This window comes from Hibiscus syriacus, unplaced genomic scaffold (assembly GCF_006381635.1).
Source record: "Hibiscus syriacus cultivar Baekdansim isolate YM2019G1 unplaced genomic scaffold, ASM638163v2 tig00112980_pilon, whole genome shotgun sequence".
NCBI classification, from domain to species: domain Eukaryota; kingdom Viridiplantae; phylum Streptophyta; class Magnoliopsida; order Malvales; family Malvaceae; genus Hibiscus; species Hibiscus syriacus.
In genome coordinates this window covers 271,189-343,277 of record NW_024063430.1, presented here as the reverse complement: position 1 = coordinate 343,277, position 72,089 = coordinate 271,189, and the positions used below count along the sequence as shown (strand labels likewise).

Here is a 72,089-nt window from a genome sequence, read left to right as displayed (position 1 = left end):
GTAAAATTCGTGAAGATGTTTAATTGATTTGTTGTTTAATTTCACTCTGCATTATGTTGAAGGCAAAAAAGACCAGAAGGTACACTTTCGCAATGCGAAACTCAAATTTGCAACGCAAAAGTCAAAACCGCAACGCGAAAATCAAATTCGCAACGCGAAAATCGCAACGTGAATTTGGCTTTCGCGTTGCGAATTTGACTTTCGCATTTCGATTTTGATTTTCGTGTTTCGATCTTGATTTTCGCGTTGCGAAAGTGTACCTTCTGGTCTTTTTTGCCTTCAACATAATGTAGAGTGAAATTAAACAACAAATCAATTAAACAAAAAAAAACAATTTTTATTTACACTTATCAGATTGTTGTATGTTATCTTTTTGAATGTGTTTACCTTGAATTCACAACGCGAAAATCAAATTCGTGTTGCGATTGTTGCGAAATCAAAATCGCAACGCGAAAGTCAAAATCGCGTTGACTTTCGCGTTGCGATTTTGACTTTCGTGTTGCGATTTTGACTTTCTGGTCTTTTTGCCTTCAACATAATACAGAGTGAAATTAAACAATCAATTAAACAAATCAACTTTTACAAATCAATTAAACAAGCAAAAAAGAATTCTTATTTCCTCATCAATTAAACAAATCAAATTTTACAAATCAATTAAACAAGCAAAAAAATGTACCCCAGACAGTTGTTTATGCACAAATACATCAATTTCACGCAGCTCACTTCAGGATCAGGATTAACCTACAGAAACCAAACATTTGCTCAAACAACACTTTCTACACATCTAAAACCAACAAATAACAAATTATTGAATTCTAGGTACTTAACCAAACATTTTCAAACCAGCAAAGAGTATATATGTTAACAACACTTGCTCAAACTTACCAATTATTTATGCACACTTTCAGCACGCGGATGTAGGTAGGCAGCATCTCGCATATATCGCTCTAGCCATAAAATGCCAAAACCACAAGCCTATTGCACCTCTATCTCTATCTGTGGGAGGTAGAAAATGTTTACTTCCTGTCGTCAAACGTTCCAAGCACATGCATACGACAGGACCACAATCCCCTCTGGCTTATTGCGTTTGTTGTGGCGCGGTCTCGTTTCTGATCATTGTAACTTTGAACTTCTTTGGCTTCTTGTTTCCAGAATTAGTCCAATAATCAATCGCCTCCAAGTTTTTAGCCAAATCAGCGCTCCATCCCTTACAAATAATCTCTCTCAAATCAGACAATGGTATGTAATTCAACATGTTGTCATATACCATTGTCTTCAGGGATGGGAGCTGAAGCTCGACGAGAAGCCAATGACGACGTTCCAAAACAGGGATAAACACCTGCAATCATAAATAATAATTGAATTGCGCACATCAATAATTTATTTATGAACACCTTTAAAATATTCAAAAATAAATACTAACCTTATCGACCTCCCACCACGCAGGATAAAGTTTAGTTTTACCATTACCCAACACATTTGAAGTGTCTCTCTGATCCTTCAAGTGAGCTACGTGAAAAGACGTCGTCATAATATTCTATCGAGTATTTTTATTTTCTTCAATTTCCTTATTATCAGAAGACGTGACACCCATGCATCAATATGTTGTTTTATAAAAAATACATATATTAGTGAATTTCATAAATTTAAAAAAAATTAATCAAAATGCAATATAAGAAGAATATAAGACTTATCCCCCTTCGAAATAGTCATTGTCTTCAACCCCTAATAACACACCCCACCAAGACCGATCAAGAAACAAATGCATATCATCGTCGAGTTTGTATATGTCAGCGTAACACCCTTGGCTCCGCTCATGTAGATACAAATTAACTGCGGTCTTAGCCCAAAGGGTATTATCCAGAATTATGTCCGGTAGTGTTCTCATCTTCATTTCAGATGCCGGGATGGTACTGACCAGTAACTCATACGAAAGCCAACTCTCATCCATCATGTCAGGCACGTGAGGGGGTTTATCAATATGTCGACATATTACGCCATGTGAATTGGGCTCTTGAACGGTGGGAGGGACCTCTTGAACGATGATAGGGGCCTCTTGAACGGTGGGAGAGGCCTCTTGAAGGATGATAGGGGCCTCTTGAACGATATGAGAGGCCTCTTGAACGATGACAGGTGAATCGGGATTCTTCTTACGGAGTATTGGCACTATTGGGGTGAACGGAGATGTAATGGCACGTGCATGACGTCTGATGTATGAACCCGTCGTGTAAGAAAAACCTGACGAAAAGCATCTACCTTATCGGGCCGCTAAAAATAAAATAATACATAAATCAGTAAATAAACAAATAAATAATGCCGAAAAAAGGTTATTTGCATTTTTAGTATAGTATTAAACAAATTTACCTCATTGCGTAGATTATGAACCTCATTATGCAACGATGTAACAATCTCACGTAGAGCGACTACCTCATCACGTAAAGTAGATACCTCACCATGTAAAGCACCATTGTCATCGCATAAAACCTCTACCTCACCACGTAAATATCGTACCTCATCACAGTATGCACCATTGTCGTCACGTAAAGTACCGACCTCCTCACTCAAAGCATTGACCTCATCACGTAACTCCCCTAACTCATCCCGTGGAGGTGGAGAATAGGGAGATAAATATCGTGGCATCTTTGTCGGTCGCTTATCATGAGGTGATGGTGGAGAAGAGGCTCGATGATGTGATGGAATAGGTGATGGCTCTCGTTGTGGAGGTGATGGCTCTTGTTGTGGAGGTGATGGCTCTGGGTGTCGAGCTGTAGAATCGGCTCGATCAGGTGATGGCTCTCGAAGTGGGGGGTGCTCATCATCTGTGTCATCAAAAAATGCTTACTAGCTTGCCACTAATCAATGGCAAGCTCAGCCTCTGTGGGTGTCAGCCTCTGTAATGGATAGTTGGCCTCCTAACAATATAAAAGCTCAAACAAAGTTAAACGTCTACTAGTAATAAGTTGTTTATAGATGGTAGTATTTGTGTTAACTTACATCATTCATCGTCATATATGGTAGTAACTCTTCACAATCCAACCGCCGCTTCCTCATCCAGAAAATAGCCCTAGGAATATCATTTGACTTTTTGATTGCATATGTCTACATGTTGGGAAAAGCCTCAAATATCCAAATCTACAAACAATATAATACACAAACATTAGTAATTGTTAAATAATTAATTATAATTTTGGAAACATTAAATAGAAATTCTTACCTTAAAGGCCAAAATAAAGCCTGCCAAAGTGTATTTGGAACCATGGCCACGTAAACTTTTTCGGTCCTCAAAGGCAGACGATAACTTTTTCTAGGTAGCTTTCCATAGATATGAACCCCACGAAAACACATTCTATGCATTTAGGTCCTCTACCAATAATATTAGGTCCTCATAAATAGGTTATTTGCCCTCATTGCCTAAAAAGCTGGCATGCAAAAGTAATAAAAGGCATACTCAGACAACATCAAGGTCATCCATCCGAGTAAAACCACCTCGAAGAAGTAATATTTTCAAGTCGTTGACGTGTAAACTGGGCTTCGCCTTTTCCAGCTCATGAAAAACCCGATATAACCATGATGGGCGAACGATATGACTAGTGTACCTACCTACTTCATCATGTCCGAAGAGTAGACCAGTGATTAAGCAAAACTTCTCCCGCCCAAAATAAGTATACGCCGATGGAAAATGAAACCATATCTCTTCATCACCACGTTGTATCCTCTCGGGTAGATCGTCAGTCATGGTCTGAAGAAACAAATGGGTCAACATAGCATGTCCACTTGGATGTTGTACTTTCAGCCATGGCCCGAAGCAAGTATCCTCAAACAATTTTCTTTGTACAGGTGTAAGTGTCTTAGCAATTGTAGTGGCTAGGCTTAATTTATTCCTTAGAGTCAATGAAGCCGAAAAAAATTCCTAACAAAAACAATAATAACATACCAAGTTAGATATACAAAAAACATACACTATAAACAGACATGATATTAAACAGTGAAAACAAAGCCAAATATGTTTCAAACTAGCACGATATTCATTATTCTATCATAGTTCACAAAATGCATTAGATAACATTCCAGAAGTAAGCACTTATATAAACATAAAAGGACAACATATAGGTTTAGTGCTGGTTCAAGGATAACATAAAGAGTAGTAGTTTATTCTTGAAACTTAAATTTGCAACACTGTGATGTTAGTATTTGTCTTTGTTTTTTTGCTTGAAGTAATGCAATTCATTCAAGTTTCAATTTGCAGAAGAATAGTAGTTTCTAAAACTTAAAATTGCAACGCGAAATGAAAATCGCAATGGAAATTTCATTTTCGCAACGTTGCAATTTTCATTTTCGCGTTGCGATTTTCATTTTCATGTTGCGAATTTAAGTTTCAAAAACTATTCTTATGCAAATTGAAACTTGAATGAATTGCATTACTTCAACCAAAAGACAAAACAAAGGCAAATACTAACTTCACAGGGTTAAAGACAAAACAAAGATAAAAACCGAATGAATTTACTAAGTAATCTAAGTGAAATGGTTAATCTATTATTGAAATTACCAGTAAATTTATCATCAATTTAAATATGAAAAATCTAATAATAATACAAAAATTTTAAATTAAAAAATAATTAAAAAAAACTAACCCTCGATGGTTGATTTTCCATTTGTGGCCGTGAATGATTGTGAGGGTGGCTCTGAGAGATAGAGATAGAGGGGGTCGCCAAATATGTGGACAGATTTCGCCGGAGATGGGGACGGATGTCGTCGTAGAGAGTGAGAGATGGAGATGGGGTTGAGTTATGATTTAGGGTTTTAGGTTATGATTTGTGATTATACTGTTTACATTTGTGTTGCGAAATTAATATTGTGTTTCGAATTCGAAAATAATATTCGCGTTGCAATTTACATATTCGCGTTGCGATTTACATATTATCGTTGCGATTTACCTATTCGCGTTGCGAATTTGACTTTTGCATTGCGATTTTGACTTTCGCGTTGCGAATTTAACTTTCATGTTGCGATTTTGACTTTCGCGTTGCGAATTTGGAACATGTGTTGCGAAATTGGACTTCGCGTTATGATTTTGTTGGTCATTTTCACAAATCCAAAAAATATTAGTTAAAATCATATATTATAAGGCATTTTCGGTCACTGAAGTTATTTTTTCTATTTATAAAGATTGGGAACTAGAGCCACGTGTAGATAAACATGAATTAGGGATTTTGTAATAAAATATTTTTAACTTTCGATGTTGTCCCTCCTTTGACCGATTGACAAATTATTTATTAATTAAAGAATTTTATTACAGAGATTTTGATAAGATTAATACGTAATTAGGGACGGACCTAGACGGCGTAGATAGGGTGTAATCTTTTAAAATTTAAAATTATCATATATTTTAAATTTTATTTATGTATTTTTTATTAAAAAAGTATTTTCGACCTTTAAAATTTTATAAATTTAAATTCGTCTCTTTAAATAAAATAATGAGTAAGCAATGATATTTCATTGAAACTACCCTCAACATCAACAATGCACGAGTTTCATGAGAATTATTAAACTATTCCTTTGTTCGTCAATGAATTAGAATCAATAATTGTAATGAAACAAATTATTGGTCTAAATCTCTATTAGTTTCTTTATCATGAATAAATCATGGGTTTAATTCACATATTATAATTAAATTAACCTTATTTATTTGTTCTCTAAATTTTAAAATTCAATAGAATGATTTAGGGATAATATAAATTATGGGTTTAATTCATATATTATAAATTACAAAACACTCCTTTACGTATTATTTTATGTAATATAACTACAATTGTATACAATATGACACATGTATGTACACATATATGTATATGTATAAAACACTCCTTTATCCCTGATGTGCTTCTTGTTTCTCGAGTTGCATGGTGTATGTGGCTTAATGCACTTAGTTTTGTTGTGTTCTCTAACGTTGTTTTGTACTGTTTTTTTTTTCAGATTTTGTATTTTGCTTAGAAATGAATAAGGTTTATTACAAAATAAGTTTACAAACTATAGTACTTTTATAAAAGGTGTCTAAACTATTTTTTGAATGTTCTTGGTGCTCAACATTACCACTTTAGGTGTTCGACGTTTATTTCTTTTGTCAAGTGACACATGTCACAATCTAATCATTTTGAAATCCATTTTAAAAAATATTAACATATTTATAAAAAATCCTAATTTTTCTCAAATTATAAAAAAAAAACCCATATCTTTAAAATCCCTAAATCCTAATTCTAACCTATCGCCATCGACATAGTCCCTGTCATCCTCTCAGTCATGTGGTGTCCTAGTTACCACCGATTGACCATCGGAATCGTGTGGTATTGCGATTTTTATCGTAAGGTTCGTAAGGTATAAAACGTCGATTCATCGTCGATTGGTCACGATTTCATAAGGATTTTGGTTGTCGGAGGGAGGTGAGATAGGGTTGAGCTTCACCAATAGCAAAAGCCGGCAACCAGTATGGATTTAGGGGTTACAATGAAGGTTTCCAAAATTTTGGATTATTTCAAAAATTTTGTTCTTTTTTAATATATATTTCATTTTTTAAAATTTTAAATAAAATTTTTAAATTTATCAAAATATGACACATGCCTTTTAACGGAGAAAATTAATGTCTTTGATAGTCCGGACACCCAAAATAGTAATGTTTGTAATGTTATGCACTGGAATCATTCAAAAAATAATTTAAGCACATATTCATGAAAAACAATATAGTTTGGACACTTATTTTATAATTAAGTCAATGAATATTACTGATGCACCTATATATATGTATACGTTTCAACTATATTTTTATATTTTGATAAATATATTTATACGTTTCAAAGAAACTGACATCAGACTAGATTAAAATCAATATTCAAATCGTAACGATGTTGATAAAATAAATTAGATTAAAAATATAATTAAATAATAAATTTGAAAAAATTAATTCAAATTAGATAAAAAAAATTATACTAATATTTGATCTATTAATTAATTAATTTAGATCGAATACCGTAAAAATAATGATAATCCTTCCAACCTATTTTGCTAAGTTCTCAATTGTCAATATTGGAACCCCTCATCCTAATAGAACAATATTGGTCATGGATGTCCTTATCATAACTAACTAGTTGACCGCCTGAGTTAATAATAGCCTGAGTTAATCCAGTTCATTGGGCTTTCAATGATTAAACTCAGCCCATCGAATTTGTCGGCCACTTTATTATTCAAATATACTATTTCTTTTTATTTATGATTATAATATTCTTTTAGGTTACACTGTACATTTAATATTAAAACTATCAGTTTTAATCCGTTTTTAGGCATGTAAACAAATCGAACATTCAGAGAAAGGTTTGTGAGCCACTAGGTGAGAAGTTCGTTTATTTATTAAACAAACAAACATGAACCAAATTTTATGTTTGTTTAATTGAATGAACGAACACAAACCAAAGGCTCGTTCGTTCATTTAAGTTCGTGAATGTTTGGTAATCAGTTCGTTTATATTCAACCTAATCTCCAGATCAATTTGAAATATTAAGACTTAATAAATTTTAACATTAAATTCATTAATATTTTAGGTTTAAAGGTCACATTTGCCCTTGTAGTCAACCTAATTGTAACATTCTATACCTTAAAACTCTAAATTATAAATCTTAAATCAGAGTTTAAATTTAGGGTTTAGAGTTTGTAGGTCATGATTTAAGGTTTAGGAATTACAGTTTAGAGTTTTAAGTTAGGGGCATGGCATATAATGATACAATTGAGCAATTTCGAGGGTTAAATTGATGCGAAAATACTATAGAGGTGAAAGTGATAAATTAGGTCTACTATAGGACAAAAGTTACCCTTCGCCAATATTTTAAAATCAAGCTACTTTTTAAATCCAAATAAAATTACTCAAATCAATTAAAGAAAATATAAATCATAAAATTATTTGAAAAGAAAAAATATTTTCAAATATAAAACTAATTAACTTTATGTTCATTTATCATTTTAACAAACGAATATGAGCGAACATAAACAATCTAAATTTCTTAATGAATGAATACGAACAATAAATTCTCTTCGTTTTGTTGTTCATACTCCGTTTGTTCGGTTAAAGTTAAACAAATGAACATGAATACACCATTGTTCGTGTTCCTTTGGTTCATCTACAGGTCTATCCATTTTAATACCTAAATTTTTATTTTTTAAAAAATCATACCTAACATTTAATTTTTATTTCATTTTAATTACTCACCCTTAAAAATTTAACAACAAATACTCTATTACCTTTATTACAATCACTAGTACTCGAACTCATAATCTCTAATAATTACAATCATAAATTAATCCCATGATTTATTCTGTTTTTCTTGGCTGCTCTTAGATATAACGGTTATTATGAATACCAAACAATTCCCGCATCGGATCAAACAGCTTATTGGAAGAGAAAACATCGGTTGTGCCAGTAATGGCCTGCGCCAACCACAGTATCTCTCTCTCGCTCGAAGTCCCCACTGCCCGTACAATATACAGCCAGAAACTGCAACAAAACACTGTCCCATGATAACCATTCGCGAATGCACCTTCTTAAACCTTTCCTCTCTCTCCTTCGATGAGATTTGAGAGCCTCATTATTCCTTTCCTCTCCTCAACAAAAACCCTTTTGTTGTTTAAATTTGCTTTTCTCTATTTTGGGTTAGTACAGAGATTCTCTGATCGTTTTAACTTAAACGTGGCTCTGAGGAGATCCGAGTCATTACTGAGTCTCGAATATCGAGCTCTCTGAAACTAGAGACGGGAAAAAGATAATGAAATACCAAGTATAACCCTTGGTTGTTACTTGTTAGTTCTCTCTCTTAACAGCCACTGATCCTAATATTTCTGGGTGTGAATTGAATTTTTGTTTCTTTGTACGGTAAACTCGAAAACTCGTTTATTGTTGTTGATCATAATCTCTCTGACTCTCTTGTTTTACTCTGTTTTAAATGGAGAATGAAAAGTTGCTGATGAATTTATTAGTGTTTCGTTGTTTGGTTCTTAAAATTATGACAAATCACAAATGTGGTTTTGAATGTGCTTCTCTTAGTTTTTAGAGGATTTCAAAAACAACAATGCTGACGTGCGTAGCTCGTTCGAAGCAACCCGGTGATGACTCGGTGAGTCAACAAGAGGAAACAGACTCTTCTACTACTCCTAGCACTAAGCACAACCAATCCATCAAATCCCTCACTTCTCAGGTAATTTAACTCTCAATTTTACACGTCTAGATTTTCCGTTTTCGAGTTCTTTGGCCTTCGCTTGGCTTTAATGATTTTTCTTCTTCTTTAGTATGTGTTTTAGTTCAAGGACATGGCGCTGAAGGCGTCTGGGTCATACAGGCACTGCAACCCCTGCACGACGCAGAGTCGGTTGAGGGACTCGGCGACACCGAGGATGTGGGGAACGGAGATGGAATCGAGGTTGAAAGGGATATCGAGTTCGAGCAGAGAAGCGACGTCGAAATCGTTGAGTGGGCGCCGAGTCGACACGGTCGTGTTCGTCGAAGAAAATGAGCCGAAAGAGTGGGTGGCTCAGGTGGAGCCCGGCGTACTTATCACCTTTCTTTCAGTTTCCCGCGGCGGCAACGATCTCAAGAGGATACGGTTCAGGTGCGCCACGCCCTTATTTATTTTCCCACTTTTCTAATTTCAATGGTTCCGATCTGTTTTCCGTAGCTTAGATTTTCAATCTTACGGTTGCAGTTATTTTAGATTTTTAATTTTTTAACTCATATTTTTCGAGTTTAAAATTCAATAAATACACGTTTATACATTTTATAAATTAATTATTCAAACTTAAAATCTTAAAAAAAATTCTCTATATGAAGTTGTCTGACATTTTAATTTGAATTTTACTATTTCATCCCTGATATGAATTGACATATAATTATAAATTTAAATTTATTTTGGATGTACATGCTTCTACATTATTTTTTTATAATTAAAAGTTTATGTTATGAGTGACTCTTCTAATATAGGGTCCGAACATACATAAGACCCAATTGAAATTTATATAGGAATTTACATATTACCCACCAATAGTGACGGTAGTAAGATTCGAACTTAATCTTATAAACTCAAATATTTTAATCTCAATCACTTGTACCAACACTCATCGATAATTCTTCTATATTATTAGAACTAGAAAAATTAAAATCATATTTTAACTATATTTAACATATTATTATCTTGTTTAACATATTATTATCTGATCTATTGATGATATATAGATATTATTGATATATCATATATAAATCTAAAATTTTAATGTGTATACATTTTGACAAAATTAACTTTCAAATGCACACTAATTCATTAGTTAGGGGTAAAACGGTAAAAATTTATATTTACTAATACTGGTGGAAGAGTCTAAATAGATAGTCAAATTTAAGATTAATAAAAGGAGCACCAAAAAAATATTATAAAAATATAATATTTTCTGTTGAGTGTAATCTACAATATTAATTTTTTTAGTGTAATCTACAATATTAATTTTTTTCATGACATCTTGTTAAACCTACATTCTTTAACAGTCGAAAATATTATAAAAAATTAAAAAATATTTTACATTGAGTCTATTCTTTATCCTTTTCTCTCTCTCTCTCCCTCCCTTCCTTTTCATCCAGTGGGAAGGGAATGATTGTTATTTCTAAAGTTTCCGAGTCTGAGCATCAAGACTGCAGCATGGATGATATAGCTTTCATTGTCAAATCATTGTCAAATTATTGAGAATATTTAAAAAAAAGAGTACCTTGTAAACACTTTGGCTTAATAAAAAAAAATTAACCAAAACTTGTGATTGACTTCCCTGATGCATGTTACTGTTTTGCTCCATTTTGGCACATGCATATGATGCACCTCTAATGTCTGGTTTCTGGATGCTAATATCTTGAACATCAGAAGTGCTGAAACATGGTTTATTTTCTTTGACTAGTCGAGAAATGTTTGACAAATGGCAAGCTCAAAGATGGTGGGCGGAGAATTATGATAGGGTCATGGAACTTTACAATGTCCACCGCCAGGCATTCCCCACTAGCAACACCCCCTAGATCTGAAGATGAGGCAAGTTCTTAGGCTGTTTGCCTGCTTAACATCGTGTGAATGAATCTATGTTACTCGGACTCTGTTGCGAGTGTTGGATATGGTTAGATTTTTAAAAGTTACCCGTCCGTTTATCGAACACAAATGTTGGCCATGATTGCTTCAAGAATGGCAAAGAGTCCGAGCTGCATAGGGATGAACTGATCATACCAATGCCCTGCACTATTCTATGTTGAATGTTAAATAACGCCATTCTTTTGGTTCTTTACAGAGTTCAAAAATGGAATCTGCACAAGAAAGTCCTGTAACACCCCCATTGACTAAAGATCGTTTACCCCTCCACTTACATCGTCCAACTGGGATTGGCATGGCTTATTCATCGTCAGATTCACTTGATCAGCACCAGATGCAGGCTCGACATTATTGTGACTCGGGTCTTACCTCAACCCCATAACTTTCAAGTATTAGTGGTGCCAAGACAGAGATATCATCCATGGATGCCTCTATGAGAAGTAGCTCATCAAGAGAGGCTGATCGCTCGGGAGAGATATCCATCAGCAATGACATTGATCTCGAGACTGAGTGGGTTGAACAAGATGAACCCGGGGTTTATATTACTATATCAGAGCCTTGCCAGGGGGCAAAAGGGAGCTTAGGCGAGTTAGATTCAGGTACGGTCCTATGGCATTCTTCAGTATTAGCTATATAGTTGGTTTGCCCTATAAACAACCAATATTGACCTGGACCATCATAACTGATAGTAAAAGTTAAACATCTTAGAAACCTTCATTTGTTTCGATAAGTTCAATTGCTGAGAATATGATCCGAGATCCATAAAAGTTAAACTTATAAGCACTGAAGAATCATTGGAAATCCGCCAAAAGCCATTTCTTCGGTGGATTTGATTTCATTATTACGTTGATGGGTCCAGCTCAAGTCATTGCTGTAAACAAGTATATGATTTGAACCACCAACCCTCAGAAACAGAATTATAAGCTGTAAAAACCTTCTTTTGACAGCATAATTACCGAGTCACTTATCCTGCTTTTTACCAAATCATTTTACTCCCACGATTAGACAAATCCAGCATGAACTATTCTTTGATGAAATGTGATCCCATCACCCTATATCGTGCATCCGGGAAAGATTTGGAGAGATGCATGTCAGGCTGTGGTGGGAAGAGAACTGAGCCAGGATACACGAACAGTACTTGTAATCGAGCGAACCGGAGGAGCTTAGCGGCTTGCCGGCGCTTTTCTAAATCATGGGGGTGTTCATTTTGTGTCATTCTCTTCTTCCATGCTTGTAGAATCCCTTCTAGAAAGATCTAAGCAGGTGTTTCCAAATACCGTCGCCTTTTGCTAAGAGTTTTTCCTTTTTTCCATCTCCGTAGTAGATATAAAAAACATGGTGGTGGGATTTTAAATTACTAGTTTCTTGGAAAACAAGAAATGTTCGTGGGTAAAGAATATCGAATATTATAATTATTTCTTATATATTTAACGATAAATACAATGATATACATCTCTCTGCTCCGTCAAATTACGTCTGGAAGAATATAATACTCGGGTCAAATTTAGGTCCATCAAAAATTGAACTAGACTCATAGGGATGTACTTGACCATGTTCCTATGATTTGGGCCCAATTATTTGGGGGTTCTTCTTAGACCCAAGCATCCACTTTGTGCTGAACCAAAATGGTCTAACTATGGTTTAGTCCCTTATTACACTAAAATCTTTACTTCAGCATCTTGAGTTGTTTTCGTTAAAGTAATGATGTAGTTTTTATTATTTGGACACACAATTGTTTTTATGTTTAACTGATTGGTTACTTAAGTGAGTACAACCAGATATGAGACTGGTAGGGGCCACAGTCACCCCAAAAGTGGTATAATTCTTGTTTAGTCATCTACAAATTATGAAGTTTTAATTTGATGCAATCGTAAAATTACACTCTGAACCCCAAAAATATAGTATTTTAATTTTAAGGTAAAGTATAGGAATGGTCACTAAACTTTTCTAAAGATTTCATTTTGACACCCTAACTTTTAAAACTTGCAATATAGTCCCCCAACATTTAGTCCGTTTGCAATATGGTCCCCCAACATTTAGTCCGTTTTCAATATGGTCCCCGAAGTAACTATTGGGGGACCATATTGCAAACGAACTAAATGTTGGGGACTGTATTGCAAGTTTTAAAAGTTAGAGGACCTAAATGAAAACTTTAAAAAAGTTTAGTGACCATTACTATACTTTACCCTAATTTTAAATTAAGCTTAATATAAAAATAAAAATATATCTTTCATTCTAAATTAACCTTTAAACTTTTGAATATTCCACTTTTATCCTTAAATTATAAACCTCATTTATATTGGTCCTTAAACTTTTGAATTTTTTAATTTCATCTCCAAATTCATCCAAATATGTGATTAGTTTAACCTATTTTTTTAAACATATAATAACTTGGCCTAACGATTCTATTAAAGGGGATGTGATTAGAATATATCAATAGATTTGGATTAAATTAAAATGTTCATAAGTTTGGGGACCAAATTAGAATGAGGATCATTGTTTGGAGATGAAATTATAATAAATAAAAGTTTAAAGACCAATTTAGAATGAAGGTCATAGTTTGAGGACTTGTAATATAATAAATTCTATTTATTCAAGAGAATAACTATTTCTATATATTTATTAATATACACGGTTGAATTAAAACTAAAATGATATTGATATATATATATATAAAATTTTCTTAACAGGACTAAAACTAAATTATAAAATTTTAAACGTGAAAAAAAAAATCAAATACGCCTATAAAACTTGTACACATATGTATATCCTTGTAGTTCCAAAGCAGAGCAACACAGCTATGTATTGAGTATCCCCACCACGAAGAATACCAGTTCTTCAAAGCAGCTGAGTCATGGCCGATTCATCCGAGTTCTTCAAATCAATGTTAGCTCAGTTTCCTATGGAAAGCTTTTGGGACATTCCTTTGTATCAATGGGAAGGGTTCTGGTACAGATCTTATCACCTCCAAGCAACAATGGCACTCCGTTCACACTTCTCATCACGAGACGACGATATCATCTTAGCATCCTCCATGAAAACCGGCACCACATGGCTCAAAGCCCTTTGCTTCTCCATCGTCAACTCCGCCGTCGACGCCGACAACGAAACGTTGTCCAAGACAAACGAAGACGACCACCACCACCACCCTGACCCGCTCGTCGAAAACCACCCCGCTGTCTACGTTCAGACCTTGGAAGTTCAAGTTTTCACAGCAAACCCGCCGCCAGACGTTTCTTCAATGAAGTCTCCGAGGCTCTTCCACGCTCATTTGCCTTAAACGGCGTTACCGGACTCCATTAAAACCACCAACTGTAAGCTTGTTTACATAGCCTGAAACCCTAAAGACACATTGGTTTCGATGTGGCATTTCTTCAACGCACGGCGAACACCACAAGGTCCATACCCGTTGGAGAAAGCATTCGAGTTATTCATCAATGGCGTTTCCCATTTCGGACCATTCCTCGACCATGTTTTACAGTACTGGAACCAGAGCTTGAAAGCCCAAGGTGATGTTTCTAAAGTACGAGGACCTTAAAAGAGACCCCATTGGAGAGGTTAAGAAGCTAGCTTTGTTCCTGGGAAAACCTTTTGGTAATGAGAAAGAGGTTGAAGATGCGATATGGAGGTGCAGCTTGGAGAGGTTGAAGAACTTGGAGCTGGAGGTGAACAAAAATGGCGTCGATCCATGGTTTGGGATGCAAAACAGTGCATTTTTCAGGACTGGAATCGTTGGGGACTGGAAAAACCTGCTGAGTGACGAGATGAGTGAGCGTTTGGATCAAATCACTGAGCAGAAATTCAAGGAATCTGGCCTTTGCTTTCAGATTTGAGCTCTCTTCACAATAGTACTCCATTAAATTGCTACTGTGGCTCTAGTGTTGTAGTGGCGGATATTGTACACGTTATCGCGTGATTTATTTTCTAAAAATAATTATATTTTTATGTTGCGGCAGTATGCAGTGTCACACTACGGTTGTCACAGCCGTTAATTAATACTAGGGTAAAGTATAATAATGGTTACTAAATTTTTCTAAAGTTTTCATTTAAGTCCTCTAACTTTTAAATTTTGTAATACAATCTCCCAACATTTAGTCTGTTTGCAATATGGTCCCCGAAGTAACTGTTGGGAGACCATATTACAAACGAACTAAATGTTGTAGTGGCGGATATTGTACGCGTGATTTATTTTCTAAAAATAATTATATTTTTATGTTGCGGCGAATGTCTCAGGAAAGGCGGGTTAATATACGGCTAATATACAGTATTACCGGATACATTAAAATGTATTTAATAAATTCGGTTTAGCGGTATCTATTATGTTGACAACTAATAATGTTTTAGGTAGAAAATATGAAAAACTATTAAAAAATTTGGTAACCGATAAACTTTGGTTATCGGTAAGTATCTATCCTTTTTATAAAAGTGTCCATACTTTTAACATATCAAGTAAATTTTACCGGTTTTGTCATAATGAATCTGGTTTTGTCATATTTTTACATGTTATATTGTAAATTATCTATCCTTTTTATAAAAGTGTCCATACTTATTTCACTGTGAAAATATATTTATTATTATCTTTAGTTAATATTGTTAAATTTAAAATCTAAATAATATTTTATAAAATATCAAAACAATCAAATAATTTTTTGTGTAAATGAAATTATTAAATTAATATTGTAGGTGGAAAACATGAAACACTATTAAAAAAATTGAAACATAAATTACATAACTTTCAAAAAAGTATATATCATTTTTATAAAAGTGTTCATACTTATTTCACTGTTGAAAACATATTTATTATTATATTTGGTTAATATTGTTAAATTTAAATTCTAAATAATATTTTATAAAATATCAAAACAATCAAATAAAATTTTGTGTAAATTAAATTATTAAATTAATATTGTAGTGGAAAACATGAAACACTATTAAATAAATTGAAACATAAATTACATAACTTTAAAAGCAGTTTTAAATCCTAAAAGTGTCGATACTTTTAAAAAATATATCGATCCAAATCGATATACCAGGTAAAAATATGATAAAACCGGTAACAAATGATAAAACCGGTAAATTTAAAAGTGTCGATACGTTATAAAGGATCGACACTTTGTGAATTTAAAGAGAAGCAGTTATAGCGCCTATAATGTGTCGATACTTTAAAAAAATATATCGATCCACAACGATATAACAGGTAAAAATATGATAAAACCGGTATCAAAATGATAAAACCGGTAAATGATACCGGATATATTGAAAGTGTTGATACTTTCGTAAGTACGTGTAATAAATTATCGACACTTTCAAAGAAATAGGTAATTATCCTTTCGAAAGTATCGACACCTGACATAAAAGTATCGACACTTTTATATTTGTATCGATTAAATATAAATAACATATCCGATGAATATAAAGGCCATAGCTAAATATCCTCTGAAAAAGATAGAACGGACGAGTTTTTGAAATCGAAGAGTAATTGTTGCTGCATTTCAGAAGGCGTTTCTAAAGCGAAGTTGTTTGTTTGTTGCTGCAGTCGAATCGAAAAGTATGTTGTCGAAACCCTAATTTTTTATTATTACAGTAATCGCGATAGGGTTTTATGTGTTGTTGGGGTTTTGGAGTAAGGAAGCATTTGGGACCGATTGCAGGTAGAAATAGATATTCAAGGAAAAATATAAATGTCGATACTTTTATTAAATATTATAGGTAGAAAATGATATTATAGGTTGTATAAATGTGCCGACACATTTTGGTGTGGCCATTCAAATTCTTTTGAAGAAAATCGTTTTACCACAAGAGTAGTTATCTATATTTGTATATTGAATAAAGTGTATGTAACGAAATAATTTGATTTGCGTAAACTGATATATGAAGGAAAAATGGAGTCAATGGGTTGGAAAATTGTTGGTGGAGCAGATGACTTTGAAATTGAGGCCGAGACTCGAAAGCAACCAAAGGGTGGATATATGTACTTCTATAAGTATCAATGTCCTTTTGTTATTATTGTTGAAATGGTAATTGGATTAAAGTATCGATAAACTTTAAATTGATTACAAATTTTAAATGTTAACAGTATGGCCGAATGCAAAAGGATGAAGGGAGATGGCACACAGAGCGGTTCGGTATGTAAAATGAAATTGACATTGAGTAGTATTAGTATTTAGTGTTAATGTATTGATTAAGAAACGTTTATGTTTAATATTAGGTGAAAAAGATGTGAGGTCCAAATGGAATTCAATGAGTGATGCTGAAAAGGAACCTTACATCACACAGTCAAGGAATGATAGTAAAGAGTCCAAAGAACGGAGGAAAGCACTAGAAAATAGGTATTCATTAAACTTGTAAACGTTGATACAAAATATATAAGAACTATAACATATATATTGTTAAAAAATGTAGGAAGTGTCGACAAGATGCAGCATTAAAAGGGTGAATTTATTAATTAAACACCTTAAGGAGAAGGATCAGTTGAATGTGCTGGGAGAAATAGGTTTTGGATCGTTGATCGAGTAAGGGATCGACCTATTCGGAGGGAATTGTGTCGATCCTTGATGGCACAATTTGACGTCAGTCAATGTATGGCTAAGTATGGTGATTATTCATTCCCTCTGGGGGTATCGACTGCTGCAGCCGTATTGGGGGTACAAAACAAAGGCAAAAGTGTTATAGAAGTCTGTAGGAGTAAGAACTGGAAAGCACTTGCCTCCAAATATGGTTTGAATCATAAGGTGACATATGCTGAAGTGAAGAGGATATCAAAAGGGATCTTACTGGGGGGATGAGCTGAAGGCCCGAGTTCTATTGTACCTTGTCGGGATATTTCTTTGTCCAACGGGTGATACGTCAACGAACAAGGAATATATGAAGCTCATTTGCGATGAAGGCTTGAAGGGTGAATTCAATTGGGCTGAATATATCCATTCGAGATTGATTGAATCAATAATCACCTTTAAAAAGGGCAGCCAGAGATACCTCAAAGGGTGCATAGCAATCTTAGAGGTAAATGAGTTGAATCACTTTTTGTGTTTTTATATAAAAATATAAATTTTATTATAAATGCAGGTTGCACTGTTCGATTTTTGGTCGGGCTGTGAGGCAGTGCCGGCTTATGAAAGAACGGAGTGGCACGCATCCGTGCATGGGGGAAGGAAGAGGTGGTTAGAGTGATGGTGAAGTTGAAGTTGGATAGAGGGAAGAAGCAAGAAATGGTAATAAATGTAATTAAATAATATTAAGAATAATCAATGTCTTAATATTGTAATTTAATTTTGAAGGTTATTGGCAAGGATGTAGAGGAGGCAGTGGAGGCAGAGGAGAAGAAAGGAGGGATGGTTGTATTGGGGGATGACGGTGAGTGGGACGACAGTGAAGCAAAACAGAGTAACTTCGACATTTTGATGTCTGAATTGGCTGATATCAAAAAAATCCAATTTGAAATCATGCAAAGACAATCAAGAGTCGAAGATAAACTTGATCAAGTCGTAGAGAAACTCGAGAGAGTCGAAGATACACTCAAGAGGCATAAGGGGGTAGTGGAAGGAAAAATAGATGGAGTGGTGAATGAAGTAGAGGTGTTGAGGGGTGAAGTGGTGAAAGAAGTTGGGGTGTTAAGGGGTGATATTAAGATGGTGACGGGAGAAAAATTTGAGGGAGTGGTGAAGGAGGTTGTGGATTTGAGGAGTGAACTCACAGGGGTGAAGGGGGTGGTTGATAAATACTCAGATGAAGGAGCTCGATTGAAGGGTGAAATAAAAGAGATGAAGAGCTATGTAGAAAAAAAGTACGATGAACTGAAAAAATATGAAGAAGAAAAGAGGGAGGAGGAAGAAGAAGAGATGGAAGAAATGAGGAGGAAGGAAGTCGATGTCATTTATACACCGGAGAGTGTTATAGCAGCAGTTTTGGATTCGGAATGTCCTGCACCCCAGAAGAAGAAGCAGAAGGTAAGTTTAATAAAAGAATACTTAATTTGATTTTTATTATGTTGTTGTGACAAAAATTTGTATGCAAAATTGTAGGTTGAAAAAGCGGATATTCCAAGCGGAATTGATGACATCGAAGCTGCAATTGTGATTATTTATGGAATAGCGAGTTAGAATCGGGGTAAGTGAAATATATTGTTTTGTGAGTGATATTTAAATATTTCATGACAACATATTAATCCTAATGATTCATACAGATATTCTGTAATCTCAATGGGAAATTAATTCGCTATGTATACGACGTTGCAACGTTGAAGCCTACGGAATGGGTTGGCGGTGTGGTAAGTAGAAAGTAGAAAATGTTAAAACTTATTGAATATGTTCTGATTGTGTAATTAATTTTGTTAGGTTATCGATTTGCTCGCCTGGACCATATGCTACGATTCTCAAAAGTCACTCCGGAGGATTGGCTACCTTCCATACCTCTTAGTGGTGAGTTAAATTAATAATATTGAAAAGTAGTATTATAGACGGTAAATTAATAATGTTTGTTGCGTAATTACAGCAACAGGCGTTGGAAGCCAACAACAAAGAAAGTGTTGAGAGTATTTCTACCTTCTGGGGTGTCATATTGGATAACTATGTGAAATTCACCGATGTGAGAAGGTAAGACACCATACCAATTGCAAATGATGTTTTCGGATATAGAATGTTGAATTTTGTCAAATTGGGTGTGAAATTTGTTGCAGATCATGATCACAATAAACTACCATAATTCACATTGGTATCTGTTGGTGTTGGATATGGTAGATCATGTTGTAACAATATATGATAGTATGTTACAACTGAAGCAGCTAAACAGAGAGTGAAGGATGCTAAGAGATTGGTATGTATGTTAGTTTGTTATGAAAGGACGTTATGTAAATTATAATGCATAATTTTTTGGTGCATAACTTCTTCTATTTTAATGCAGATTAAATATTAGATTCTTATAATAAGAAACGCATTTGGGTTGAGTCATGTGGATCTCTAGGAAAGTATCCCTTGAAAAATTTCAAATTTGTGGAGCATAAGAAGAATAAGCAATTGAATGGGTATGAGATGTTATCACAAATAGAAAGCTTAATTTATGCAGTATTCATCATAATTGACATGTGTGGTTTTCAAATTTTGTAACAGATATGATTGCGGCATGTATGTGATGATGTGGATGGAATCGATCGGTTCTACAGGGGCAACTGGTGATTTTGTAAGTGGATAGAAAAAATCGTTTGTGGTAAAATTGTTAAAAGTCGTAGATTGAATGCTGTAGTTGACAATACTTAACGTTCTGACAATTTGAATATAGGTTGTTGGAGACTGGGATCGATCACGAGTATTAAACGATCTCGTAAGCCACAATCAAAATGAACGAAGACAGGAGATAACAAAAGCTGCAATATTACATAAGAATAACAAAAGGATGCAATGATGTAAATGTAGGGTTAATTTTGTATAAGATTTATAATTTTGTATACGATTTATATTTTTGTATGTGAATATAATTATGAATGAGATGAGAAAAGTTAGCAGTATAAAAAGTGTCGATCCCGAAATCATCGAACCCAAAAGTATAATGTAATATGTAATTTTTCAATCTAATCGGTACAATTATACCGGTTTTATGAGAGAATATGTCTAAATAATGTGTCGACACTAATATAGTTTGTGTCGATATTGTTTTCCAGAATGAATGGAAAACAGGGTGCACCCATAAAGTGTCGATCCATATATAAAAAGTGTCGATCCCAAAATCATCGAACCCAAAAGTATAATGTAATATGTAATTTTTCAATCTAACCGGTACAATTATACTTATTTTATGAGAGAATATGTCTAAATAATGTGTCGACACTAATATAGTTTGTGTCGATATTTTTTTCCAGAATGAATGGAAAACAGGGTGCACCCATAAAGTGTCGATCCATATATAAAAAGTGTCGATCCCAAAATCATGGAACCCAAAAGTATAATGTAATATGTAATTTTTCAATCTAACCGGTACAATTATACCGGTTTTATGAGAGAATATGTATAATAATGTGTCGACACTATATAGTTGTGTCGATATTTTTTTCCAGAATGAATGGAAAACAGGGTGCACCCATAAAGTGTCGATCCATATATAAAAAGTGTCGATCCCAAATCATCGACCCAAAAGTATAATGTAATATGTAATTTTTCAATATACCGGTACAATTATACCGGTTTTATGAGAGAATATGTCTAAATAATGTGTCGACACTATATAGTTTGTGTCGATATTTTTTTTCCAGAATGAATGGAAAACAGGGTGCACCCATAAAGTGTCGATCCATATATAAAAAGTGTCGATCCCAAAATCTCGAACCCAAAAGTATAATGTAATATGTAATTTTTCAATCTAACCGGTACAATTATACCGGTTTTATGAGAGAATATGTATAAATAATGTGTCGACACTAATATAGTTTGTGTCGATATTTTTTTCCAGAATGAATGGAAAACATGGTGCACCCATAAAGTGTCGATCCATATATAAAAAGTGTCGATCCCAAAATCATCGAACCCAAAAGTATAATGTAATATGTAATTTTTCAATCTAACCGGTACAATTATACCGGTTTATGAGAGAATATGTATAAATAATGTGTCGACACTAATATAGTTTGTGTCGATATTTTTTCCAGAATGAATGGAAAACAGGGTGCACCCATAAAGTCTATCCATATATAAAAAGTGTCGATCCCAAAATCATGGAACCCAAAAGTATAATGTAATATGTAATTTTCAATCTAACGGTACAATTATACCGGTTTTATGAGAGAATATGTATAAATAATGTGTCGACACTAATATAGTTTGTGTCGATATTTTTTCCAGAATGAATGGAAAACAGGGTGCACCCATAAAGTGTCGATCCATATATAAAAAGTGTCGATCCCAAAATCATGGAACCCAAAAGTATAATGTATATGTAATTTTTCAATCTAACCGGTACAATTATACGGTTTTATGAGAGAATATGTCTAAATAATGTGTCGACACTAATATATTTGTGTCGATACTAATTTAAATATCAAGTGTTTTCCACCGTTTACGATATATAGTACTCTTAATCGAGAAACCCTAAACATAAGGCAAGCAGGCAGATCTTCCTCTTTCTTCTACCGTTATCATAAGTGACGATCAGATATTCAGGTACATTTATCGATATTTTATGGGTTTGATTGATTTCTATATGGGAGTTTTTATCCTGAATGTGTTTGTGTTCATTGTAATAGGGGTAGCATCCAACCAAAATGGCTCCAAACGTCAGCGTCAGAAGCGAGGTCTTTCTCAAAGCTCTTCTCAACCCAGTTCTTCTCAACCACCTCCTTCTGTAACAAACGATTCTTCTGAGGAAATCAGTCCTTCGAAACTCTGAACTTTAGATCGAAGACGAGTTTAAAGTAAGAAGATTCGTCCCGAACGTGTCATTGACATGGGTTTCTGTTTGATGATAAATATGCATTAGTTTTAAATCCACATTTACATCTTGGGGTTGGCTTGAATTCCTTGGTGTAGAACCAAGATATTATCCCAACTAGTTAGAGTCTTCTACAACAATGCTTCCTTACAGCACGAGCTAATAAGACTAATATAATAGGAATTAATACACATGTCATGGGGAAGGATATGTATATATCTCCAGAAACTATTGCGGAGGGTTTAGGTGTAGCGAATACAGGGGATTCAGATGAAAATGGTGTAGATTGGTCTACAATTAAACGGGTTACTAGAAATAGCCCAATTCACCTCGATGTAGAGTCGAGAGTGTTTCAAAAAAATGCTCACATGGTATATCCGGCCTAGTGGGGAAAACATTCAACGCTTCGAGACAGCGATTATTGGTGGATAGCAAAGTATAAATCCAAAACGGCTCCAAACATTGCAAAACATATTAATACAATTGTATATATGGTCACAAAGGGAGCAACAATTTCAACTACACTACCATATGGATGTGTCATCACCCATCTGTTGAAGAAGAAGGAAGTTGATTTTTCGCATGACGCCCCTGTTCGATTAACCCGCAAGATTGACATGGTATTTATAAAAAAGCGGGATATGATTTTGTTGAAAAACTCGGTTGGAAGCGTGTCAAGGAGGTCGGATTAGATCAAGAGAGGGAGGAAATGGACCCCGTTGGCCATGAAGAAGAGCAACCAAGTGGAGACGCAATGATGGAAGAAGCTCCAGTTGCAGAGATGTCACAATTAAGACCGTGATGGAATACATGGTCAATTTTCGGAAGCATATTGATCCCTTGTGAGTGGAATGCGATCCGATATTTCATCATTGCAACGTGAAGTCTCCATGTTGCGTAACGATTACGTCAACGACATCAAACGAGTTAGGTAATTCATTATCTATGTTTCTTAACATTTACACGTTCTGAACTTTATTTTATTTTTTTTAACAGATGTGGACAACCAAGCGGTCGCAGAAGATGAAGCTGACGATGAAGATGACGATGATGATGACGATGATGATGATGATGATGAAGATGATCCAAACAAGTATATCGTGTCTGCAACGCCGCCTTCAAGAAAACTTTTAATTTTTGATCTCAATGTGTCCTTGCCTACATCCAAGACTGCCGGCAGGTTTTAATTCTATTCTTTGTATCCATTATTTTAACATATAAGCGTAGAACTTTAATCTCATTTTTTCATGTTGTAGATGTTGTCATCAGAAGAGGATTATTTGAATTTATGCAATTTTGTGTTGACAATTTTGTGTTGCCCTTTGGTCTTCAAAGATGAGGTAGACATGTTTGAGGCAATTGAATTACTGTAGTCAAAATCGTTAATACATTTGAATGTTAACATCAAACTTGATTACAATCTCAGGCATAACGTCGGACCGTGTACTTGAGAAACTACCTGTATTTTCCGAGCATTTTCTATTCGTGTGGGTAAGATGATGTCATTACAGTTTGCTGACTTTTCGTTGTCTATGATTCCTACATATTTATGTTCGACTGTTGTGAACAGGATCAAAAAAAATGCAAAACATACGATTCTGTTACCTACTGTAAAGATCTCAATGATGTTTGGAACGCTGTCCAGATTTTAACGAGCTAAATACACTTTTGGTCGATGATTCAGCGGAAAAAATGATTTATAATCCGGTAAGTTGCATTTATGCAATATGTTTTTCCAGTTGAACAGGTGTTCAGACATTGATTTTTTAACAACTTATGTTATATAGAAATACAATTACATATGTCCATACCTTTGATGCTGCTTCCCATTCGAACGACAAAGCTCTAGGTATGACACAAATTTATTCATGCTTATGCGAATTTAATTGTTAGTAAAATTGCACCTCATTAGTTTGATAATTGAAATTATTTATGTATGTCCTCAGAAAAAGGCGGAAACATACGAGAGATTGGAAAATTGTTGAAGGCCTCTAATGTTCCGGACTTCGTTAGAAACAACCCTTTTTCATCGGATTAATTTTGTTTGTCGTACATTATTTGAACATTCTTGTGTATTTATATTTTGGTGTGATTATATTGTGTATATACATTTGAGTGTCTATACTTTTTTAATATATTGTAAAGTATTTATCTTTTTATAAAAGTGTCTATACTTTTTCCACTTTGGAAAACATTAATTTAAGGTTATCTTTTGAGTGAGTTTTAAGATATTAATTTAGTAATTATAGGCGTCTAATGATTTTTTACGTTACGGTATATATATTAAAATTAAAAATTCTAATATTATTTTATAAAATATCAAAACAATCAACTAATTTTTTTGCAAATGAAATTAAATTAATATTGTAGGTGGAAAACATGAAACATACTTAAAAATATTGAAACATAAATTACATATCTTTAAAAAAAGTATCGATCCTTTTTAAAAAGTATGGACACTTTCAACATATTATAAAATAGGTAAATTTGCAATATAACCGGTATAAATATACCGGTTTATGCGCGAATAGGTCTACAACCTATATCGACACTTTTAATATTGTGTCGGTACTTTATGTCCATATTGGAAGAAAAATGTCGATACGATTTAAAAAAGTGTCGACATTACACATCGGAACCATAATTATAATGTAATAGATAATTTTGTAATATAACCGGTATAAATATACCGGTTTTTATGCGCGAATAGGTCTACAACCTATATCGACACTTTTTAATATTGTGTCGGTACTTTATGTCCATATTGGAAGAAAAATGTGTCGATACGATTTAAAAAAGTGTCGACATTTACACATCGGAACCCATAATTATAATGTAATAGATAATTTTATAATATAACCGGTATAAATATACCGGTTTTATGCTGCGAATAGGTCTACAACCTATATCGACACTTTTTAATATTGTCGGTACTTTATGTCCATATTGGAAGAAAATGTCGATACGATTTAAAAAAGTATCGACATTTACACATCGGAACCCAGATTTATAATGTAATAGATAATTTGTAATATAACCGTATAAATATACCGGTTTATGCGCGAATAGTCTACACCTATATCGACACTTTATAATATTGTGTCGGTACTTTATGTCCAGATTGGAAGAAAAATGTGTCGATACCATTTAAAAAAGTGTCGGTAATTTTAAGTAACGCGGTTTTTCTTCCTTCATTCAAATATTATATGTTACATACAATAGGAGTCATGTTGATACTTACGATATTATATGGAGATCGTTGTCATTCCATTCCGCTTCGAAAAAATCAGTTGATGTAGGCTGTGTGCTTGTACTCAAACTGAGCTTGACTTGAGGACATGTTAATTTGTTATGCCCCTCACCGTTGCAGTACCATATCGCCTAATTTCTTCTCGACCTTGTTCTTCGGCACTTCTTTTCGCTTGCGTTGTTTTCGTTGAGGGTCACGAACATATATTATTATTATTAAATTAAAAACAATAAACATATATACTACATATTTATTATTATCTTTGGTTAATGTTGTTAAATTTAAATTCTAATATATTTTATAAAATTCAAAACAATCAAATAATTTTTGTGTAAATGAAATTATTAATTAATATTGTAGGTGGAAAACATGAAACACTGTTAAAAAATTGAAACATAAATTACATAACTTTTAAAAAAAGTATCGATCCTTTTTTATAAAAAGTATGGACACTTTAATATAAAGGTAAACATGATGTAATAGGTAGCCCTTATATAATGTAATATTTATCGTTATATAATGTAAGGTAGTGGTTATATTGTAAAGTGTCTATCCTTTATAAAAGTGTCCATACTTTTTCACTGTGGAAAACATTAATTTAAGGTTATCTTTTGAGTGTTTTAAGATATTAATTTAGTTAATTATAGGCGTCTAATGATTTATTTTTTACGTTACGATATATATTATTATTAAATTCAAAATTCTAAATATTATTTTAAAATATCAAAACAATCAATAATTTTTGTGCAAATGAAATTATTAAATCAAATAATTCAAATTGAAAATTAAACAACAAAATCAATTAAACATTGTTGGGGTACATTATTGAACATTGTTATGGGTACATTATTGGAAAAATAATGTTCCGACTTGTTAGAAATAACTCTTTTTCATTGGATTAATTTCGTTTTTGTGGGTACATTATTTGAACATTGTTATATATAAATTTGTTGTGTAAGTATGTTTTGGTTTGATTATATTGTATGTATATTTTCATTCAGTTGAGATGGGTTATGTATAACAAAACAATCTATCTCGCATGTGAGTACTTTATTCCAACCATGTGACAAGTGTGACAACTCCATCAACTCACAACTCAGCTTTGAACTCAATCAATATTGTCTTTTAGCTTGATGGTTCATAAAGCATGTTACTTGAACAGTTTGAATCAATTATGCAATTTCATGTTCAATTTAACACTGCATTTCAAATTCATTTCATATGTAATTGGAGTTTGAATTTAAATTTCAAATTGAGTTTGAATTTCAATATATATTTCGGCTCCACTATAAATATTAGCCCAAGCCAATATGCATGTTATCATTGATTATTCCTAATTTCCATTGATTTTTTTCCAACGTATAAACGCGAGGGAAATCCCGACCATTTTATTTTGAGAAAATCGCCTCAGTGACAAAAAATGCCTTATAATATACGATTTTAACCAACTTTTTTTGGATTTGCCAAAATGACCAACAAAATCGCAACGCGAAATAAAAATCGCAACGCGATCCCCAGAATCGCAAATCAGTTTCCAAAATCGCAACGCGATTCTTGACAATCGCAATGCGATAGTACAAATTCGCATTGCGATTTTCAAGAATCGCAACGCGAATATGAAAATCGCAACGCGAACACATAAATCGCAACGCGTATCCGTAAATCGCAACGTGTATCCGTAAATCGCAATGCGTATCCGTAAATCGCAATGCGTATCCGTATATCGCAACGCGTATCCGTAAATCGCAACGATAATCAGTAAATCGCAACGCGTATCCGTAAATCGCAACGCGATTTTTAAAGCGCCATTATTATCGCTCGCGTATTTTATTTTCAAATTACAAAACGATATTAAGACAAAATCCCGTAATCGCAACTCATAACCTAAAACCTAAAATCACAACTCAGTCCCATCTCCATCTCTCACTCTACGGCGAAATCGTCCCATCTCCGAAGATTTCCGTCCCCATCTCCGGCGAAATCCCTCACAACATTCACGGTCAGAAATCCCTCACAATATTCAGAAATGGAAAATCAACCTCCGAGGGTTAGTTTTTTTAATTATTTTATTTGAAATTTTGCATTATTGTAGGTTTTTTATATTGAAACTGATGATATGTTTACTGGTCATTTCAATAATAGATTAACCATTTCACTTAGATTTCATTTCGCGTTACGATTCTCTCGTTGCGATTTTCATTTCGCGTTGCTATTCTCTCGTTGCGATTTTCAAGTTAGTATTTATCTTTGTCTTTGTTCTGTCTTTTGGTTGAAGTAATGCAATCCATCAAGTTTCAATTTGCAGAAGAGTCGCAACGAGATAAATGAATCGCAACGAGAGAATGACTGTCGCAACGAGAGAAATGAAATCGCAACGAGAGAATCGCAATGCGAAATGAAATCGCAACGAGAGAATCGCAACGCGAAATGAAATGTAATGGTTGATTTGTTGATTTCAATCTGCATTATGTTGAAATGAAAATCGCAATGCGAAATGAAATCGCAACGAGAGAATCGCAATGCGAAATGAAAATCGCAATGCGGAAATGAAATCGCAACGAGAGAATCGCAATGCGATTTTCATTTCGCATGCGATTTTCATTTCCGCATTGCGATTCTCTCGTTGCGATTTTCATTTCGCATTGCGATTTTCATTTCGCATTGCGATTCTCTCGTTGCGATTTTCATTTCGCATTGCGATTTTCATTTCCGCATTGCGATTCTCTCGTTGCGATTTTCATTTGCGATTGTAATTTCCGTGTTGCGATAGTCAAATGCATGCCTAATAAGTGATAACAACTGAATAACAAGAGTTGGTTTAGTCAAAATGGTTGGCCTGAGTCATTAATTCAACTGAAAATGTTAAAAGTTCACACAAATCCAATACAACGTTTGCATTTAAAAATCACCTAAGTTAACAGTCCCAAAAGGTGAAGCCAATTGTGATTGGGATTTTAAAGATGATGCCTTTTGCTTGACACCATATGAGCTTTGGATTTTGATGAGGATCCATATTTTGGTAGAGGAAAAGATGATTTTGATGGCACTGGTGATCCACATGTCAACCTTGTATGACCACTTTCCTTGCACCGACTACATATCGATCTCTTCTTCTCTTCACCCTTAGACGGTATACGATCGTGACTTTTTGGTCGGCCAGGTAGCCTTCTGTCCATGGCTGGTGGCAAAACTGTTTGTAAGTCATCTGGTATGTCCCACTCAGAAGGATGTGGAATAGGGTAGACAATCTCGGCATAAGTCTGTCGATAAACTTCTGTAGTGTAGCAATCCATAGCGTATGCGCTTGAATCATCTTGGTTTAGATGAAGAGCAACTTTTATAACATGGCCACACGAATAACCAGATGTTTGCCATTTCATACAACTACACGTCTTTGCATTTAGATCGACTAGCCCATTTAAGTTATTATCCAGTACTTGAAACAAGTGTTTGAACATGGTTCAACTCTCCATGACGTTGACTTCACAACACGTTTCGTTATCTTTTTTCAGTCCATGGTGTAACACGATGTTCCAATGTTCCTGTAAATTTAAATAAACAATACTTAGTAAAATATAAATATGATAAGTTACGAATTCAAAGAATACCTGCATGGTTTCTTTTCTTGTAGTACCACTGTTGAATAAAGGCTCGAAAAAACTCCATTAACATAGTAATGGGTAATTTTCGGGAATGACGACTTAGAGCGTTGATTGATTCTGCACTATTAGACGTCATGAAACCATATCTTGCTCCAAGTTGATGTACTCTTGACCATCTTTCAAACCCGACATCATCTAGTGTTTGAGCACACTGAGGCAAAACACGTCTTAAACAATTTTATGCTTATTGAAATCCACTTCCCGATAAGCTTTTACAGCCTTCCAGTATGTCCATTTGTGCTTTTTTATACCAGCAGACCTTGATTTTAGATTTCTATACAATGAACACCACAAAGTCCATGAAAAGCGGCAAAACACGTCTTAAACAATTTTATGCTTATTGAAATCCCTTCCCGATAAGCTTTTACAGCCTTCCAGTATGTCCATTTGTGCTTTTTTATACCAGCAGACCTTGATTTTAGATTTCTATCCAAATGAACACCACAAAGTCCATGAAAAGCATCTGGGAAACACCTTCTAACAGCGTTGTCAATTGAGTTTGCCCTATCGGATATGATTGTCGATTGCTAATAGGACCTATGCATCCCTAAGATGCCCCATAAACCATGTCCATGAATCAGAGGTTTCAGATTTGCCACCCCCGTAAGCTATTGGCAATATCCCATTGTTAGCATCCATGGCTACTGCTAATAAGTTTACTCCAAGGTATCGACCTTTCAAATGTGCTCCGTCAACTATAATACTGGGCGCATGCAGTAATAACGAACGAATCTACAAATAATATACACAAGAATATAATCATTTAAATGTGAAATGCATGTAACTAACAAAAATGATCACAAAATTATATTGATTTACTAACCGTAGCACCAATGGTGATAAACAGCAACTCAAAGTGTCCATCTCTATCTGTTTTGATATGAGTTACCGACCCAGGATTTTTCAGCTTTAATTGTGACAATAAGCCGCAGTTGGGCAAACGATGCTTCTGGCGACCCCCTCAACAATTCCAAGGCATAAATTTGGCTCTCCAAGCTTAAGATATGATATACTAATCTTGATCGAGCATTCATGTCAGTCATAATTTCATGTCCCGATATACCCTGCCATTCAAAACATTAACTCAGCCAGAAAACCACCCACACCTTTTTGTTTGCCTGTCTATGGTGAGGAAAAACTTGGGTTTCTTGAATGTATGTTTATCAATAAAAGTCCTAACTTGAAACACTTCGCAATCTTTATTCTCTTTGCAATCATACGCACGTACATTTTTTGTCAATCATACACCTTGTTTCGAAACGATCTTTGCTTGATTTGTTAACTTTTAGTTGATAGCCATCTTCCACACATTTCGTATACAAAGCTATCTTCAAGTCTTCCTTTGTATCAAACAATCATCTTTCTTGATACGAATAACTTTTGTGTAACAATCAACTGCTTTCTTTACCAACTCTTCTTCCGGTATCTGAAGTAATTCTGGCATATTCCAGTTATACCCGTGGCATTTTCTTTTCTTCGGGGACTTTTCTCTTCTTCTTTCTTCAGGATTATATGAATTACAGAATGGATGTTCAACATGTTCATTCACAGTCGTAACTTCCTCCTCATTATCATCAACAATACATTCTTCGACAACGGCTGTTTCATCATCAAAATTCGGTATTGACCAATATCAAAATCATTACACGCAGGGTCTGTTTCTTCTTCTGAAACATCATCAAAATCCGTGTATTGACCAATATCAAAGTCCGGATATTGACCAAGACCAATTTCGAATACTGACTAGTACTCACAATTTTTTTTGTTGTCTCATCATCGTCTACTGGTCATACGAAAACCGAATTTGGTGCTGAAAGTTGATGGGATTTGGATTAGAGAAAGGTGTGGGTTTTGAGAAAAACTTAGTTGATTACTACCCGCTACTGACCCAACAATACTACTTTCTAGGTTCAACAAACATACAATGTAACATCATCTTGTGAAACACTAATGTAAGCAATGAATCGTTCAACATCTTCATTGTCGGTTAACAAATAAACTTTACCATTTCTCTGTTAAGATAGCCTAAATCCACTTAGGGGCTCTAAATTCAATTTATTGAAACACGTAGCATTAGAGTTTCATAAGTTAACTTTTGTAAAGACATTTTAGTTAAAGATTCATGGTAAAGGCATATATTGTAAACACCATGAATTATCCCATGACCCTCCAAACACAATCTATCCAAACATGATCAACATTAGATGATTTCATGGTTGTAAATTAATTTACTAAACGACGAGCTGCGAACTAAAACCTGTTGGATTGGGAAGGATGTCGTTGGATATAGGAACGGATGTCGCCGGAGAGAGTGATTGGAGATGGAATGAGTTGCGATTTAGGGATTTAGTTTATGATTGCTGCTGTTGCGTAGTTATATACCCAAAATTTCAGTGTTGTGATTTACAGATTCTCGTTGCGATTTACGGATTATCGTTGCGATTTACAGATTCTCGTTGCGATTTACTGATTATCGTTGCGATTTACGGATACGCGTTGCGATATACGGATACGCATTGCGATTTACGGATACGCGTTGCGATTTACGGATACACGTTGCGATTTACGGATACGCGTTGCGATTTATGTGTTCGCGTTGCGATTTATGTGTTCGCGTTGCGATTTTCATATTCGCGTTGCGATTCTGTAAATCGCAATGCGAATTTGTACTATCGCATTGCGATTGTCAAGAATCGCGTTGCGATTTGGAAACTGGTTTGCGATTCTGGATCGCGTGGCGATTTTTATTTCGCGTTGCGATTTTTTGTTGTCATTTTGGCAAATACAAAAAAAGTTGGTTAAAATCGTATATTATAAGGCATTTTTGGTCACTGAGGCGATTTTCTCTTTTATTTTTTGGTCAACTTTAAAGCGTCAGAAACGTTTCGGGCGTATGATCTGGGTGGTATACAAGAAATGTAACAAATAGCAACTAAAATCATAAGTTGAGTACCACCCAAATCATAAGTCTGAAATACTTCCGGTGCTCATCAAAATCCAAAGCTCATATGGTGCCAAGCAAAAGGAAATCAAAATCCAAATCTATATGATGCCAAGCAAAAGGAAATCAAATCTACAACTTGAGTTTGAACATTGATAGATATGTTCAGTTGTTATCATGTTGGGATTTTCTCGTTTTTGATTGCTTGGAAGTTGTCTCTTTTTCAAGTGTTCTTAAGGTTATCCTTGAGTGAGTTTTAAGATTAATTTAGTAATTATAGGCGTCTAATGATTTATTTTTTACGTTACGATATATATATTATTAAATTAAAAATTCTAAATAATATTTTATAAAATATCAAAACATCAAATATTTTTTTGTGTAAATGAAATTATTAAATTAATATTGTAGGTGGAAAACATGAACACTGTTAAAAAAATTGAAACATAATACATAACTTTTAAAAAAAAGTATCGATCATTTTTATAAAAAGTATGGACACTTTCAATATAATAGGTAACATATGATGTAATAGGTAGCGCTTATATAATGTAATAGGTATCTTTATAATGTAATGGTATGGTTTATTGTAAAGTGTCTATCCTTTTTATAAAAGTGTCCATACTGTTCACTTGGAAAACATTAAAGTTATCTTTTGAGTGTTTTAAGATATTAATTTAGTAATTATAGGCGTCTAATGATTTATTTTTTTCGTTACGATATATTATTATTAAATTAAAAATTCTAAATATTTTTATAAAATATCAAAACAATCAAATAATTTTTGTGCAAATTAAATTAAATTATATTGTAGGTGGAAAACATGAAACACTATTAAAAAAATTGAAACATTACATAACTTTAAAAGAAGTCGATCCTTTTTATAAAAGTAGGACACTTTCAATATAATATAATGTAATAGGTAAATTTGCAATGCTCACTGTGGAAAACATTAATTTAAGGTATCTTTTTGAGTTTTTAAGATATAATTTAGTAATTATAGGCGTCTAATGATTATTTTTACGTTACGATATATATATTATTAAATTAAAATTCTAAAATATTTTATAAAATATCAAAAAATCAAATTTTTTTGTGCAATGAAATTATTAATTATATTGTAGGTGGAAAACATGAAACACATAAAAAAAATGAAACATAAATTACATAACTTTAAAAGAAATATCGATCCTTTTATAAAAAGTATGGACACTTTCAATATAATATAATGTATAGTAATTTGCAATGCTATCGGTATAATATACCGGTTTACTTATAAAAGGTAAATATAAGCGCTACATATTACATTATATAAGCGCTACCTATGTTATTGTACTTTATAATATTTCCGTTAAATAAACATAACCGGTCTAAATTTTAACCGGTCACTTGTTTAACCGGTCACGCCGTATATTGCCGTTTTTTAGGCGCCCCGCTGAACTACCCCGGCAGTATGCAGTGTCACACTACAGTTGTCATAACCGTTAATTAATACTAGGGTAAAGTATAATAATGTTTACTAAACTTTTCTAAAGTTTTCATTTAAGTCCTCTAACTTTTAAATTTTGTAATACAATCTTCCAACATTTAGTCTGTTTGTAATATGATCCCCGAAGTATCTGTTGGGAGACCATATTACAAACGAACTAAATGTTAGAGGATTGTATTACAAGTTTTAAAAATTGAAAGACCTAAATGAAAAATTTAGAAAAATTCAATGACCATTACTTACTTTACCCTTAATTTTACCACTAATACATTTCTATCTTCATCGTGCTTCAGCCTACAACTTTTTTTTTTATTAATTTGGGGTAAGTAAATGCAATATAACAAAAATAACTCTCAATCATTTGACATTAAATGCTCACACCCTTGACATTTATAGACCAAAGTTGAGGGATCAAATATGTATAGATTTCGAAATAAAAGAGGGCTAAACCATAATTAGCCCAAATTGTTGGAGTTGCATCTACTTCTTCAAAGAAGCACAGAGCTCATGGAGAGTTTAAAAGAAGCGAAGAGCTCATGGAGAGTTTACTAGGGACGGATATGGGTAGGGTTGAGTTGGGTTTTCAGTCAAATGGATTCGACCTGAAAATATATAACTTTCATCCAAAATCTGATTTAACTCTAGTTTAGGGGTGAATTTATCTAATCTGAACTCGACCCGATGTTTTAGATAAAATTCGAACTCGACTTTAAATAAATATATGGGTAAAGTATAGTAATGGTCACTGAATTTTTCTAAAACTTTCATTTAGGTCCCCAACTTTTAAAACTTGTAATACAGTCCCCAACATTTAGTCTGTTTGCAATATGATCCCCCAATACTTCGGGGACCATATTACAAACGAACTAAATATTGAAAGACCATATTGCAAACAGACTAAATGTTGAGGGATTGTATTGTAAATTTTAAAAGTTGAGGGACCTAAATGAAAATTTTAGAAAAGTTCAATGACCATTACTATACTTAGCTTTTGGATTGAAAATACACCATTGATGTGGAAGATATTTCACATCCTTTGCACCAGTGAGGAACTTGTTTTGATTATGACCTGAAAGATCTAATGGGAATTTAGGCTGCCCGTCCTACCGAAAGATCCCCCAATGACGCTCGAAATTTCCTGGAGCAATGCTCTTGGCATCCTCATCAATAAGTCCAAACAAGTAAACTTCGATGTATCCCGGACGTAGAGGCGTGCCGGTGTTGGCTGCAAGTCTAGGCAAGAGTCCATTGTAAAATCTCTTAGCATTAGCCAAATTGTCATTCTTGTCACCATCTGTAGGCCAACCAACTTCCCCAATAATAATGGGCATATCCCCATGGCCTAGTGCTTTTCAAAGCTGAAACCAACGTGTCGAAGTTGGCATCCAAAACATTAGTGTACTGAATACCGTTATCGACAATCGGGTTTTCCTCCATCAAAGAAAGCGTAGTTAAAGGGGATGTCATCATTCCCGTAAAGACTGAGGAAAGGGTAGATGTTCACGGAGAAAGGTGCACTGTTGTTTGCTAGGAAATTGACGATCTGTGACATAGGTCCACTGATATCGGTCCGGAACCGGCCAGCAGACGGAACAGGATTGCTTTCGGGTGAGCTGTAGACTCACCATTTAAGGGCACAGTAGCCTTATGGTGTCCCCAACACCAGCATCATTAAGTGCATTTTGAATGTTTTGAAGAGCAGGAATGTGGTGTTTATAAATGGCCATTATAGGATGTGAGAATGGTTCATTTCCAACAGCTACATACCTGTGAAAACAAAGTGAAAGGCTCAACATACTAATACAAATTTTCTGATATGACTATGAAAATATGATCTTTAAATATATATACACTCGAATCTAAATAACATTTTATCAAACATAGATAGAGAATATGACCTCTAGCTCTAAATACATTAAAAATCATACCAATTGATCAAAATCCACACTAGAAGACAAGAACATTTTTCTTCTCATGAACTTAAACAAATCTTAAAAATGGTGTCAACACAAATAAATCAAAACCAAAAAAAAATATAACATCAGAAAAGTTAGAAGAATGAACTTACTTAATGTTAACACCTCCTTTGAAGTTATATGTGGTGATATTCTTCTTGACCCATTGTTTAGCACAATCAAAACTATTCATAGCAAGAAGCTGATCGTTGGGAATGGCGACCATTACTTCAAGATCACTCCCTGCAAGAGCATCCATAGTCTTTGAATCCGCATCGAAAAGCTTCACTTTTGTAATCCCATTGTCTTTCAACATCTGAACCACTGTTTCTGAAGGCAATTTATGGGTCGCCATTGTGCCCCAGTTCACACCAAGACCACTAACAGATCCACCAGAATTACCCATGTTTTTTGTTTGTGTTTCAAATAAAAAAAATTTAGAGACAAGGGTGGTGGAGCGTATGGTATGGCTAAAGGAGTTACCAAAACTAAGAGAAAGTAAGGTTTTACTGTGAAGTTTTAACTGTTGTTTATTTATTAAATCGAAATGCGGTTATTTGCAGGATCAACCGAAACTCAAGTCATTTTAGTGATCATGGGAGAGAGAAACAACACAAAAATAATCCTTGAAATTGTTTTCTTTTTCTAACAAAACCGAAGCAAAACAGAGCAAAGAAGAAAACCCAGAAAGGAAAGGAGAGAATCGGTTGTGCTTTGGTGAATCGAAGGGAGAAGACTGGAACTTTATCGAAAATAAAAGATGGTGTTTTGAAGAAAATATTGAAAAACAAAGGGCGGAGTTAAGCAACAGTGTATAAGCAAAGGAAAACCAGAGGAACGACAGGGGAGAGGGAGGCGGTACCACAAATTATGTCCGCGTGTTTTAACCGACACGGAATTTTTTTGCGTAAAGTATAGTAATGGTCACTTAACTTTTCTAAATATTTCATTTAGTTACCTAAACTTTTAAAATTTTCAATACAGTCCCCTAACATTTAGTCCGTTTGCAATAAGATCCCCTAATAGTTATGTCGGAGACCATATTACAAACGGACTAAATGTTGAGGGACCATATTGCAAATGAACTAAATATTAGGGGATTGTATTATAAGTTTTAAAAGTTTAGGGACCTAAATGAAATCTTTAGAAAAATTTAGTGATCATTACTATACTTTACCCTAAATATATTTATAAAAAAAATATTTTTATTCAATAAAAATAATGATCTAGTTGAAAAAAATAATATAGAGAGTTATTATTGCAATTATTTCTAAATATTTAAGTAAATTTATATTTTTTTAGTCGAGTTAGGTCAGATATTTTCTCTCCTAAACTCAAATCAGATCCGAACATATTTTCTAAAAAACTCGATCTAACTCAACCCAAACTTAAATCTTTTTAAAAATTCGACCCGATTAGGTGAAAACCCATCGGATTCATCCCTACCCAAAATTTCTGATTCAGGGGGTTAAAAACTGGATGGTACGAATTACAAATGACTGGAACAGAAGTGAAAGTAGAAATTGACCAGACATTACGCACCTCATTCATATCTGATTGGCTGTTTGCTGTTGGCTGATGGCTGATGGCTGACAATAAACCCCAACAAAGGGGGGAAAAGTCACCTTTAGTCCTTACAAGTTCGAAAACATCATCAAACTGGTAAAAACAAATGATAAAAGTTCACCTTTAGTTCTTACAAGTTCACCTTAAGTTCTTAAAAGTTACCCAGCTATCAAACCTGCAACAGCCTGGCTCCCCCTCCCGCCCGCACGCGCGGCACTCTCACACTCTTTTCCTCGGTTACATCAACTACAAAGTACACCCATTCTCCCTTTTTCTTTAATTTTACCCCCTTTTTGGATTAATTACGCCAAACATCTTTAATTTACGAGTTTAATTATAATTTAGACCTTGAATTTTAAAATGCATTTGAATCTTCAAACTAAAGTACCAGTTCACTTCTGATCCTTTTGTTGATCTAATTATCAATTTTGATGTCAAAGTCAGATCGGAATTTTTTATTAATCTGAACCTAATTCGAGTATTATATCTCTCAATCCAACACTCGTCCAAATATCATGTCCTCTTAATCTCTCACTTGACTCGATTTAAATTTAAGAAGATTTCATCTAATTCAAAATTTGACATAATTTTTAAATTAAAATTAGCAACTGACCTAACGCGACACAAATATATAAAAAATTTATTTTTATTAGGTAAAATATGGACTTAATTAAAAAATAAAGAGATATTGTTACAATTATATGTAAATATACAAGAGATAATTATACTATTATTTCGTGTCGGGTTAGATCAAAGATTTTTTAATCGATCTAGATTCGACCTTATCCTTCAAAAATAAAAATCAACTAGATTAAAATCCAAAATTTCAAAATAACTCGGCTTAATACTCTTCTTAGTGTATAAACTATATCTCAAAATACGATTTTGTGGTTAAAGAATTTTTTGCTAACAATAAGTGTCTAATGTTTCCAATGTTACACTTTTAGTTGCTTGGACCGTAACTGCTGATAAATTTAATTGTTATTTGACACGGTGTCACGCATATAAAATTTCAAAATTTATTTTATTTAAATAGCTTAATATTATAATTAAAAACCCCTCAAATTTTACATCTTTCGTCATTGATCGACACCATCGGCCCGTGATCGTCACCGTTGACACCATCATAACCGTCTCGCCGTGATGATCAAAATCCAGTTCCCCACCCACTATGAAACTAATTAGACGTCGTGAAAAACGCATAAAAAATCATCAGATTTTTAGGTTTTTCGTTGTTGTTTTTTTATAATCTTGACAACTACAACCGTTCGTACGTTACTCGGTTGTCACCATTGAATTCCTTATCCTGCTCAGAACAAGACCTAACCGATGGTAATCCTTCACTGTTGGCTGTGGGAGATGGAAGGGAGAGAGACGACGCGAGGTGAGGTTTAATTTTTTTTTAAAAATGATATTTTCATTATTAAAAAACTAAAAAAAAATAATTATAGCCACCTTGTTAGTAGAATAATTATTTAAGTCCCAAATCATATTTTGAGATATAATTTAGACACTAAAAAATTATTAAGCCAAATAAGTTCATAAAATTTAAATCCACTTCTTTACGCGTCGTTCACTATTCAGTGCCGTACACAAATGGGAAAACAAATATTTATACATAAAAATATTATATATACAGTCTCTAAACTAAACAGTCCAGTTCATATTGAAAGAATATTCTATCATTTGTATTCCCTTTCTCTCCTTGTTTCACATGATCTTCTTGCATGTCTCTTCTTAATCTTTGTCTTTGCAGCTTTTGACACTCTCTGACCAGACATCAAAGCTTTAAATTAACCATTTCCGGTCCCTGTTCTTTTAATTCTCCTTCTTTCATCCAATTCTTTTCCCTGTATAAATCTCTGTTTCCCTTGTTCTTGGATTGTGTGCTCGTGTGTTTATGCAGAAGAAAGAACACACCATGCATAGAAGAACCCCTTCTTTCTCTTCGACCCTTCTCGATGCCATTTATCGATCCATCGACGATTCCGGCGACGGAAACGAGCCGGCATTGTGCCGTTACGGGGAGAAAACAAGTGCAAACCCTGTTAAGAAACAGAGCAGCGGTGCTCCCATGGAGGTGGAGTCTTCTCGTCGTCCGAAGCCGAGTCGGGTTATGGAGAGAAATCGAGATGATCGAAGCCGGTTAAGTACGATAAATGTAGGCGGTTCGACGACGTCGACGGGGTGCAAAAGGCCAGGTGAGAAAGTGGCGGAGGGCTCACGAAGACCAAGCTGAAAGCATTGAAAATCTATGGTGAATTGAAGAAAGTGAAGCAACCGATTTCCCCCGGTGGTCGGATCACCGGCTTCTTAAACTCCATCTTCAATGCCAATGCCAAGAAAGTGAAGATGTGCTCTGATGGTGTTTCCGGCGATGTCGGTTTCCATCGAAAATCGAGATCGACGGCTTCATCACCCTCTTCATTCTCCAGGTCTTGTTTGAGCAAAACACCTTCTTCAGGAGCTAATAGTAATAGCAAGTACAGTAATGGACTTAATGGTACTAAAAGGTCAGTTAAATTTTGCCCAGTTAGTGTCACTGTCGATGAAGATTGCAGACCTTGTGGGCATAAATGCATTCATGAAGAAGATCCCAGATTAATGTCCTCTTCAACTGTTCAAAGGAATCTTAAAGTTTCTTCAAGAACTGAGGAGTTGAAGAAAAAAGAATCTGCAGTGTGCTGTAAAGCAATTGATTACGTGAGGAGCTATCAAAGAAGGGGTATTGGGAAAATGGATTTGAGACGGTTTATCGAAGAGTATGATGATGAAGATGAAGAAGACGATGCACTGAGTTGTTCGAGTTCAGATCTTTTCGAGTTGGATCATCTCATCGGAGTCGGAAGGTACAGAGAGGAACTACCGGTGTATGATACTACTTGGTTGAAAAGTAATCAAGCCATTGTTAATGGCTTCATGTTGTAACTTGCAAGCTCATTTTCTCATTTATTTTCGAGTTATTTGAGTAACTATTTGTTTTTTTTAAGAAACATCATCATATTCGATAGTTATAAGAGTCTCGATTATTTTAAAGTCGAGTCGGGTTAAAGTCGAAAGGGAAAAGCCAACACCAATCTTCTCCCACGATACAAGGGAGAAAGTGAAAACTTTTTACTTTCAAAAACTGGTTGAAGCACATGGCCTCAACATCCCAACACGGCCACAAACTAAAAAACCTCCATCATCTCTTCACATGCGTTCGAATTCGAACTTCAAACTAGAATAAACTGAATCAAACTTCGGGTTCACATTTATCGTAACATCGCTCGTTTCTCTAACGAACATATACCGTTTGCATCGCCCTCGAACCGACCGTCACATCGATGCTTAGATTTTCTTGGACATATTCCATGGCCATCACATTGAACATGGACCTTTGAAAATACGCCAAAGCCAACAGTTGGAGTTACATAAACCGTCTGTCTTGACTTGTACTTGTGCTGCACCAATTCATCATCGAACAGGGTGGAATCTCAAGGATTTCTCCCTTATCATTTCTTGATTTGTTGTGGCAGGACCAAACAACATAGAACTATATCAGTATCGAAGATATATCGAACTTCTTACCACGATGTCGGAATTTCGTTAACTGATTGCAGACAAGTAGGGTCTAGTAAGGAATCTCATAGGTCAAAATACAGCAGGATCAGACATGATATCAAGAAAAATCCACACTAACTTTTGCATCAGAGGAAAAATGAATTAAAAGAAGTTCAAAAAGTTTAGTGAGCAACAATGGATTCCTACCATAGTTGACTTCATTGCCATTCTCTCGAGTACTCCCATACCAAAAGAAGAGAAAAGAAAGAAAAAAATAGAGAAAACCCAGAAAAGAAAATTCGATTTTCTCCCTGAGAATGGTGGGAAAAAGTTTATTCGATTCGATGTTACGGTAAAAACGGATGACAATGTAATTAAGAAATAAAGATTAGGCTCCAAATAATAATGAAAAGAGAAGACAAGAAAACTCAATAATAGAGAGAAAATATATATGTATAAATACATAAGTTGCCAGTAAGTATAAGTGGAGCATGTTTCTCAACAACCAAACACGAATTTGTTGTACGTAACATAGTAGGTTAGTTCGATAATGTTGTAAGAAGTGCATGAATTTGATTCAAAAGATAAGCGGCAGTATCGTTAGTTAAGAGTTTCAAGACGAGGACCACTTCCCCAGCTATGCTTTTGTCTTAATGGAACCATGCATGCATGTTTTTTTTTTGGATAAGCATGCATGCATGTTTTCTCACCTGTTAGGGTTTAAAATTTAAAAGTGAGGGACGATGACGAGTTGAGTATTTGTATTTTTTATAGGGTTAACGTGTGTTTTGATCACTTTTCCTTACTGTTTAAAAAAACATAATATATGATTATTTTAGTTTTTATTTAATTAAGATGTCACTTCGGGTTAACTGTCCTTAATAATCAATAAATTAGGTGACGTGATATTTTGATATAATCACATATTTGATCTCTATTATTTACATATTTTCACAATTTAGTCTTAATTTTAGTAAATTAAAATAAATTTAATCCTCCATCCGAATGGTGACACGAGCCATCATTCGATTGGAGGATTAAATTTATTTTAATTTATTAAAATTAGGACTAAATTGATAGAATATGTAAATAATAGAGACCAAATATGTGATTATACTAAAATATTTAACTACCACGTCACCTAATCTGTTAATTGTTAACTCGTGCACGACATGTGGCACCAGTGACACGTGGCACCAGTGACACATGGCATCATTCGATTGAATGATTAAATTTATTTTAATTTCTTTAAAAATATGACTAAATTGAGATAATATGTAAATAATATGGACCGAATGTGTGATTATATTAAAATATTTAACTACCACGTCAACTAATCTGTTAAATGTTAACTCATGGTGACCACATATTAATTAAATAAAAACGAAAGTTACCATCTATTATGTTTTTTTTGAAATTGGCAAAACACAAGCATAAATGATTAATCATGTAGTTAACATTTTTTTATATTTTTATCTGCAAATTCAAATATATTCTTTTATCGATGAATTATAGAAGTGAAATTATATGAATATGATAAATGTCAAGCATTGCAGAAATGCAAAGCTTAGAAATCTCAAGAAGAAACAAGAAAACGTTTATTGAATTAACCTGCTTTACACTTCACCTTTGTCTACTACTTATTTGTTGCCCTGAAATATTCTTCATTTGGTGTTTTACATTTGTGCTTCTCTTCCACTATGTTGCAGAGTGCAATCCTTGCCTTAGATGATACAGCATTAGACCCTGATCAGATTGAGAACCTTATTAAGTTTTGTCCTACAAAAGAAGAGATTGAATTACTCAAGGTATTGAATATATGCGTTTCTATTATTCTCTATCTGTGCTCTTAAAGTAATAGTTTTCAGATTGTAAGACTTTTAGATGCTCATAACAGAGTAGATGGCATCGTGTACATTATGCAAATAATCACGTTTGAGGTGATGATTATATTTTTATTTTAAGGGTCATACGGGAGACAGGGAAAACTTGGGAAAACGCGAACAGGTCAGCAGAGTATCTTTGGGTTGTACACTTTTCTTTAACAATTTAGTTTGCATATAATCTGATTACTTGCTCAGTATTTGGTGACAGTTTTTCCTAGAATTGATGACAGTGCCACCAGTAGAGTCTAAGCTAAGAGTTTTCTTATTCAAAATACAATTTTATTCCCAGGTATGAGGAGAACCTGTGTACTCAGATTGGTATGAGATGCTTTCTACTGTTGTTGTCACCTAATTGGTACTTCTTGCACCTTTGCAGGTTTCTGATCTTAGAAATAGTTTGGACATTGTAAACTCTGCTGTTGGAGAGGCAAGTTAAGCTTTTTTGGACATAAATTAGCTTTTCCAATTAAAGGTATTATTTCTCCTGAAGATTTTAGTCATTTAAACCATTTCACCAATGCATTCACCAGGTGAGGAATTCGGTCAAATTGAAAAGGATCATGCAAACTATTCTTTCTCTGGGAAATGCTTTGAACCAAGGAACTGCTAGGGGTGAGTGATTTAACTGAGGAGGTATATTTTATTAATAGATGAAGAACTATCTTATTTTAGTCATCTTTTTGTATCCCATTCTGCTTTGATAAATTTGATAATGGGAAACAAGGTCAGTCTTTTCACTGCTGATTTGCCTTCTGTTATTCTTCTTGAATGAGTTGTGTATTTTCACTGTTTCCTTATTGTTAATTGAGTCTCTTAAATGTTTAACACGGTCCTGTAATCCTGTATTTTTACCTTAACTGCTAAGAATAGAAATCGAATCCCTAGATGTCATATCTGTACAAATTTTTCAAGAAGCATCAATTTGCTCCAAACATTTCAGTAATTTATGGTTCGTCCCCACAGGTTCTGCTGTTGGTTTTCGGTTGGATAGTCTCCTTAAACTCACAGATACACGAGCTCGGAATAAAAAGATGACTCTCATGCATTATCTTTGTAAGGTACAAGACCATCTACCTTAATTTTCTTGATTCTGATCTTTCCTGTTAAATTTGTTTGAATAACTTGAATATTCTTGTACTCCTACACTTATGTTTCAAGATGGAATGCCTGTCTTATTGTACCAAGTAAAATGCTTGAATGCGTGCAGACATTCACTGCATCCTTTTTCAATTTTGTTGAAGACTAATTTTCAAATTTAAAGGTTACTAATATCATGAAAATTATTGCAGAAAATGCATGGTATGTTGGGTTGTTTTACTTTTGCAATCATTAACTTATTGCCATTGTAGAAAATGCTTTTATTGACATTGCAAACCATACCTTATTATATGTGAGAATGTCGATTTATACTTTACTCTTTACGGCCTCTAACTTTTAGGTCCTGAGCCAAAAGTTGCCAGAATTAATAGATTTTCCAAAAGACCTTGCGACTTTGGAATCTGCAACAAAGGTAAGATTTTTATGGCCTTTTCAGGTCATATTTAAATTGCTTAACCTTTTCCATGTGATGTTAAGCAAAATTATTGATTACCATGCAGGTACAATTGAAATGTTTGGCAGACGAGATGCAAGCCATTAGTAAAGGGTTGGAGAAGGTCATCCAAGAACTAGCTGCCTCGGAAAAGGATGGTCCAGTGTCTGCAACATTTTGTAAGGTATTTCCTATATATTAAATTGCTATTTTGCATATCAATCAGGTTCTGCACATTTACATGTTGGTTGGATTTTCTTCTTATATTTCATGCAGTGCCTGTTATGGACACCACAATCTTGGCTTTCCAAGTCTCCAAACCCGCTCTCCCCCCGCGCCCCTTCCCTTAACTAAAATACATAATCTTTAAAGAGGAACAAGATGGTGCATTAAAGTTCTCAATCAGGATCTTTAGTAATTATTAGGTCAGTTTTGGCCTTTGCAGAAGCTAAATGGGAAGTTTAACTCAACATTGGTTAAAAGAAACTTGATTAGAGCTGTTTTGATCCGAGACTTTGATCAAAATCTCTTGAGCTTTAATCTCATGCAATAGTCTATGATTCAGCGTTGGCTTTTGATAAAAATGGACTGCTGTGAACAGCCTTCCGAATTATTTTGCCAAATATTCATTCGTTTTGACGCCTATGTGCCTAAAGGCAGCACTTCTTCAGCCTTCAAAATGTTCAAGTGCTAATCAAGAGTACCATGACCATTGAGCTACTATACACTCTATCACTTGTCTCGGGAATCATATTTCGTTTGGATCAGTCTTCAAATAACTTGTGCTCTCTCTAATTCTCATTTTTCTTATTCTTCATATTTCTCTAACAGTAAATGCTTTTATTTATATAATCTTCAGACTGTAAAGGAGTTCCTTAGTTTTGCTGAAGGGGAAGTCAAGTCTTTGACTGCGCTTCATACTTACGTGGTATGCATTATGTTAAGGAGGCTTTATTCTTGCATATTTGATGTGCCACCAAGAAAACAAATTCATAAGCATCTCTAAATTGATGCCTTCAGGGTAAAAATGCAGATGCATTGGCTCATTATTTTGGAGAAGATCCTGCACGTTGCCCATTTGAGCAAGGTGGTTGTTTGGTCTTAACAAGTCCAATTAATGTTTAACCCTGCATCATTTTAGGACCCAAAAGTTTATCAAGTCAACTGATTTGTTTACACTTCGTTACTTTTGATAATGGAAATATAATGGTTTTCTTTTATGGTACTAATATTTCTACTTATCCCCGAAAGCAATAATTTGACTGATGTTGTCCTAAATGATGGCTGTGACCCCTGCTTGATCTATAACCAATTGTTGTTTTCGCATCAGGATGCTATCAAGGTCACTTTGGATGCCTACAGTAAAGTTGATCTACTTTGGATATCATAGCTAGCATTTGTGCTAATATGTTCCCATCTTAAGTAATTTGTGCTTTCGGAAAACTATTAGCACCCTTGTGAATCTCAGCTGCAGTTTTATCTCTAGAGTGTATTTTACTCAGATTTATCACTTTCCCTTTTGTCTGCAACTTTTTCTATAGTCATGGCTACTCTGCTCAGCTTTTCGAGGATGTTTGTCAAAGCACATGAGGAAACTGCAAGCAACTTGAAAATGATAAGAAGAAAGCTAAGGAGGCAGAAAATGAGAAGCCAAAAAATTAGTACTTCCATGAAGGAGTCTGAAGCTCTCAGCACTTGATACAAGGTCCAATCGCGAGCACTGCTATTCAATGATGGATTCTACCGCTTAACCTGACATTCTGAATGTTTTGCTCAGTGGAGGGAAAACTCTTGGAAGCTTAGAGCACAAATGTATCGGAGAAGAACGCGTAGTCTAAGATGAGACCGCGAGAATGAGGAGTTGTAAATTTCAAATACATGCAGGTGGTGAATGGTGAGTCCAAATACTAATTTCAAATTGTAAGTTATTTAACTGCATTAATTCTTTAACATGTTTTCTGGTTTTGGAGCAGAACCGATGGATGAGGTTCATATTAGGTCCTCTCAAGCTACTTGTACGGTGCCAAAAAAGCTTTGTTGTAAATATATAGGAACACAACTTTATATAATAGTTTTACTTTTGTTCTCCTTTTCAGTATGTATATATAAACATTGTGTAAAATTTTAGTCAAAAGGAATGCAAGTGTGAATACTTTTTAAGAATTGGTTGTAGATTATCATCGATACAAAATAATAGCATCTTCTCTTGTATGAAGTTGGGTCTCAACACTCAAGTGTACATATGGAGCTACCAACCTACGAAAAGCCAACTCATTTCTGGATTAGTATTCCTAATTTTAACAGTGATAATATATAACTCGGTATATAGCCTTTTGACTGTCATGGACCGGACTGACCAGCTGGCACGATACTGCTTAGGGTGGTTGAGAGTACCTTCCCAGTTGGCCAGGCTGTTCCACTGACTATATTAGATCACTCATCAGTATAAAGAAATGAATTTCACAAAATGAAATGAGGCTTTGCCAACTCAATTGACGATGAACAAAACATATTCCTTGAAAGTCTAGTGATGAAGAAACCGAATTATGTTGTCGGAAATAGGCGTAGTTAAAGTAACAAAATTGTTGTATGTCGGTAACTCAGACCAGAGTCCGGGTTTTATAATAACCTCTAGCATTTTAGTTTCTTTTCAAGTTAATGAGATTGATGGTTTAGGCAGTCCAGCAGTTCGGGAGCGGGCAACTGCGGCGGCTAAAGCATAAGGAAATTTAGTTGCCGAAGAAGACAATGATTGTCCTCCTGGTGATGTAGAACAAACATCATGATTGTGCTGTCCATATGTTGCCATCACAATTCATCCTCCACGCATCGCTGAACCTATAAACAAAGATCCCAAAACAAGTTCAAGAAACAAGCTCAGTTTGAGCATATAATTTTACTATATACCTTCTTTTTGACCGGACATCCAGGAGCCACAGAGCACTTGAAATAAGCTCGGGTGAGGGTTTGTTTTTAGTAACTTTCTGGCCATATTTCCTCCATTGAAAACCATCTTTAACTATCTGAAAATCTAGCTGTTACACACAGTAATGCTAAGAAAAGTAGCTTGTCTCTAGGGTCCGTTTTCACAAAAACATGTGACGCCTTAGCAACTTGAGGCCTTGCTCCCTTGTTTGATTCTTGGACATAGGCTTCGTGAAACACGTTACACTTGCTGCTCATTGCTTCTAACAATAATCTAAGCCTTTGGTTCTCTTTCTGCAAATTTTCCAACTCTGTTTCCACCTGCAAATTTTTCCTAATATTTATCACAAAAATCTCTATAAGGAAGATGCATATCAAAGATGACAATATTCATAAAGTAATAATCAACCTTCCCTTTGTTAAAGTGTGGTGCATCCATGACAGTAGGTGAAATTAAAAGCAAAATCTTATTGATTTATATCAATGAAAACGAGAGTGGGTTCTGGAAATGTTTTCCAAATTGGAAAAGCGAATTGAGCCTTCCTTTCTAGTTTTCAAAGAGATTTTTTCAGTGTTTCATAATCATGGCCATAGGGTATCTAATAAAGTGTATATGGGAATTGATAACGCAATGGGTATGACATCATGTGACTGAAGTAAGCACTTAGATCTTAATTAATTATTTGAATGCATCACTTTCTTGTTTTGTTTTTTTGCACCAACTTTGCTGGTTATGAGGTCCATGGCGTTAGTGGACAGATGTAGACAAACTCGTGGACTTTGAGCTTTCCCGTCTTCGTTAATTTTCTCTTTTCTTTTCCGAGAAGAAAACGAGTGATGACCGATTAACACGAGTCATTTAAACGATGGCCCGTTGCCTTGAGGGAATCTCTATTTTGGCCCAAACCGGAAAAGTAAGTATATATAGACAAGTTATCAGCTGGCAGCTGCGAAGTTTGAATATAAAGAAATTGATTGACAGAGTAGTACAAGTCCCTGTACTATATGTATCATTTCATTTCAGTCCCTATACTTCAAAAATGACATTTTAGTCTCTGTATGTTAATTTGTTCATTGAACGGCTTATGATTTGTATGTAATTGAGAAGGGAAGCTCTGATAATATCTGGACTGCAATAGAATATTCTTTTCACATTTTCAACTGAGCCAAGAAAAAAGACGATACAAAAAACTATGACTTTCTTATCATATTTTGGCTTACAACTCGGCCTGAAATGGCTGCAGCAAGAGCTGCTGTGAAATGAGGGTCTCTAGTCAAAGAAGCAGCCATTTGATGAACTAAGAGTTGGTGGATAGCTGGTGCATCAATTAGTTGAGCTGGATTTTGGGTATCATCCCCCAATCCAGCTAGTTGCATCAAATCAAGAGTGACCCTAGGAGCTGAAGCTTTGGTTTGGGCAGATGTTGAACCCCTGTTGTTGCTGGGGCTTAATGATCCTTGTTCTGCCGGAGCATTATGGTCGTGGTTGTGCGCTCCTTCATATGTAGCCACTAATACCGATGGATCTTCAGCATTTCTTTGCACCTGGAAACCAATACCGAAAACAACAATCAGAAACAAATATTGTTTCTAGACCTGTCAATTCTGACCCATAAGATCAGCCTGAATTCAAATACCCGATACAATCAGGAGCAAGACTCACCTTTTTCTTAACTGGACAAGTTGAGGCAAAGGAGCACCTGAAATATGCTCTCGGACAGGGGTTATCTCTTGTGACCTTTTGACCATATTTCCTCCACTGATATCCATCCCTCACAATCTGTAAACATCCATCATTAGAAGATTCAATCTGGGAAGAAATATTGAACAGCGGGGAACCTACCAGGCTAGTATCCGAGGGATTTGTGGGGACTAGAACCCTTGATATCTTGGGTTTAACACACTCCTTGGGCTTTTTGCTCCACTCTTCATGGCTAGAGCTGCTCTCACTGAATCCAATCACGTGGTTCGTGTAATCCTCGCACTCTGATTTTCTCTTCTTTGATGGAGCTTCGTTTTCAGAGGTCTTGCTCTTTACTTGATTGAATTGGTGCTGCAAAGCGTAGTATTGTTCGCATAAAACTGTTAGCATCTCGGTTAGCCTCTTGTTCTCGGCGTTCACCCTATTCAATTCCTCCACCAAAACTCCACTCTGTTTTAAAGATAACATTCACATGAGTGTTTACACACTTGTATTTGTCAAATACAATTAACTTGCCTTGAAGTTGAAACTGGCCTCATCTTTAACCGGAACCTTAACACCAGAGTCGGATTCAATTTCCTACCAATACTCGATTGAAACCCCATGTGAAGTGAAGTGAAGCAGCTGCACCTCTTTTTAATCTCCAATTTCCTTCATCAAAAGTAGGATTCAATGTCAAATGGTTTTGGCTAGAGAAACCTTATAAAGACGCAGAGCCAAATGCCAATGAAGCATTGGCTTAATGGCAAGGTTGAGTACTTGAATAATTTTGGCTTGAACTCATACTATGTAAATCATATATAGGTTATCTAATTGAATTATACATTTCAGTTGAATATTCACCATATGTATATCTTATTCAACTTTGAATATATTTCTACTATAAATTTAATATGGTAATAGTTAATTCTAATGATAACGATGAGCCGGGGTGCTCATATTGGGTTTCAAACATGTACGAAACCACCGCCGGAGCTGGTGCACTTACTGCAAAACGATGTCTTGGAAGTTAATAGCATCTAAAACTTCAACAAAAGAGGTGGAGCAACACAAAAATTAGACCAAAGGCAAAGTAGTGTGAACAAGTAGGTTATTTGGGCGGCTGGAAATCCGGAATGCGGCCGAAGATGTGATGTTTATTCCTACCAAAGAGTCTAAATTTATAATTTCTTCATACTATATTAACAAACCCTGTTATTGTCGCTCACCTACTCTCTCTCTCTCTATGTTTACTGTTTGTTAGTATAGCTCGAAGATTGATAGGGAGACCAAATGCTTTTCTGGGTTGAAAAATCGACTATTAAATGAATTCAACTACTGCTTAGAAACTTAAAAGGACAACATCACGTCATTGTTTGCGCATTCTCCTTCCAAAACATCTTAAGCGATCGTGTAATTACCATCTGTACTTCAAATTTTTTTCTTGCAATTCAATCAATGTGTCTTTTCTTGACTAGCTTTTGGGTTCTTTTTGAAAGTGTCAAACACGAACTCGTGCTTTGAATTGGATGTCTTAAGCTTACAAATATTTCTCAAGCATAAAAAAATTTAAATAATATCACAATTTTAACCGTTTGATATTGTACGTTCATATTATTATTATTTTTTGTGCTTGAACTGAACAATGATATTACTTCTTTCTAGCCTCACGTGCGTTTGTGTGACGCCTATCTCACGTAAATATCACCACTTAATTGTTTCTTAGGGTTAGTGGGAGACTTGGTTTGTTTAATATATATGTTTTTATGATTAGGGTATCATCAACGTGTTTTGTTAGTGTATAATTTAATCCAATATTTTGGATAATGTATTTTCAGTCTTAAAGTACAAAGAGTGGGAAGTTTGCTAATGCATTGAGAAAAACGCCTATGGATTAATTAATTAATTAGTACATTATAATATGGTTGAGTCCAGAGGAGTTTACGGGGTTGACTTGGAGTCCTAGGGTTCTCGTTTTGGTTATCTAGGTTATGTAATAGAAAAGGTTTAATATCTCAAATTCTGGACCAGTGGTTTTGGGTCGGTTTTTAGATTTTCGGTAAAAATAATAATTTGGTATTTTTGAAATAATAAATAATTTTGAAGTGGTTGAATTGGTTTAACTGCTTTGAAGTTATTAATTTTTATTTTTGGAAATTAGTATTTTAATTGTAATGGTGACTAAATTGATTAATTTTAAAGTTGTGATTTTAGAGACTAAAATGTAAAGATCGCAAAATTGAAAATCTATGAAGTCTATTTTACCAAGGTTTATGATTAGTGTTTTTCCTTCTAAACTAACCGTTGTTGGAAGTCTTGACGATTGTCGGATTCGGAGCAGCCGTTGTTGCTACCCACTTTATGTTCTGAACACATTTATGAATGTAACGATTTCATTCGTTTTGAATTTTGAGATTTGTCGAATCCGTTTTTACGGATAACGAAATGTAACCAATGTGTGCACGTTAGAGGACACAAGTTCGATTGCCTTAACAAAAATCTTCAAATAGTTTTCAATATATCTCAAAACGCGACTAAAATAAAGATAGATCATGTAACAATGAATCAGCGACAAATAAAATGATTTAAGAATATCTCGAAACATGAAAGAAATAGAGCTTGATCGCGATCAGCACCGTCGGCTTGCCACTATCTAGTCATGGGGATGCACATGTTTTATCATGCATATTTATTGCTACCAACATACATACAAGCAATTATTGTATTACACTATCAATTACAGATGGACCTAGACGGTACGGATGGGGGCGATCACCCCCATAAAAATCTTAAATTATCATATATTTTAATTTTTTATGTATTTTCTATTAAAAAAAAATATCCCCTAAAATTTTATAAATTCAAGAAGTTTATCCTCTAACGTAAAATCATAGATTCGTCTTGCTACTTGCCCCCCACAACCCACAAGCAAGGGTTGAAATAAAAACAATTCATGTGAAGCAGCCCCCACAGTATCAAATTATTATCTTTTTACCGTTATGCTTACAGAAAAGCTGCAGAATATATATTATTTTTGAAACACCAGATTTATTATTTGATTAATTCATATATTTATTTAATATCATCATTAGAACACTACAGCAGCTCTGTGACCACGTGAATTTCACATTTCCCTTCAGAACATATACCACAAAGCCCGAGTCGACAACAGTGAGCCGACCATTATAACCCATAACTCGGATTCTTCTTCCTGCTAGTGCTATCCTTATTTGGCATGTTGCTTGCTAAAACCCTCTCCATCTGTAATTTCAATTATATAATGTAACACACACACTTAGTAACCAAAGTCAATGGAGGAAGATAAATTATACAAAATTAATACAGAACAAGTCCAAAAAAAGTTGGAATTCCACTCTGTAAATCTAGAGATTCTTAATGAAATGATCGAAATGTTGTAATTAAAAAAATGACCAGATAGAAATTACAGCCAATGGCCCTTGTTTGTATGCAGAGGAAAATGAACCACACCTGCTTTCTTGACAGCTGCCTCTGCTGAAAACATATAAATAAATGGTAGAGTCGTAGGGACAAGTGCCAAGGCCATATAAGGCATCGGACAAAATAGTACCGTTGGATTTGAAAGTAAATGACTCCTTGGTTGTAGGGAGATAGAGACCTATATAGACATAACATTAATCTATTATGCATTGACAAGCAGAAGTGCAGATCAGACTGTGATGCATTTGAAGGTTTGATCACACCCCAAAATGTCAAATGAAGTAGTAATCTTCTACCATGCTGATTATGGAAGTACAATGATGGAATATTGACAACAGCTATGTATATATCATACATTGACAAAAGCTACAGAAAAGGGTTAAGAGAAAAGGCAAAATGGGATTGAAGGAAAAAAGAGTAACTAACTACCAAAGCTCTTACATCTCTCTATTGGATGGAAATCTCAATGGCTAATTCATATTTGGGTCAAAAGGGTAAGCTCTTTGAAGTTGAGCTTGCTGTGAGGGACTTGAGATGTTCTGATGGAACAAAGTCTTGTGGCAAATTGGCTCTATTGACAATTCTCTTCATATTATTCTGCAAACTTTGTTGGACCATTTGTTTAACAGCTTTCTTCTCCTCACTCATCACCCCTTCTTCAAACGCAAAGCAATCTTTTCCGTACTGATTCGTCGATGACGACGAATACCCGTAAATAGGAGCGGACACAGCTGCACTTGAATTCCAGCTGAAATTATCCAAAACTTGCTTCCCTTTATCCACTCTCAAAACCTCTAGAATCCTGGAAGCTCTCTTTTGTGCTAACATGCTACCTAAAAGTGTAAGTTCAAGTAATGATGACACAATGCCTGCTTCAATCATGGCCTGTCTGTCTCCATATGCTTTATGTGCCATTACCATGAGAACGTATGATGCTTTTTCTGGACACCCTGGGGAGTCGGTCCAATTCAGCACATCAACCAAAATTGGGAATGCTTCTGGGGCAACACTAATGCCTTTTCTACCTTTTGGAGTGGACACCACATTGCTAAATATCGCAAGTATTCTTTCACTAACTTCCATGTCCCCCAAGGTATTCATTAGAAAGGGTATCAAATCAGCTTCCAAAATGAAGAAAATGTTTGATGGGGAGATTGATAGATTGTAAAGTGCTCTAAGAGCATCATGTCTTGCTTGAGACCCACTTCTCTTATCCAAAATCTTAAGGGTTCTTAACAAGAAAGGGATAGCCCCTGAAGATCCAATGATAGGCTTATTCGAATCCAAGGCGCTTAGGCCAAGGAAATTTGTTATTATGCCATCTGAGACTGATTGACTTGGCTTGTTAGGGGGTTCAATAAGCTTTAGCATCTTATGCACTGCCCCTGCTTTAACAATGGCTGCTTTGTTCCTACAATGAAAAGGGGGTTTCAAAGAATAGATCAACAACATCAGTAATGTTAGAAGAAAATAAAAACACTTTTTTTAAAACACGCACACACAAAAGAGATTACTTAGTTTAAAAGAGGGAAATTTGAGAAACTCACGGGTCATTTCCGATTCCTATATTAAGCAAAGCATAAAGAGAAGCGACCTGTGAATCAGAATCCTCAAAATCAAGCATCGCAACCAATGGGGGAATAGTTCCTAGCATAGCCAATGTTACTCTAGTTTCTGGGTCTTCTTTAGTGAGCAACCTTACTCTACTGGCAGCTACTCTCTTGTTTTCTTCGTTTTCCACTTGCAAATCCTTAACCAATCGCTTCAACTCCTCCAAAGCTTGAACCTTCGTCGTGGTCTCAGTATCGCTTTCGGCTTCAGCTAAGTTCAAGAGATCAACGAGCTTCTCGGGTTTAACATTGTTGACAGCTTTTTTCACTACTTTGAAATCTGTGTTTTTGGGTTCGTTGTATTCTTTCAAGACCGACCTTATTTTGATGGTGGTAGGAGGAGACTTAGGCTTAGGCTGAGGGGCGGCCTCATTGAGCATTTCCTGCATGAGCTGATGACGATGGCGAGAACTGGCGCCACATCTTACAACGTTGAAGATTTTCCTTCGGAGCGAAGAGCCGGAGAATGCATTACATAGTCGGAAGTGGGTAACAACAGAGGTGGTGGAATGACGGTCGAGGACTAAGGATCCGATGTTGTTTCGGTGATACTTGGCCATTCTTTCAGTGAAGGAAGAGAGAGAGAGAGAGAGAGATGGAAATTTCACATTAGCAAAAGAGCAAAGAATGAAGCATTGGCTTTGAGAGAAGAAAGAGTTTATTCTTCTTCTTTAGATTCATTACTAATAATTTATTCACTTCTTTCTAGAGAATAAGTGAGGTGAGAGGAGTCGAGAATTCAGACTGATCAAGTGGATGAATTTTATTTATTTATCTGATAAATAACCCTACTAGTTCTTTGACTATTCATTTCCTTTTCACTTAGTTCTAGTTGAGTACATATAGAATAGGAAAATATAGGCTAAGAGACAGAATTAGAATCAAATATTATGAGAGACAATGTACATAAATTTAAATAATAAGCACAAACCAAGCAAATTTGATAGTAAAAATATTATAGTTAATTTAAGAAGTGTTAAATTCGGGCACCAAGAATGTAAGAAGTATTAACGTTTAATGTCAAATAATTGAGAGTTAATTTAATGGTATAAATACCTAAAATGCCTAAATCCATCCTATGCCGAAACTTCAAGGTAATCGATAATGAGTAAGAAGGTGGGTAGGAAGGAATGGCTTATAAGAGACACAAAATGAAGTAATCAATAATGGGTAAGATGGTGTGGCTTATAAGAGACACAAAATATAGGCGGATTAAAGTTAGAATAATTACATACAAGTGAAAACAGGGCTTTGTTTTTCACTTTTCTTTTTCTTTTTTTGTTATAAACATGAATCGAGAGTTAGGGATGGGCAACGTGCAAAATGACACTTCGATTTGTGATATCAACAATAACGAGCGACGTCACGGCCAGTAATGTCCTCTCGTCTCATCTCACCTGTTGAATAAGCTTCCTCTAGGTTCCACTTTAAGGAAGCACCAAGGTGCCCCACAACTTGTGATCACCCTAGCGAATGATTGATCGATTATGTATGTTCACTACGGGAAGGTCTGGAAACATACGTACACTAAATAATAGGTTTATGAAAGATTTTCTTACGTGTTTTCATCTGGGTCGATCTAGGTATATGTTTTTTATATACATTTTGTTAACAGATTTAACTGCAAAATATTATGTAGTCTAAATTGTTACGAGAAGATGGAGAACCCATAAGTCAAGGAGGAAACAAGAAATGCGGAATGATGGTGGCATTGGGCCCAACATGTTCATACAAGACACGTACAATTCAAATGAACTTTTAAAAATAAACTTTAATTATATATATATCCAAATATTTATCCCTTCAAACTAACTTTAAATAAATTATTTTTGTGTGTGGATTGTATATTTTGAACTTTAAATACATTATTTATCCAGAGATGTATTTCCAATGCCCCATAATCAAACATAAAACAAAAGGAAAAAGCATTTGCAATAATTAGAAGGCTTCAACTATAGAAATCAATTAAGCAATATTTTCTTGTGCAAATTAGTAAGCTTTAAAGAACTTTCTCTAACTTCCAACCTAAGTCAAGATCAGAAAAGAACACTATCCCAAGGCCTTACCCAGAACTCATAAGGGAAAACAAAAGGAAAAAAAGAAGGGGACAAAAGTTAATGGTACCTTTTATACAATTCCCCAAAGGTTCCAGCCCAAAGACGTTTCCTAAACAAGCCTTCAGTACACTGGTGACCTTCCCATAGCTCGAGCCCACCGGTCACAATCCCAAGGACGAACACCACGGGATGATTCACCGTCAAGCCCTCTTTCCTCAACTTAACACCCGGTGGGTCGGTCAACGGCCCGGTTATCGCCTCCGTCACGTATTGAGGGATCGAAGCGGGCATTGTGTTGTACAACAATAACAAGAGCCACCACATCGAACACACAAAACCAATGAACCAGCAACAACTGTCCCAGCACGGCCATTTCTGAGAAGTATTCCTCTCTTTCCTGGGACTCGAGAACAATCCATTCTTCTCGTCCTCGTCTTCGATTATGGATCCTACAAAGTTCGAGGACATTGACGAATCCGTTCCCTTCCTCCGCCGCCGCAAAAATGACATTGTATTTAAAATTCCAAAGAGATAAAATACTACTATTATCAATAAATGCTTTGTAGTTTGGCTAATAATGATCCTGATTCGGAACCTCCCTCCTTAAAAATGATCCTTTTTATTCTCCTCCCAAGTTGACACCGACGATGGTAAAGATAACAACAGCCGCCGACGGAGTTACAAGTGGAAGCACGTGATTGGATATTGTTTATAAAGTTCCACTAAACACTTTTTTTATTACTCCCAGATTCCTCCAACTGCGGGTCCCACTCTTAATTTTATTTTTTCTGCTAGCGGTTTCGGGAGCCGCTTGATTGACGATTGATCCCACAGATGTCAGACGATCGGACGACGGTGTGAAGGTGGCGACACAAACCGGTGGATTTCAACGGTGATTTCTTAATGGTGATTTGTTTTCCAGCTCTTGAAGAGGCGAATTTGGAATGATGCTGGTTTGTAGATAAACATGAATTAGTACAAATATTTTCAACTTTCGATGTTGTCCCTCCTTTGACCGATTGACAAATTGTTTATAAATTAAAGAATTTTATTACAGAGATTTTGATAATATTAATACGCAATTAGGGACGGACTTAGACGATGTAGATGAGGCGATCATCTTTTAAAATTTAAAATTATCGTATATTTTAGATTTTTTTTATTAAAAAATTATTTTCGACTCTTAAAATTTTATAAATTTAAATATATCTCTTAATATATATATATCATGTACACAACGATGTTTGATTGAAACTACCCTCAACACCACCAAGGCACGAGTTTCATGAGAATTATTAAACTATTCATTTGTTTATCAATGAATTAGAATCAATAATTGTAATGAAACAAATTATTGGTCTAAATCTTTATTAGTTTCTTTATCATGAATAAATCGTGGGTTTAATTCACATATTATAATTAAATTAATCTTATTTATTTGTTCTCTAAAAATTCAATAGAATGATATAGTGATAATATAAATTATGGGTTATTTCATGTATTATAAATTACAAAACACTCTTTTAAAATTATTTTGTGTAATATACTACAACTGTATACAGTATGACACATGTATGTATACACGTATATGTATATGTATAAAACACTCCTTTATCCCTGTTGTGCTTCTTGTTTCTCGAGTTGCGTGGTGCCTGTGGCTTAATGTGCTTAGTTTTGTTATTTTGTACTATTTTTTTTTCAGATTTTGCATTTTGCTGAGAAATGAATAAGGTTTATTACAAAATAAGTGTCCAAACTATAATATTTTTATAAAAGGTGTCTAAACTATTTTTTGAATGCTCCCGGTGTCTAACGTTACCACTTTAGGTGTTCGGGCCGTGAACGGCGTTTATTTATTCTGTCAAGTGACACATGTAACAATCTAATAATTTTAAAATTTATTTTTAAAAAATATTAACATATTTATAAAAATCATAATTTCTCTTAAATTATAAAGCAGCCCCAGATCTCTAAAAACCCCAAATCCTAATCTTAGTCTATCGCCATCGACATAGTCCTTGTCACCTTCTCAATCATGTGTTGTCGTAGTATCACCGATTGAGTCCGGTCACGGATCACAATTTTCATCATATATTAAAGTTTTTGTATTATTTTTTTTGAAAATAACTTTAAAATCAAAATGAAAAAGAAAAAAATGAAATTAATCAAACTGAATTCATAAATAATCGATTAAAAAATTAAATTTTATCATAAATAAAAGAGATAATTTTGAAGAAAAATAAATAAATCAATAAAATATTTGAATTCAAATTTACGCTCCCTTGCAACGACTATTTTTTTTGCTCTATCTTAAGTAAATAAATAAAAATTTAACTATTTATTCCCGCAATCCCCCATCTCAGGTAAAATTACATCCGTTTTCAAACCCTAACATTTCTCTCACCCGCTATCATCCTCTCTTTGTTCCATCTCAATCTCTCCAATTACACTCTCGAACGACAAGCATCTCGTTGATATATCTTCAGTTGGCCTTTCGTATTTTTTTACGGTTTCTACTGCTTATGATTTAGTTATTTTTAAATTTTCTGATTACTTTTATTTTTCAGCGACAAGAAGATGAAGAAAATTGTTTGATTTTGTTGTGATTTTACTTCTCGATTTGTTAATAGAGTCCCAATCCCTTGATTTTCTCATATGATTTTATCGTTGATGGTTTTAAATGGTACACTGCTCATTCCTTTTTTATAGTACTTACACTTTTCCCCTTGATTTTCTGTTTTGGCGATGATAGTTTAGCGTTTACTATGGTTTTGAATTTCATACAGGTAACATCGGGATCATTTGTCTATGTATTTGGATGTTGCCGACCCAGAAAGTTTACCCTGCTGGAGTGGATATGCACAGTTCACTTTGACAGTAAATAATCAACTTCAATCAGAAAAGGTATCATCGTTTACCTTGCTGTCTATGCACTTACTGTTTAAGGTATGCTTTTGTTACCTCTGTTGAACAGATTAATATGGACTTGATGCAACTAAAGGCAGGTCATATCTGATTAATATCACATGAGAAAGAAACGTGACAGTTTAACATGTTTATGATGCTATATTCTCATCTGGATTTCTTGATACTATCATTAATAATGCCGTAGTATTCTTTTTTCCTTGTAATTTTTTTTTAAGTTATTTCAAGGTACTTATATGAACCTTAATTTTCTTCAGTTTGTCCAGAATCAAGGCATCCTTAATATATCAATGTAAATTTCAAGAACCATATTGAGGCAAGTTACTTGCTTGGTTAATTGCTGATTCTATCATATTAGATATGAGAGTAATCTACTTTTACTGTCATCAGATCAGTATTGCCTATGTTTTCTTTCTCTATACTTTACCTATACACTATACCTTTCTCAGCTTCTCATGGTAAGTCAGCTCACGGACAGCGATCAATGTGTGTACACAGCACCGCTTGAACTTCCCTCTTTCAGTGATATGAAGGATTGGCAACATCAAGGTTTTTAAGATTGAACAAGAAGTACGTCATGTTATACAAAGAAATACACTATACCTTCTCAGCTCTCATGGTAAGTCAGCTCACGGACAGCGATCAATGTGTGTACACAGCACCGCTTGAACTTCCCTCTTTCAGTGATATGAAGGATTCTGATGATGAAGGGTTTTCTAATGTAAGTTTTCTCTGCTTTCGGTAATGCTAGCTAAGTGCATTTAGTAAAATTTTCTACTCAAGTATCCAAACAATTTGTATAAAATATATGAATTCCTTCTTTTAATGGCAACTGAACTCTGTGATGGTCATCATCTAGTAATGGTCTGAAAAATTTACTTTGTCTTCATAAAATCATATAGGAGGAGATGCTCTGTTTTTTATCTATTATTTAAATGCTATTACTATGGAATGTTGTGAATTTGAATTGTAGTGTCTTAATGGTGGATCCCATGTCAGAGATGCAGCCTTTTCGGTGTTGAAAGATGTAGCAAAGGTAATATTCACTCATCTTTTAATCTCTTTAATTCCACAAAATTTATCCTTATATAAATAAAGATGGATGAGTTTATTATGTGTTTACATATATTTTAATAAATAGATACCATTGACTTTCTTGCCAAAAGAGTTAAATCTATAAATCATATAATTGGTTTAAGGGGTGATTTTCCCCGGAACAAACAAATGCCATATGACAACCTTTTGTTGTCAGGATCTTAGGTTTGCATAGTTTTCTCTGTAATTTAAACTTCTATGAAATTAATTCCGTGGATGCGTATTAATATTAACCTATTGGGTTTTGGGTGAATAATTGGAAAAAGTTATTATGTAAGTTGAGAGTGGATGATTTGGGTTGTGATAATCGTATGTGTGAACAAAGTTTTTGATGCTAATGAATTGTTAAAGGCATCATATTTGTTAACTTTGGGAAGTTTGTTGCATGCTAAGTAGTTTCAGACTAAGAACTATTGTGTCTGCTCCAATGAAAAATGGTACATCATAAATTAGTTTTGATGTTTATTGCATCTCCACTTTAGGTTGGGATTTCTTTGCCTATTCTAAGTGATTTTAGGTTGGATGCTTAGCAAGGCCTTAGTGATAGGTTGCTTGTTGTTTGTCACATTTTTATTTCCTAGTTTTGCAATTTTCAAATTAAATCCATGTGGTTGAACTTGAAATCTTCTGATACAAAACACATACTCTGTGTATGTCTTGAATGCTTTTATTTTATATCTGACATTGAAGATTTAATGGGTTCATTCTCATTTTCTGTATCGTTAGGTTTATTTATTTCACTTAAAGTTAAAGTGTATGCAGAAATCCTGAGGTGAGGAGACATTACGAGCACACTCTAGCAATGCTCAAGGAAGAGAATAAAGAACTAGAATCACCATTCCACAATGAGAAATTGTTGTCTGCCCAGTTAAAGCAAGAACTAGCATATGCAAAGGCTTAAAACAAAAACCTATACGAGGTATAGTTTTATTAATTTATTTTAAAATTAAATTATTTATAAATTATAAATTATAAATATCATAAGATATATTAATTGAAATTATTTAATATATTCTTAAATTAAATTTTTCTATATCATTTAAATATTTTTATATAATTTATTCATAAATTAATTAATTTATATAATTTATGAATATATAAGGATTAGGATCCATTTACACTCCACAAAACTCTTTTAGTTTTACACTTTTAGTGCCATTGGATTTAGAGAAATCAAAGGTAAGACTAACGTTTTTTAGTGAATACCTGTTCATTTTCCACGGTTAATCTCATTCTTAATTCTTTCATCCAATGGTCCTAAATGGTGTAAAACTAAAAGATTTTTACATAGTGTAATTAGATCTTGCCCCATATAATAATATTATTTAAATTATAAATTTAAAATTATATTAATAAATTCTTAAAATTAAATAAATTTAAATTATTATAATATTAATTAAAACACACTCTAAAAATCCAAAGGTGAGGAGGACTGTCGAGCACACTCTAGCAATGCTCAAGGCAGAGAAGAAGAACTAGAATCACCCCTCCACAATGAGAAATTGTTGTATGTTCAGTTAAAGAAAAAACTAGCATATATAGCATAGGCTTAAAGTACATGCACAAGGTATAGCTTTTAGATGTATTATGATGGGCCACATAGTCTTCGACTGTTTTAATTGTATAAGTTTGGAAAAGTAGCTTAGAAATTTTACTTACTAAATTCCTTTTGCATCTTAGGAGCTCTAATCCGTACGCGATCAACTTGTCTTGAGCAGTGAAGATGTTTCAAATTAGAGATATACTTGAAACAAGGGAACAATGGTACGTTGCTTAATATGTTTGATTTGTTTCCCTTACTGATTGGTTTTCAAACTCTGATTATTAATTTATTATTAAATTAAATTATTTATATAATTTATTAATATAATAATAAATATTTAAATTATAAATTATAAATATCATAAGAATACATTAATTTAAATTATATAATATTCTTAAATGAAATTAATTTAAATTATCATTGTTTCATTTGGATAATGATTATCATTGTTTGATTTGGATAATTTATTCTTAAATTAAATTATATAATTCAAACTAGGATATAATGTTTGTTTGGATAATGATTATCATTGTTGATTCGGATTATGATGTGAATTGTGACTTTATAGATTTTAAAGACATGATTTGCTAAATGATGTGAATTATGATGTGATTTGTATAATGTTGATTCAATGTGTCTCTGTAGGGTGCAAATTTTTTTTTGTTAGTTATCTGATGATAAACATTTTCTTTGTTTATTGTGAGCATAATTGTTTGAGATTATTGATTGTATGGTATTTTGTTTGGAAAATGTCTTGTGAAATGTTGATATATCGAACTTAGAAATTAGGCATGCATTTGGATTATTATATATGTTATATTCTTACATTCGGAAATTAGAATTCTAATTATATATGTTGTCAAGTTATATAAGGATGTCACTTTGGATTCAGTGGCCGGTGCATGATTATTTGCATAATATTCGAACAATGATTATTATTGCTTGTTTTAGATTATTATTATATTATTGTGTTTGAAAAATGTTATGTGAAATATGTTGATATATCAGATTTAGAATTTATGCGATGCATTTAGATTATTTGTATATGTAATATTTTACATTCGGATTAGATCAAAATTTGAATGAATTATTTTATCATGTTATATTGGGTTTGGATTGATAGGGGAAGTTAGTGTATTCACTTGATGTGTTGAATGTCACTTCGTAAGCCTTGTCTTGTAGCAGACCTACTTCGGATGGTGTGTTGTAGTTAGTGGTTCTATGGAACATACGTTTCGGACGGTGTGTAAGGCGTATGGGTGCATTATCATTTACATAATATTAAGATTGATTATCATTGTTTGATTCGATCTATGATGTGAATTGTGACTTTATGCACTTTAAAGACACCGTGTGAATCTTTTTGTCAAGGTGTGTCACTATAGGATGTTATACTTTGTTTGTGAGGTTTCTGATTGACTTACATTTTCACTGTTTATTACGATCATGAATTTTTTGCGATTATTTGTTGTCTGGTATTTTGTTCGAAAAATGCTACGTGAATTGATATATCAGACTTAGAATTTATGTGATGTATTCGAATTATTTGTATAGGTAATATGCTTACACTCGGATGAAATTTGTTAAAATGTTTTATTGGGTTGAGATTGATAAGGGAAGTTTCATGTATTTATTCGATGGGATGAAATTCACTTCGAATTCAGGGGTTTATGCTTTTGTAGCGAATCCTACTTCGGATGGTCTATTGGAGTTAGAGTGGTTCTGAAAACTTACTTTCGAACGATGCGTAAGTCGTATGGGTGCATGATCATTTGCATATATTGATTGTTTAATGTTTGATTTGGATTATAATTATTATTGGTTGATATGGACTATGATATGAATTGTGATTTTATGCTTTTTAAAGATATTGTGCAAATCGTTGGTTGTTGTTATAATTTTTTTTCACGGTGTATCTCTCTAGGGTGTTGTATTTTGTTTCTGAGTTATGTAATTGACTGAATTTTTTTTTGTTTATTATGAGCATGATTGTTTTTTTTGTTGGAAAATGTTATGTGAAATATTTTATATTTCAGACATAGAATTTATGCGGTGCATTTGTATTATTTGTATATGTAATATTCTTCCATTTAGATGAAATATGTTATCAATTTATATTGGGTTGGGATTGATACAGAAGTTTTAGTGTATTCACTCCATAGGGTGAATGTAACTTTAGATTCAGGGGCATATGCCTTTTTGGTGGATCACACTTCGGATGGTGTGTTATAATTAGAGTGGTTCTCGGACTTTACTCTTTGAACAATAAGTTGTATGTGTGCATGATCGTTTGCATAGTATTCAGACTCTGATTAATGTTTAATTTGGAATATGTTTTTTATTGTTGTTTCGGGCTATGATGTGAATTGTGATTTTACACTTTAAAGATTGGAATTGTTGGTCGCTGCTAGAATATTTGTCAAGGTGTGTATTTATACGGTGATATTTGTTTGAGTTATCTAATTAATTAAATTTTTTTATTTATTGCGCGCATGAATATTTTACGATTAATGATTATCTGATATTTTGTTCAGAAAATGCTGTGTGAAATATGTTGATATATCGGACTTGGAATTTATGCGATGCATTTGAATTATTTTTATATTTAATTTTTTTTACATTTGGATCAGATTAGTGTTCGAGTGAAATATCTTATCATGTTATATTGAGTCTTGATTGATAGTTCAATGTATTCACTCGACATAGTGAATGTCACTTCAAATTCAATGGCCTTTTCCTTTGTGTCGAGCCCCACTTTGAATGGTCTGTAAGGTGTATGTGTCTATGAGTATTTGGATCTGATAAGAATTCGAATGAAATGTATTATCATGTTATATAAGGTTTGGATTGATAAGAGAAGTTCAGTGAATTCATATGACGGGGTGAATGTCACTTAGAATTTTCGAAATTAATGGTATATGTTTTTGTGATGGATCCTATGGGATTTCTAAAATGTCTGATAGTAAATCAAATTTTTTGGTCCCATCCCCCTACGGGATTTCTAAAGCTGAATGTGGATGCTGCTATTAATGGTGATTGGAAGGCTTGCGATTTAGGCGGGATTTTAAGAGACGAGTCTTGCACAGCGTTAGGATCTTTTCAAGAAGCTGCTGGTCTGGGTACTTTAATGGAATTTAAGGCCATTAAACATGGTTTAATTTTCTTTGAATCTTCTAGCTGGTGCTCTAAGAGACGGTTGATTATTGAGAGTGATAGTAAGTTGTCTGTGGAGTGGATTAAGAAATTGCAGATAAGATACGGAACTTGGAGGGCGTTATTCGTTGGATAGCTAGGCTAGCAAACTTAGAGGCAGACATTTTAGCAAAGTCTAAAATTGGCTAAGGTAGGGAGTTTTGGTTTGGTTTTGCTTTTTTCTTGTTTTTTGGTATTATCTATTGTACGGGGAGTAAGTTTGGTTTTAGCAAAATTCCAAATACATTGTAATGAATGTAGATGCGGCCATATTTCTTGATTTTTTTAGGTTTTTTTAAAAATTTGATTTATTTTCTGATTATATATTTGGGATTTTGTTTTTTACCTAAATCTAATAAACTGTTGACATTTTGGGTTTTCTTTTCTGATTACATGTTAGTGTTGTTTTAAATCATTATTTTATTTGTAAAGGTTTGTCGGTTCTACATGTGACCAATTCTTTTTCATGTATGCCTGGTTTGGTTTCTCTTTTTATGTTTTTCTCTGTCTTTTCTTTCTAAGAAAAATTATTAAAAATTAAATTTAGGACATTGTATTTTTATATTATTTGTTTGTAAAAGTAGTTTATATATATATGTCTACTTTTACAGACAAATATGTCTTCTTGCTCTATACTTTACCTATAAATATGTCTTATTTTCTCTCTTTCATATGGGAATTAATTTTTATGGAAATTGTAATGTAGGTTTGGGACTCGGAAAATAGGCTCTTGTCTCATGTATATGTCTTTAAAGAAGAAATTACTTCTTTTGCAGTTATGCAAACTAGTCCCGACATGCAAGTCTAGCTTCGGTTCTTTGCTCTACTGTAGGTTATTTCAACTTTCAAGAGAGCACATGCGACAATTGAATTTTTCATATCGATTTAATTTCTAAATTTGCAGGTATGTTGGAGATTCTGATGGCAACATCAAGGGTTTTAAGATTTAACAAGAAATACGTCATGTTATACACTATACCTTTCTCATCTTCTCATGGTAAGTACATATCAACTTAAGATTTGAAGTGTGTTAAGCATTATCGTGCATCGTAATCTTTTAACAAATAAACTTGACAAGGCTCAAGCCTTACACCTTTAGGACATTCTTGTTTACTCTCTAGTCTAGGCTTGATGATAGTGACATCATTATGCTCTCTTTGACAACAAAATCCTCTTAAATGAATAAAGGATGCTACATGATTCATTTGGAGTTTCCTAATGGCTCCTTTGAAACCTACAATGCCAAACATCATAGTTGATCGTTTATTTGAAAAACAGAAAGCTCTGTGACCTTAATACTATCCTTGATTACAGGGTATATTGTTCATGTGTTAGTTTTGTTGCTGTCATTTTGAGAATTCTTGAAGTTTACTTTGTGGTACCATGTCTTACTTTATTGATATATCAAACTTGATTGACCATCTTGTTTAGGACATCCAACTGAAGTTTTAGCTGATAGGGTTGTTATGTCTATACTTCCTCAGCCAACAACTGAAAGTAAAAGGTACTCTTACTTTCTCATTCTGTTAATTTTCGTTTAAAATTTAAGTTCCGAGGATATGTCGTTTTTCAAGTACCGTTGACTCTTACTTGTAATATTTGATTTTGTGGGAAATTTTAGAAAGCAATGCAACCCGACGGTTTAGACATTGAAAAATGCCTTATAACACATAATGGAAGAAAAATAGCTGCTCAAAGTTTGAAAAGACCGTTCCTTATGCTTTAGTAATCCCAAGTGGCAGGTTTGAGTTATCTAATTAAGTCTTCATCATTTGTCTTTTGAACTGATGTTAATAGTTAATGAGCTCTTTTATCTATTTTTGCACTGGCAGTAATAGGTTCTTTTATCTAATGAAGTCCGACAAAATGAAAATATGATTAAACAGAAGTCCTCATTTCTCACTCCACTCCCTTGGCTCATGAAAGTGGTGCCAAACAGGTTAGAAAAGGATCATTTAAACGTGCTTGGGCAGTAAAGTTGACTACAAGTTTGAAAAGTGAAAAAACCTCAAGTTGTAAGAAAAGATGAAAGTTTCTTTTAGCGGTGACACAAAAAGTGTGTTGGCTGAAGATCAACAGCAGTAAGAAAATAGTAATATGGCTTTAGAAAGACTAAATGAAAAGGTTAATGGGAGTCCCACTGTTGGAATTTCAGATGGTCATGGTTCAACAGTAAATAAGTTGCCTTTAGCAAATGAAGCGACCTTGTGTAAATGTGAGACCATTACAAATAAAACACAATGTTTTTTGTCTTTCAATAGAAGACTTTGAGGTTTAGTATTTCATGTTAAGTCTATGATATGACTAAAATTGCCCATCTCTTTTCAATCAAATTGATGAAGTTTATTTGCTATATAAAATTGCAGGCTACAGGAGAGATGGTTAATTACTATGAAGGCAGACCTGTACCTCAAGATTACAATGGTGGCTCTAAGGTCATACATTCGCACAAGAACTGCACTGAATGGTAAAAGTATTCATAACCGAATATGCTCTTTCGGTACAGTTTCGATAATTTTAATATATAATAATGTTATTTTTTTCAGGGCTCCTAATGTTTATTTTGAAAATGAACTCCAGAAGTCGAAAAATAAAATGCTCCTGTTGCGGACTCAAAGGTGCAGCGTTTGGATGTTTCAAAAAGAGTTGTCGTAAGAGTTTCCATGTTCCCTGTGCAAAATTAGTCTCACAATGCCGGTGGGATACTGTAAGCGATACAGATTGGGCAGTTTTCTAGACTTCATATGATTTTTTGGGAAGTTAAAGACTACGTTCCTTGTTAACGAGTGTGTATTTATTTTGGATCACAATAGGATAACTTTGTAATGTTGTGCCCTCCTCATGCTTCTTCTAAGTTGCCTAATGAAGAGTTAGAATATCAAGGAAGTAGAAAAACAAGTGTTTTAAGAGGGTATGTTGAAGTTTCATGCAGTTTATTCTAGTTTCTTTACAAACTTCACCTTTTCATGCTCATGGAAATTTCATTAAGTTATTGCTTCATTTGTAGACATTTGCCAGTTCACAACAAGGAATATCCTACAAGAGAAGAAGTCAATAGGCAGAAGAAAATGAATCTTTGTGAATCGAGCGACAAATTGGTTTTTTGTTTCTCAGCTCTGATAGTTGAAGAAAAATGTAAGTGTCACAATCTATTGTCCTTATGCATTTTTGCTTTTTCTATCACATTAGGAAAATCCTCGACATTTACTATAATATTATTTATTTAAATTAAAATATCATAAATTAAATTAATTTATTCTTAATTTAAATTAATTAATTTATAAATATAATAAGGATTAGGATCCATTTATATTGTGTAAAACTCTTTTAGGTTTGCATCTTTTTAGTCTCATTGGATTGAGAGAAATCAAATGTTAAGATTAATTCGTTTTTTAGTGAATATCTGTTCATTTTCCATAGTTAATCTTAGTCTTTAATTTCTTTCATTCAATGGTCCTAAAATGATGTAAAATTAAAGAGTTTTACACACTATAATTGGATTTTGCCCCCATATAATAATATTAACATTTAAATTATAATTTTAAATTATATTAATATATTCTTAAATTAAAATTGATTTAAATTATTATAATATTATTTAAATATTTTTATATAATTTATTCTTAAATTAAATTAATTAATTTATATAATTTTTAAATATAATAAGGATTAGGATCTATTTATACAATGTAAAACTCTTTTAGTTTTACACATTTTTAGAGCCATTGGATTAAGTAAATCAAAGATTGAGATTAATTAGTTTTTTAGTGAATATCTTTTCATTTTCCACTATTAATTTCACTCTTTAATTTCTCCCATCTATTGGTCTTAAAATGGTATAAACTAAAAGAGTTTTACACAATATAATTAGATCCTGCCCTATATAATAATATTAATATTTAAATTATAGATTTAAATTATATTAATATGTTAACATAATAATTTAAATTATTCTAATATTATTTAAATAATTTAAATTAAATTAATTTATTGTTAAATTATATTGTTTATAAATATAATAATATTATAAAATCATAAGAATTTAGGTATAATTACCCTTTTATCCTAAGCCAACTGTTGAAATCCCATCTATAAAAATAAAAATTGAGCACTACTTATCACCCATTTAAGAAACTTGCCCATTGATTATATCAATCAATTCTTTAGATTCTCAGGTAAGTATTTTTACCCAATTCATGTATCTGTTACATTTTTCTTTTAATTTATACTTTTGTAGATTATATTTTGTGATGAATTTTTTCTGGGTTTTAAAAAATTTGATTTATATTCTGATTACAGATTAGGGATTTTGTTTTTTTTACCTAAATCTAATAAATTGTTGACATTTGAGTTTTCATTTCTGATTACATGTTAGTGTTGTTTTGAACCCGTTATTTCATTTGCAAAGGTTTCTCAGTTATGCATGTGACCAATTCCCTTTCATTTATGCCTGGTTTGGTTTCTCTTTTGTTGCGTTTCTCTGTGTTTGCTTAGTAAGAAAAAATACGAAAAATAAAATTTAGGACATTGTATTATTTGTTTGTAAAAATAGTTTCTATGTACTTCCATTTTCATTGTTTTCACATGTTGACGCCTTTGGTCTAGTGATTCAATTTGCTCTCTTCAGTTAACTCTGCCTTTTTTTATTCAAATTATTTTTTTAATGTGACAATCGATGTGTTATTTTTTATTGCATGAATATGTTTATAATAGGCTTTCAATTCAGGTTATTCTTCATAATTTCTATTTTGTTCCTTTTAATTTTGGTTTTTACTCGACTTAAAATCTTTGAAACGTTTCAATATGGATGATATTTTACTTTTATACAAGGGTTTGTTTACCTGATATTGATACAACTTCAAGGGTTTACTATGAAACAAATGGTGTATCCATGGAAGACATGTGAAACTATCTGGTGTTCTCATAAACTAACCAAGGGTTCACTGGTTTACCTTAACTGTCCTGTCCAGTTTATGTTTAAATCTACAAAGGTAACTATCCTTGAATCCAGGAACAACACAAGTTTAGCCTTAAAAATTCTCTTTCTTTTATGAATAAGCAAATGGAGATGCTATTTTGCTCAACGGTAGTTGATATTTCTTTCTTACTTGAGCCAATGGTTCTAACTAGAAAGATCTTTAAGGCATGGAATTCTTGTTCTCAAGTAAACAACAATACCCTTTTTATTATATTGATTGACTTCTTTCTTGCACCCCTACCCTCCTGCATTGCCAGGGTGGGGCTGCATGAAATAATATATCTGACATTGAAGATTTAATGCAGAAATCCAAAGGTGAGGAGACTGGCGAGCACACTATAGCAATGCTTAAGGCAGAGAAAGAAAGACTAGAATCACCACTTCACAATGAGAAATGGTTGTCTGTCCAGTTAAAGCAAGAACTAGCATATGCAGAGGCTTAACGCAGACATGTACAAGGTATAATTTTATTAATTTATTCTTAAATTAATTTATTTGTATAATTTATAAATATAATAATAATTTAATATAGATTATAAATATTATAAGAATATACTAATTTAAATTATATCAAGGGTTTGATGATCAGTTTTATTCACTCCTTTTGACCATCACTGTTGAAAGTAAAATCATTCATGGTTAAGTTTATAACTCCTATTGTGAAGGTATTACTGGCGAGAATTTACATGTTCAATATTTTGCAGCAAGCTTTCTTGTTGTTTATGCTCTCTTTTTTGCACAGGCTTCTCACATGGTCAACAATATGAAGGAAGAGATACCATATTATTCCATGCCGGAGTACCATTCTCGAAAGGAAAGTTTGGGTGGTAATACAAAGGGCTAGATCATTAAGTACCGTTTTTATTTTTATCCCTTTATTTATTTATTTATTTATTCTGCATATATGAAATGAATATGCTTTGCTTCATATATTAGACAAAAGATATGAAAAACAAGATGCTTTGTTTCTATCCTATCTTGATCCTTGATATGTGTAATATTTAGAGAAAATATATAAAGACTATGAGGTTAGAAATGCATGTGTTTACACATATTTCATCTATCTTGTTTTTTTCTTTTCTCAATCTTGTACAGGTGTGTGCCTATGAAAGCATGCAAGCTGCTATGTACCGACTTAAACATTTAGGAATCACACAATTAACAACTCTAACCAGTGCTACGAGTCAACTCTTGCTACTGCATCAAACATTGAATTGGAGCTGCAGATAACTCCATGGAATCTAAGTGGCAATTTTGTTGCATGTACAAGCCAGGTAAAATGTTACTTCTACTAATAAAGAAGTACTAATGTTTTTGCATTTCAAATAAGATATAAATCAACAAAATCACATATTTTGAAGCTGACATTTCTAATCATATTCTATAAAATTATATTAATAAATTCTTAAATTAAATTAATTTAGATTATTCTAATATTATTTAAAATATTTTTATAAAGCATTTTCCGTACATTGCTTATAGTGTTTTGATTTGTTTCCCTTATTGAATGGTTTTCAAACTTTGATTTATTAATTTATTCTTAAATGAAATTAAATTATTTGTATAATTTATCAAAATCATAATATTAATATTAATATTAATATTTAAACTATAAATTATAAACTAAATTATTTATATTTGTTTTTTGGGGATTAAAATTGTTTGTGCTTGAAATGCTGGCGTTGGGGGCTTAATATATGGGCTATGTTATCAGTCTTAATGTACTTTTTAGATTTAAACCTTAATTAATGGCATGCAATTGCTTGTTCTTTTTGAGATTTTTCTTAGTTCCTATGCAGTTTCCGCCCAAATTCGTAAAAACTTGATTGTTTGTGTAAATTTCGTTAGAGGAGTAAAGTTTCTAGGTAGTTGAGGATTTGATCGACTAATGATATGTAATTTGAAAGCTGACTGTTACTTTTTTTCAGGATTGTTATAATTCGGACAAGTCAAAGCAAAATACTGTTGATTTTACTGTTTGTGTGAGTTCCTAACCTTTTCTTAGTAAGATTAAAGAACTACTTTTAAAGTATGATGTTTATGCTAGTACCATGGTGGCATAATCACTGTCAATTTTGATTCATTTTGAACTGTTAAGATTGTCCTTGTCGGATAATACTCTCTAATGGATGTAAAACAGTAATAAGTTGCTTTGGTTTGCTAATTTCCTCTATGTGTTTGATAACGATTTCTTTGATTTTTATAGGTGCAAAATCTTCTTCAACAAATGGTGAGTTATAAT

At 33.8% G+C, this 72,089-nt stretch overlaps 3 protein-coding genes and 4 pseudogenes across 3 annotated transcripts; 4 read left to right on the top strand and 3 right to left on the bottom strand.

Annotated features, from left to right (window-relative positions):
- The window catches only part of LOC120184915, a 17,836-nt pseudogene extending 2,852 nt beyond the window's left edge, over positions 1-14,984 (top strand).
- Positions 8,943-12,397, top strand: LOC120184916 (annotated as a pseudogene).
- Positions 14,985-34,866: 19,882 nt separating the features above from the next.
- Positions 34,867-36,306, bottom strand: LOC120184944 (annotated as a pseudogene).
- A 2,858-nt stretch (positions 36,307-39,164) lies between these two features.
- Positions 39,165-40,350, top strand: LOC120184936 (annotated as a pseudogene).
- Positions 40,351-42,498: 2,148 nt separating this feature from the next.
- On the top strand, positions 42,499-46,111 carry LOC120184943 (formin-like protein 17). Its single transcript, XM_039189286.1, has 12 exons — positions 42,499-42,561; positions 42,675-42,773; positions 42,931-42,972; positions 43,060-43,140; positions 43,228-43,278; positions 43,382-43,463; positions 43,815-43,909; positions 44,290-44,361; positions 44,450-44,566; positions 45,242-45,310; positions 45,403-45,469; positions 45,924-46,111. The coding sequence occupies exons 1-12, from the start codon at positions 42,499-42,501 to the stop codon at positions 46,079-46,081; spliced, it is 996 nt and encodes a 331-aa protein (XP_039045217.1). The 3' UTR covers positions 46,082-46,111.
- Positions 46,112-48,498: 2,387 nt separating this feature from the next.
- LOC120184942 (probable WRKY transcription factor 40) lies at positions 48,499-49,567 on the bottom strand. Its single transcript, XM_039189285.1, has 3 exons — positions 49,151-49,567; positions 48,971-49,087; positions 48,499-48,852 (listed from the first exon to the last, which is right to left on the bottom strand). Exons 1-3 carry the CDS (start codon positions 49,475-49,477, stop codon positions 48,499-48,501), a joined length of 798 nt encoding a protein of 265 aa, XP_039045216.1. The 5' UTR covers positions 49,478-49,567.
- Positions 49,568-52,891: 3,324 nt separating this feature from the next.
- On the bottom strand, positions 52,892-54,617 carry LOC120184935 (U-box domain-containing protein 45-like). The gene is made up of 2 exons (XM_039189280.1): positions 53,995-54,617; positions 52,892-53,858 (listed from the first exon to the last, which is right to left on the bottom strand). The coding sequence occupies exons 1-2, from the start codon at positions 54,615-54,617 to the stop codon at positions 52,934-52,936; spliced, it is 1,548 nt and encodes a 515-aa protein (XP_039045211.1). The 3' UTR covers positions 52,892-52,933.
- Positions 54,618-72,089: the final 17,472 nt, after the last annotated feature.

Excerpts from the sequence above, each read along its gene's own strand:
- LOC120184943 (XM_039189286.1), top strand. The coding sequence starts at position 42,499 with ATGATAAATGTCAAGCATTGCAGAAATGCAAAGCTTAGAAATCTCAAG. Across the intron at positions 42,973-43,059 it reads ACTTGGGAAAACGCGAACAG|TTTTTCCTAGAATTGATGAC; the intron begins GTCAGCAGAGTA and ends ATTTGGTGACAG. Across the intron at positions 43,141-43,227 it reads AAATACAATTTTATTCCCAG|GTTTCTGATCTTAGAAATAG; the intron begins GTATGAGGAGAA and ends GCACCTTTGCAG.
- LOC120184942 (XM_039189285.1), bottom strand. The coding sequence starts at position 49,477 with ATGTTATCTTTAAAACAGAGTGGAGTTTTGGTGGAGGAATTGAATAGG. Across the intron at positions 49,088-49,150 it reads ATCCCTCGGATACTAGCCTG|ATTGTGAGGGATGGATATCA; the intron begins GTAGGTTCCCCG and ends GGATGTTTACAG. Across the intron at positions 48,853-48,970 it reads CTTGTCCAGTTAAGAAAAAG|GTGCAAAGAAATGCTGAAGA; the intron begins GTGAGTCTTGCT and ends ATTGGTTTCCAG.
- LOC120184935 (XM_039189280.1), bottom strand. The coding sequence starts at position 54,617 with ATGGCCAAGTATCACCGAAACAACATCGGATCCTTAGTCCTCGACCGT. Across the intron at positions 53,859-53,994 it reads ATAGGAATCGGAAATGACCC|GAACAAAGCAGCCATTGTTA; the intron begins GTGAGTTTCTCA and ends TTTTCATTGTAG.